Raw genomic sequence first — 72,089 nt, 5'->3', positions numbered from 1 at the left:
ACAAAGGAATGTGATCGAGACGAGAATGGAAATAAAAAGGCTCAAGTATTTTATTCTAGCGGCAATAGATATGATGAAGACTGGAGGAAACCGAAGAAGGAGTGGCTCCCATACGAAGAGTACAGAAAGGCTAAGGAAGAAAAATATAAGCAGAGGGAGAGGGGATTCTATCAAAAGGAAGAGCCGGTGGCGGAAAAGAAAGCAAATTTAGAAGACATACTCACAAGGTTCATAACCGCATCCGAGAAAAGGCATAATGATCATGATGTGGCAATGCAGGAAACCAGAAACATGTTGAAGAATCAGCAAGCTTCTATTCTCAACATAGAGAAACAACTGGGCCAACTTGCACATCAAGTAAACGAAAGAAGACCGGGTCAACTTCCGAGCAACACCGAGCCCAATCCAAGAAAGGAGAACGTGAGCGTAATAACCTCCAGCAGTGAAGAAGAATTTACAGAAACACTAAGAGTCTCCAAGAAAAAGGCAGGGAAGGAAGAAAAACCAGAACCAGAAAAACCCGACCAGACTCGCCGAGTCACTCTCATGGACTCGACGAGTCCAGTCGGGAATAAAGACACTGTCAGTTTCCCAAAGCCATACAACCCTCCTTTGCCATACCCAACCAGAGCCATGCCTGCAGAAAAAGTTCAAGCCTATAGAACCTTCATGGAGCATGTTAAAGCCTTACAAGTCAATATGCCATTCGTGGACACAATGCTCCAAACTCCCAAATACTTTAACTTGCTTAAGGGTTTGTTTGCTGCCAGGAAAGATCTTGCTGAAGTCGCGGAGATATTGATGAGTGAGCTACCTGAGAAGAAGGGTGATCCGGGTAATATAGTAATCCCGTGCCAATTTGGCAATGATGTTTCCACACGAGCTTTGGCTGATTCAGGGGCAAGCATTAATTTGATGCCCTATTCATTCTTTAAGAAGCTAAATTTACCAGCGCCAAAGCCGGTAAATATGAGAATCCATTTGGCAAATAAAACAATTATTCATCCACAAGGCATATGTGAAAACCTCCTTATCAAAGTAGACAAGTTTATCTTCCCAGTAGACTTTGTGGTGGTGGAGATGAAAGAAGACCCCGAAATACCAATTATTTTGGGAAGAACATTCTTAAACACCGCATGTGCCCTAATTGACATATCCGAGACTACTTTGACATTAAGAGTGGGTGATGAGTCGGTGATGTTTAAAGCTAATCCAGAGATCAAGCAAGAAGAAGAAAAGCGAGAAGAAATCTCATTTATCCAATTAGATGATGAGGTATTGCAAAAAGAGCTTGATATTTTATTAAAAGAAGACCCAAGTAAGTTTACGCTACACTCAGAAGAAGTTTCAGATGCTGACAAAGACTTGGAGGAGCTACAAAAGCTACTGGAAGGAGCCGACTCAGACAACGATCCAGAATTGATGAAACCCGACCCGACTCGCCGAGTCGACATAATGGACTCGACGAGTCCAGTTGATTTGGAGAAAAACTTAACTCAAGCTGATTCATTTGTTGACAGTTCTTCACATACCCTGGATTCAGTTACTGTGAGTGGTTCTTTGGAAGAACAATCTGCAGAAAAAGTAAAAGGAATGGAGGTCCAACACGCCAACGTGGCATGCCTTGATATGATGTCATTTGGAAAAGAGTCGAGCACAAAAGAGAATGAAGCCATAAATGGAAGTGGAGCGGAAGCTGATCCCCAATTCACCACTAAACCTAAAGCACGGACCATCATGAAATATGAAGTCGTTAAATTTAAAGAGAAGGATGTTCAAGAATTGGTGAAAAAGAAGAGGGTAAAGCAGAAAAAGAGAAAAAAGAAAGCCCAAGCAGCTGAAGATGAAGCAATGAAAAGGAGAAGAGACGAATTGAAGAGGGCTTACAAGACAAAGATTTACGCTTACAAGACCAAGTATAAACCGCAAAAAGTAAGGCGTACATTCCCGATGCTTGAAGATGACAAAACGTAAATGGGAAGGAGTCTAGCTAATGACTCCTCAAAAAGAAGCGCTTGGCGGGAGGCAACCCGTTCAATAGAGTTTGCTTTCTTTTACTTTTTAGTCTTCTTTTTATTTTTCGTTTTATTTTCCATTCGTTTTTATTCTTAAATCTTCTAAATCATCGGGCATGAATGCTTGAGAGTTGCATAGCCTAAGTGTGGGGTGAAATGATTCATAATAAACAGAAAAATTTTGAAAAATATGCAAATTTTTAAATGACTCGCCGAGTCTAACCACGACTCGACGAGTCCACATGGATTCCAGAAAAGCATTTAACTTCGCGACCAGACTCGGCGAGTCTAACCACAACTCGACGAGTCGGTCTTATTTACAAAAAAAAAATTAATTTCGAAATTACTTTTACATCTGGTAAATAGGGTTTTAACCCTAAAAATTCAATTTCAACATCACACTCGCCGGGTACCCCCATTCGCAAACACTCTCAAGCATTCAAAGAAATCTTCAAATCTTCTTCAATTTCTCAAGGTTTAAACTCAAAAGGTAATAACTTTCTTCTTGATTTCTAAAGAAAATGAGAGTATAAGGCCATCTATGCCTGCAATTGCATGTAAAAAACCCGTTTTTGAAAAAAATAATGAAATTCTAGGGTTTTGATTTTTCATGAATATTGTTGTTTTGAATGCTTAGTTTGACCTTATTACTTAGTAGGAAGTCCTTGAACAAAAACCCTTGACAGAAATTACAAGTTTTAAGGTCCAATTTCATGCGACCCGTCGACTGACTCGTGCAGGTTGCGCGACTCGTCGAGTCAGGCATGGACTCGACGAGTCCAGTCGATTTACAGAAACCTTCCAGTTTTTAATTATTTTCTGTGTTTCTGGGTTTTGTGTGTTTATTTTGCAGAAATCATGTTCAGAAGAGGACAATCTTCAACTGGTAGCCAAGGGGAGTTTCCATGGTTAAACTTCCCGCAAATAGAGTCCGCTTCAACAATGCGGAGGTGGAAGAAGAAGCTTGCCGACATTAAGAAGAAGGAGGTGTATGTACCGAACAGAATTGATTGGGAATGGCTGCAGAGCGTTAGCTATGAAGAAGAACTAGCTCCTTACCTTTTGAAGGAGTTCCAACATGAAGGCAACAGCATGGTGTGTGATGGGTGGAGCCGGGTCTTCCGCATTCAAGAACCGGTTTATTTGGAGCTATGTTTAGAATTCTTTTCCACGGTATCTTTTACCGGGGGAGTGGATGTGTATCACCCGACGAGCTTTACTTTTTGTCTTGGGGGCGAGTATCATCAATGCTCGGTGGTGGACCTTGCCTGCCGACTAGGGATCTATGATCAACCCTTAGTGACAACAAACATCTTTCGGGCTTTCTTGGCAAACACTCATATGGCGTTCCCCGATGGAGTCACGAGCACGGGTTGGTGGAATACTATTGGGAATAAAGTTTATATCCCGAAGTCCGCGCAGGAAGGGAGCATCCGATCCCCGACCCACCGCCTCATTCACCGCCTTATTTCCTCCACCATCAACCAAAGGAAAGACGATGACAAGGTTTCCAACCTTGATGTTTTCTACTTATGGAGCATAATAACACCCGGCGTTTTTTGCAACATTCCATGGTGTATTGCTTCATACCTTTCGGAGGGTGCGGTCAAAGATCGCAAAACATCGCGCATCAATGGAGGCATGTTTGTCACCCGTTTGGCTAATTCATTCGGGTTGATGAACCGTGGTGCCTGGAACCTCATGACTTTGATCCCGACACCCCCATTTAATCCTATTCTTTTCCGCAGGGCCCGAATTATTGAAGACTATGGTGGTGGCCATTATGCCATCCCAAATGATGACCCGGTTGTAGGTCCTGAAGCACCGGGAAGGAGGGTGCGATCGCGAAGGGAAAGGGACATGGAGGATGAGCCGCCGGTGATTCCGGTAGAGAATGAAGATGTACCAATGGATTGGTACAACATAGAGATGAGGCGGATGCAAGATCAAATGGCGCGGGGGCTAAATTTTAGCAATCAATCCCACATACGACTTTTTGACCACTTCCATATTCCACATATTGATGGTGGGAATTATCCATATATTCCATCGTGGGACGAGAGGATTAGTGCACGCCATAACGGAGCGGGAGGAAGTGGAGCCAATAACGATGATGAGGAGGATGAGGATTAATTTTTGTGTTTTTGTGTTTAAACAATTTACATTTTTATTTTGTTTTATTTTTGGTGTGTATGCTTTAAGGTATTATTTTGTTTAATAGTTGTTTGTTTTAAGTATTTTCAGGATTGCATTTTGATTGCTTAGGATGAGGTAAAACATGGTTGTTTTTCGTGTGAGAGCGAGTCAAGGAAGCTAGTTTTTAACGTCGAAGTGTCAAGTCCGGTCCTAGGGGGTATGAGCAATTGAGTCCAAATGTGAGGAAGGGTTAATGAAGTTTTTAGAAGCTAAAACAGTTGCAAAACACCAAGATTTTTCGTCCAGTGGCCTACTCGACGAGTGCACTAAGCAGACTCGCCGAGTCGCCTTGTATTTCTATATATTCTGAGAAGGCACGCTGGTACTCGACGAGTCCATCATAAGACTCGACGAGTCGATCATCTTTTACACCGATGGACTGCTGATTCGATGCTACTACTTATACCACTTGCATCTTTCCACTTCCATATCCATTCTTGAAGATCTTATGCCGATTTTCGCATGTTTAGAGCGACCCACACGATACATGGATGAGATTGTTCCCATGTATGAAGTTGATTGAAGTTGGAGCTTAACATGGAAGTGATCAGCCTATCGACTGCTATCCCAGGGGAGTTTGTTCCAATTCTCTTCTTATTTTTATTGTTCTTTATCATGCATAATATGCAATGAGGGCATTGCATCACATAAGTGTGGGGTAGGGGGTTGGTTTACATACTAGTCAATTTTAAAAAATTTTGCATACCAAAAGTATTATTTAGGATTTAATTAGAAAATTTTGGTAAAAACTAGGATTCCATGTTAGATTGTGTTAATAATTGCATGACAACCCAAATGTTTAGTTGAGCCTATATACGTTCTAGTGCATTTGTGGCTTCCTTATTTCAGTGAAATCATGAGACAAAAACACGACCTTGCTCAGCCTGAGGGATGCAATATGTTTAGCAGCCTAAACCTGAAATGTATCCAGGAAAATTTTTATCATTAGCCAATAAAGGTTGAGATTGAGCGCCCTTGCTTAAGCATGTAGGTTTTGAAAAAAAAAAAGTGAGTTACATGTTAAAAAGAAAAAAAAGAGAATTACAAGAAAAGTTTGAAGAATTTTTGGAGCATCAAAGTTAAAGTATTAAGTCAAAAGATCAAAATTCCAAAAATCCAAAAAGTTGAAGATACCAAAAGCTAGTACAAGTTGGTGAATTCAAAGATATCAAAGATGAAATGTTCAAAGAAGTGAAGAATTCAAAGAATTTCATAGTGGTATCGGATAAGTTGTAATTTTCTAGAATATGTATGCTTGGGTTGCTCGATTAAAAATACCTTGAGGTTAAGAGGTTTTCTGAGGATGGATTCGGAGGGTTGCATAAAATGAGCATAGTTCGGGGTGAGTGGGTGAATGTTTATGAGGATTGTGAGTATTTGGAATATGGGGGGTTCTTTAGGAAAAATTTTAGACACAAATGCATGCGTTGCGGTCTTGGCATAATGGCTGGGTTAAATTGGAGTTGTTATACATAATTCTAATATGATTAAAATTCAGTTTTGCTTGAGGGCAAGCAAAAGACAAGTGTGGGGTATTTTGATATGTGCATATTTAGTGTATATTTAGTATAGTTTTTTATTCATATATTAGCTAAATTGTTGCATATTATGGACAAAAGGTACTTAAAAGTGTTAAATTGTGTTTTTCAGTCCAAAGATGAAGCTCGGAAGTAAAAGGAACAAGAGAAGCGGTTAGAAGATCAAGAGTGGAAAGAAGAAAGAAAACAGCCAAAATAAGGCTTCTACTCGTCGAGTTATCTCTTGACTCGACGAGTCCGGTCGCGGATTCAGAGAGATAAGCATTCGGAAGTCAAGACAGTTATCAGGTTACGTAGAATGTGAGAGGGACTCGACGAGTCACCACTTGACTCGACGAGTCGAACCGCTTATTAAAAGATAATTCCACAGATCGAGAGGGGAGAATTCTGGGAAGTTTCAGAGGTGTTAAGCTGCGAATAAGAAGCCAGAAGAACCCTAGAAGTCGACCAAAGAAGCTAGAATCCAATTCCGGGAGTAATTAAGGCGTAATTTCATCATTCTACTTAATTCTCTTGTTTTGTCAATATGATTAAGCAACTTGAACTTATTTGTTTGCTGTTATTCACCTTAGTTATGAACTAATTTCTTTATACTTCTGTTTGGGGATACAAAGTTGACAATATGGTTTGATTGATTGGTAGGATTAATTCTAAGTTGGTGATTAATTGTTATATTAGCTTGCTAAAGAACCTTGTGTATGAATGATAATTTATTTTCTGTTAATAGGAAGATAGTTAATTAGCATGAACATCTATTAATTATCGACCTCATATGATAAGTGACCACTAAATCATATGTCTAGGATTAATGAATATGAAACTAGGATTAATAAGTAAATTGAGTAAATTCATGTGCAAGCTTGTAAGATGACTATTGAACAAGAGGTTAATTAAAAAATAACAATTTAATTAGCTATTGCAAGTCTAACTTAACCCGAATAATTAATCTAGTAAATATAATTAAGTTAAGCAATTGGCCACTGTTTGAATTAGTTTATTTGCTAAGGATTAGGGTAGTGAACACAACTTAATCACTTGAATCGGTAACCAACGAAAGAATTAATCCATTGCACTATTACCTTAAAAGCAACCATAAAGTTAACCGAGTTGAACTAAACAGAAGTTTCTTTCCCATTATTGAATCTAGTTAACTTGTTCTTTTCTAGCCTTGCATTAGTTTTGTTTAATAAGTTTCTAGTCTTGTAAAACTAGAGAAAAACCCTTATTTGCTAAAGAAATTTAGATAGAATTAGTTTTTAATTTAATTTGCCGTTCCCTGTGTTCGATACCCTACTTGCTTATTTAGCTATACCACAATTGATAGGTTCACTGCCTTTTGTGTGTTATTTGATAATTAAAAGTAGGTTTAAAACTAAGTGAGTTTTACACTTGATGTGTGTAAAACCAACTAGTTTTAATCCTACTAACTTAGACACAAAATAAACACACGAAAGGCAGTGTACCTATCGATTAGTAATATAGTTCAAGCAAGTAGGGTATCGAACACATGGAACGGTAAACAATTAAAATAAATGCTAATATTATCTAAATAAAACAAATAACAAAAAGAGGGTTTTCTCTAGTTTTACAAGACTAGAAACTTAATTAAAATAACCAACACACAAATTAACTAACTAGCAACTAAAACAATTAATTACCAACTAAATTCAATAGTAAAGAGGACTTCTGTTTAGGTACGACTCATTTGTTCCCATGGATGATTTTAATGTATCGGATTAATTCTTCATTGGCTACCGATTAAGATAATTAGGTTCACGTTCGCTATTCCTAATTCTTAGAAAACAAATTAACTCAAGCAATGGCCAGTTATCTAAATTAACGGGTTTCCTAGATTATTGATTCGGGTTAAGTAAGACTTGTAGTGGTTAACTAAATTGGCCCTTCAATTAACCTCTTGTCGATGTTCATCCAACAAGCTTACACATTAACTTACCTATCTTCTAGTTAATTCTAGTTTCACGTCCGTTATTCCTAGACATACAACTATGTGGTCACAATAAATCATATGAAATTAATAACTAAGACATGTTCATACAACTTAATTACTGATTTATTAACAGAAGAATAGTTATTGTCAACACATAAGGTTCTTTAACAAGCTTAACTAAACATAATTACCAATTAAAATTAATCATACTCAAATAATCAATCCATGTTCACAAAATTGTCTACCCTAACAGAAGAATAAGTTTTTAGCTCATGATTGCAGTAAACATAAACTCAAAAACAAAATCAAAGTATGTAAACATGATTCAAATCAAAAAGTTACTAAGAATAAACCAAAATTGTCTTGATTCTCTTCACAATTGAATGTAGGGTTGATTCTTCAGTTCCTCACGACCTAGCAGCACTTCCAATCGTTTCTCAGCCTCCTAGGGTTTCTCTCCATGCTAGGGTATCGATCTGAAAGTCCCTTTATATAGATTTTCACAAAACAGAGGCTACTCGGCGAGTCCAGTGACCTACTCGGCGAGTACATCACTTAAAACCCGTGTACGGCAAGTCAGCGCGTCCAGAATCGCGAAACTTCTGACCAACTCGGCGAGTAATCGACCCTACTCGCCGAGTACGTTTCGAATCAGCATTTTCTCAAAACACGAAAGTCGTGCGAAATTGTGTCTACTTTTCAGAACATTTTGAATCTCGTCAATCGGAGTTACGGTTCATGAGATACGGCCAAAACACTGACGAGGGGTCAAGCTGTCCAACAACATCCTTCTTTCTTCAAAATCCAAGATCCAAGCTTCCAATCGCTAGTTCCGCTTCATTTTCCACCCGAGCATGTAATTGTTGCTGAAAAATGAAATTATAAACTAATTAAGCACCTTTTGTTCATTAAATGAGACAAAAACAACATAAAGTATTAAGATAATGCATGAATTTTATAACTAAATATGTCCATATCAAAATACCCCACACTTGACTTTTGCTTGCCCCCAAGCAAAACTGAATTTTAGTACACTAATATTACATAAGACAATCCCAATCGAACCCATCCATTATGCCAAGACCGCAACGCATGCATTTGTGTCTAAAATTTTCCTAATAACCCCCATACTCCAAATACTCACAATCCTCATAAACATTCGCCCACTTTTTCCGAACAATGCTCATTTTATGCATCCCTCCGAATCCATCCTCAGAAAACCTCTTAACCTCAAGGTATTTTTGGTTGAGCAACCCAAGCATACATAATCTAGAATTACAACTTTTCGATACCACTATGGAGCTCTTTGGAATTCTTCACTTCTTTGACATTTCATCTTTGATCTCTTTGAATTCACCACCTTGTTGTTTGATTTTTGGTATCTTCAACGTTTTAAATCTTTGGAATTTTAATCTTTGAACTTCATACTTAACTTTGATGCTCCAAAAATTCTTCAAACCTTTCTTGTAATTCTCTCTCTCTCTCTCTTTTTTTTTAACATGTAACTCACTTTTTTCACTCAATAAACCTACATGCTTAAGCAGGGGCGCTCAACTTCAACCTTTATTGGTTAACGATAATAATTTTCCTGGATACATTTCTGGTACACGATGCTAAACATATTGCATCCTTCAAACTAAGCGAGGTCATGTTTTTGTCCCATGATTTCACTGGAATAAGGAAGCCACAAATGCACTAGAACGTATATAGGCTCAACTAAACATTTGGGTCTTCATGCAATCATCAAATATAATACTAGCATGATCCCTAATTGCTTTACCAAAATTTTCTAATTTAGCCCTAGCAATTTTAATGCAAATTTTAAAAATTAACTAGTGTAACCAACCAACCCCCTACCCCACACTTAATTTATGCAATGTCCCCATTGCATATCATGCATGATAAAGAACAATAAAAATAAGGAGAGAATTGGAACAAACTCCCCTGGAATAGTAGTAGCGAGGTTGATATCTATTCTCTTCAGCTCCATCTTCAATTGACTTTAGACATGGGAACAACTCATCCATGTCTTGGGTGTCAAGTATCGTGTGGTATAGCTCCAAATGTAGACGAAAAAAAACTCTCGGAAACGCTCAGAAATTGTTCTTCAAAGGTGTAGCCAATTTTCGTATCAAATCATCAGCTTGAGAGACAAAATAAGGATCAACTCGTCGAGTCTGTAGGGTGGCTCGCCGAGTTGTTGCGTAATAGTGGCAGAAGTCGAGTTTTTATACTGGGACTCGTCGAGTAGGTAAGTGCACTCGCCGAGTCCATCGTTGTATAAAGAAAATGTTTCTGCTCCAGGTCCGATTCTGATGTGTGTGGGGAATATTAAATTGATACTTTCCCCATTTTTTCTTTAGTAAATGAGCTCTTAATAACCTCTTTCATCACCGGACTCATAGCTTGACTCAAAACTTCGTTTCCTCTCTCGCCTAGACTCAATTTCTCGCTTCATTTAGCCTTGACTCTAGACCCTCACATGCATCCTTACACTCAAACTGAAAAGATCAAAAACAAAAACCAAGTAATAAAAAAACATTAAAATAAAAAAAATCCTAAATTATCCTTAAACACTAGAAGTTTAGAAAGAAAAAGAAAAGAAAACTCTAATGACGGGTTGCCTCCCGCAAGCGCTTCTTTTTGTGCGAGTCTTTAGCTGGACTCCCAACTTAATAAACTTCTAATAAAATCAATGTCAATCCATCCGTTGCATTAAATATTTTATTTGGACCAATTTGTAAAATTTGGCTCTTTGCTTCAAAAATTGGCCAAACGAGCTTCAATTCATATAACCCAAGAATATTAACAAAGGTTGGAACCGGTTGGATACTAATCAGAAATGGATCGTGCTTCAGAACATTCTCCAAAGTTGGAGTCGTCAGCCCATGCTTCGAAACACAAACCGGAAAAACAGGGGGCCACGTCGTGGTAATGGTCAAACCACAACTTGGTTCCTGCAATTCAGCTTGTTCTTGTTCTTCGTCCGACCTCTCTGCTAACAACCTTTCCAGCTCCTCCAAATCTCTTTCTGGATTAAATTCATCATCTTGTAAATCTAGCTCTTGTGACTCAGATTGTTCTTGATTGTTAGACAAGATGATATCTAACCATTTATCAAATTTCTTCAAATCTTCATCCGAGTCATAATCCTCATCTTCCTGCACTACTTCCTCAAGAAAAGCATCAAAAGCATCGAGATTTGGAAAATACATAATAAAAAATAAAGATAAAAATTAAACTAAATAAAAAAATAATCAATAAAATAAAACCGATAACAATTAGCAAATAAAATTAACTATTTGAACCGTTCCCCGGCAACGGCGCCAAAAACTTGATGTGTGTAAAACCCACTAGTTTTAAACCTACTTTTAATTATCAAATAACACACAAAAGGCAGTGAACCTATCAATTGTGGTATAGCTAAATAAGCAAGTAGGGTATCGAACACAGGGAACGGCAAATTAAATTAAAAACTAATTCTATCTAAATTTCTTTAGCAAATAAGGGTTTTTCTCTAGTTTTACAAGACTAGAAACTTATTAAACAAAACTAATGCAAGGCTAGAAAAGAACAAGTTAACTAGATTCAATAATGGGAAAGAAACTTCTGTTTAGTTCAACTCGGTTAACTTTATGGTTGCTTTTAAGGTAATAGTGCAATGGATTAATTCTTTCGTTGGTTACCGATTCAAGTGATTAAGTTGTGTTCACTACCCTAATCCTTAGCAAATAAACTAATTCAAACAGTGGCCAATTGCTTAACTTAATTATATTTACTAGATTAATTATTCGGGTTAAGTTAGACTTGCAATAGCTAATTAAATTGTTATTTTTTAATTAACCTCTTGTTCAATAGTCATCTTACAAGCTTGCACATGAATTTACTCAATTTACTTATTAATCCTAGTTTCATATTCATTAATCCTAGACATATGATTTAGTGGTCACTTATCATATGAGGTCGATAATTAATAGATGTTCATGCTAATTAACTATCTTCCTATTAACAGAAAATAAATTATCATTCATACACAAGGTTCTTTAGCAAGCTAATATAACAATTAATCACCAACTTAGAATTAATCCTACCAATCAATCAAACCATATTGTCAACTTTGTATCCCCAAACAGAAGTATAAAGAAATTAGTTCATAACTAAGGTGAATAACAGCAAACAAATAAGTTCAAGTTGCTTAATCATATTGACAAAACAAGAGAATTAAGTAGAATGATGAAATTACGCCTTAATTACTCCCGGAATTGGATTCTAGCTTCTTTGGTCGACTTCTAGGGTTCTTCTGGCTTCTTATTCGCAGCTTAACACCTCTGAAACTTCCCAGAATTCTCCCCTCTCGATCTGTGGAATTATCTTTTAATAAGCGGTTCGACTCGTCGAGTCAAGTGGTGACTCGTCGAGTCCCTCTCACATTCTACGTAACCTGATAACTGTCTTGACTTCCGAATGCTTATCTCTCTGAATCCGCGACCGGACTCGTCGAGTCAAGAGATAACTCGACGAGTAGAAGCCTTATTTTGGCTGTTTTCTTTCTTCTTTCCACTCTTGATCTTCTAACCGCTTCTCTTGTTCCTTTTACTTCCGAGCTTCATCTTTGGACTGAAAAACACAATTTAACACTTTTAAGTACCTTTTGTCCATAATATGCAACAATTTAGCTAATATATGAATAAAAAACTATACTAAATACACACTAAATATGCACATATCACGAGGGCTGCCATATTTTCTCACAAATTCACTCCAAGTTTCTCTCTCTACTTTCTCTCACTACCCCCTAACCCTCCCCTAAGCCTAGGTAATCCCCTAGCACCTGAAGGAAGCCCCGAGGCTCCCGGAGCCCCGAGAAAAAGGAGTCTTTTGGTTTCAAAACGCTGCTCCAATTAAGTTCCGGTTTTCGATAAAATTCACTGTAAGTGTGCTTCGCTTACGCAATTTTTTATATAGCTTTCAAATAATTATAGGAATGTTATTAGGTCCTTAAAATAATTATTTGGGCTATTATTATGAGTTATATTGAGTCTTATTAATGCTTAATAATAGTCAGACTAATTAATTTGTCGCGGTTATCGTTAGACTAAACCCTAGTGGTATTGGTACTAGGTTTTATCAAAGGAAAATCGTTTTGAGAGTATCGAAGCGCTGTCAGAGTGCTGAGTCACCACCTTTCAAGTGAGTGCATAGTTACTTTCAGCTTACACATAGATATAAAGTATTTTATATAAATTATGTGCTATGAGTTCATATTATCTGAATACTTGCTATCTATGCTGGATGAACGTTTTATACATGTTTTCAATGATTTAAACTGTATATGTATTTTATATCTACAAAATGTGTTGGGTAAAACATGGGTAGATGTAATAGTTGTTGTGTGACAAAATAAAATAATCAGAGGCCTCGTTGTAGATGTTATTGATGATCCAGTCATCTAGCGGAGTATAGATGACAACCACGGACTATTCTAGACAGTCCAGTGGAACACTAGCAGGCTCGCAACCAGTAGGTGTTTATTCGAACTGTGTGTTTATTCGAACTGTGTGAATTGTGTGCTCACCAGGTATACTCCATCCCCTACATGTTTGCCTTTAGGACTTTCATTGCCAAGGAATCCCCTTAGCAGTAGTGTCCATCCCAATGATAGTCCTTAGACAAGGCCCCTTATGTTAGATGTTTTAGGGATGTAATGTGAGGATAACGGAAATGGGTAATTGGGTTGATTGTTTGATGTTTAAAAATAATAATTATATTATTGTGGGTTGCAAACCCTATGTGCTCACTAGCTTTCCCAACCTGACCCACTCAGTTTATTTATATCACAGGTGACGATATGAAGTGACATTACACTGAGAGTTTTAAAGAGATGTAGCTCACTAGTGTAAATAATTGTAAGTTCTGTTTATGCTTATGTTTCTATATTAACGATGACATCCCAAGCGTTTTAAAATGAAATAAATACGTTTCTTCGAAAATGTTTTAATAATGTATTTATCATGTTTTTCTGGGAACAAATTCCGCAACATTTTTATTAAAAGAAGTACTCTGATTTTTATAAAGCATAAACAAAATCGGTCTTTTCTAGCCGTGAAAAATGGGGATGTTACACTTGTCAACAAAATTGCTTCAAAACAATTTCCAAACACTTTTACATGTTAAACTCTTTATAAAACTTAGTTCAGTTTCCAATTCATTGCTTTCAAAACTCTTTAAACTTATATACTGTCAAATCATGTCCAATACATATATGGTTATATAAGTAAGGTTTGAAGGACTTAGGACTGATAATATGCTCTATTTCCTGTTCCTTGTTTGGTTGTGGACTTAGAGTCCCCTATTGTTTGTCCGAGTGTCATTTGATCCTTAGTTATATATCATGTGTATATGTATAGACATAAAAGCTTCCTGTCTTATTTTAATACACTCAACTATACAAATGGTCTTACCAGTAAACTATAGTATGTATAGTTTGGTGATATACTACTTACTACTTCTAGTACAATGTAACATACAATGAATTAGTTCATACATGAGTCAATACATATTGTAAACAATACACTACACTATATAACTGAACACATTATAATGAGAGTCAGTGAGAACATACACACTATATTACTACACTAGAGAACTCACTATGATGAGGAATCAGGAAAGACATACATCACACTATTACATACACTATATACACACTATGAAATAAATGTGAGGCACTACTTCGGGGCACGACATCTCTGTCATGGCTCGTCTTATATCCAGAATCTCCTGGAGGGAGAACGTGAATTTGTGTATAGATCTATATTGGATTGATAATCCTACACCTTACTGCTAGCTACAATGGGATCTACAGATCTTTGGGTGACAAATGCCATTACTGTTCGACGTATTACAGCGTCGTCACTTCCCTTAGTCAATTAGTATAGTTACAACTATATCACATTATACCTTAATTAACAATTGGATTAAGTTAGTTACTACAATAATAATTAGAATATTATTACACTACAATATTTCATTATTTTCCCTTTACATCTACTTTGTGATCTCCTCACATAAAGAGTAATGTAAAAACTATATTTTCTAATAATAGTCACATTTGGGAAAGGTACGCACCTCTACAATGAACAAACATATATTACACTTGATGCCTTGGTAGAAGGCTGCTTTGAAATGGAAAACATGGGGTTTTCTAGGAAATACAAACAAACACTACAAACATTTTACGCACTATTACACTCGAATACTTACAAACATTTTTCATACAAAACATGACACTAAATACTTATGGACTCACCAGCTGTAATGCTGATAATCTCTTTCAAAATAACTTGTATTCTTAGGTCATCAGTAGACAGGTACTGATGCCAGCTTTTGAGAAGATGGAGCATTTACAAGACTCATCTTTTATTTTGATACATATTTTTGGTGTCTATAACTGTACAGAACACACATGTATTAAAATACATTATTAATGCAATGGGTGATGTTGTTTACTTGTTTACTATATTTCTGTGTTGTGATACTATACATGACGTCCTCCACCCCATAACGTTTCCGCCGTTCTTGGTTTTGGGGTGTGACACTCTCAATGTATCATGCTATCTCCTTCTTCATATATGGCTACTAATAAGTCAATCTCAAATCCCAATAAATCTTGGTGGCTCCTGGGTGTATAGAAAATCGAGACTTATGAGCCTCCTCCAACACTATCTGCCTGATCCCACCAGAAACTTGAACCCAAACTCGACCGCACCAGGTCAACAACCCCCGACTATCGGTGGAAAACCTATCAATCTCGCCTCAAATCCTCTCATATTTACAATTCTCCTTCTGAACCCCCTCAACCTGTGCCTCCCTGATTGTAACGCCCGTAGATCCGGGCTAGTCAATTTAGAGATAATAGGGGTCGAAAACGAATTTTTGACAAAAGATTATTTAGAATAAATAATCTTAACCAAGTTGTAGAATATGTCTCAAGGGTTCCGTACATATAAAGAGCGCCGAAATCTGAGTTATAATGAAGAAGTTATGGCCTGTCGAAGTTTTACGGCAAAACCGGCACGGCACCGGGAGACGTAAATAGTGAATTTACTATGGAGGACTTTTTCGCCTTAGTGATCTAAGCCAAATTTGTAGTATACATTAAACCAATAACATCCATAAAGATAACGCCCAAATATGACTTCGTATAAGGAAGTTATGATTTTTCTAAGATTCCGCTTAGCAGTGTACAGCCCGAAACTCGAATTTTAGTTCGAGCGGTTTTTGGCTTACGCAACCTTAATGAGAGTTGAAGATCTCAATAATAGGAACTCAACGGTAAAAACATAGATGAAAACGGAGTCCGTATGTAGAAGTTATGAATTTTACACGGACATTTAACAGTATAATCTCCTCTTACTGTTAAATTTAAGCTCGGTCGAGAATTAGCCAACAGAGTCTGTAGGAGAGTTGTAAATATTATTTTTACCTACGCGTGGATATAAAGAACGTCGAAAACGGAATTCGTATGCGAAAGTTATGAATTTTTGAAAATCGGCTGATTTCCACCCTGTGTGAGTCGCCACGTGCAGCACCAGGCGAAACCTTAGAGTCTATGCAACACCACGACGTGGTGAGAGGCACCACGACATGATGACGCCCCTGGAGGCCTATAAATTGAGGCTCGAGGCTGCCTCTTTTTCTCACACCTTTCCCCACTTCCTTCTCTCTCTAGAACATCTCTCTAATCCTTAAAACCCCCCAAAAAGCCTAGGGAACACCCTAGCACGAGGCGGAAGCCCCGGAGCGCCCGACGACTCTGAAAAGAAGAGCTTTTGGGTCAGGAACGCTGCTCCAGCGGAGCCTGGTTTTGAGAAAAACACGTTGTGAGTGAGCTACGCCTAACCTATCTTTAGCATAGCTTATGTTTCAATATACTAATGTTATTAGGACTTTATAAGGAGTATTTGGGCTATTATTATCGGTTATATAAGTATTATTTAACGCTTATACAATATTAATAATAGCTAGACTATTAATTAGTCGCGTCAAACATTATACTAAACTCTAGTTGTAATGATACTAGGTTTCGTCAAGGGATAATTGTTTTAAGAGAAACGAAGTGTTGTCTGAGTGCCGACTCACCACCTTACCAGGTGAGTGCATGGTCCCTTTCATCTTACACATAGATATGAAGTATTTTATATAAACTACGTGCTATGTGTGCATATTATCTGAATACTTGTTGTCTATGCTGGATGAACGTTTTATACATGTTTTAAATGATTTGAACTGGATACGTATTTTATATATACAAGTATGTTGGGTATGACATGGGTAGATGAATGATGAGAGATAAGAGATGATGTGAGTAAACATTGGCAGCTATAGACTTAGTGCCTAACAAACAACATTGGCAGCTATGGACTTAGTGCCTAATGGACAAACACTGGTAGCTATGGACTTAGTACCTGATAGAAATTGGTAGCTATGGACTTAGTACCCATTAGATAAACACTGGTAGCTATGGATTTAGTACCCAATGAATAAACTATAGCAGCTATGGAATTAGTGCTTTATGAACGAGCATTGGCAGCTATGGATTTAGTGCTTGTCCTATAACCCTGGAAGTAAGGGACTTCGGAATAACGAATGCAGGATAAATGACTCTTAGGATAGATCCTTAAGAGTAAAGAAGATAATGGGGATGGGTAATTGGGTTGATTGTTTGATTGTTTAAACATAATAATTATATTATTGTGGGTTGAAAACCCTATGTACTCACCAGGTTTCCCAACCTGACCCACTCAGTTTATTTATATCACAGGTGTTGATATGAAGTCACATTAGACTGAGAGATTAAAGAGATGTAGATCACTAGTGTAAATAAATGTAAGTTCCGTTTATGCTTATGTTTATGTATTGACGATGACATCCCAAACGTTTTAAAATGAATAAAATACGTTTCTTCGAAAATGTTTTGATAACGTATTTATCGTGTGTTTCTGGGAACAAATTCCGCAACATTTTTGATGAAAAGAAGTACTCTGATTTTTACAAAGCATAAACAAAATCGGTCTTTTCTGGCCGTGAAAAATGGGGATGTCACAGTTGGTATCAGAGCATTAGTTTAAGCGAACTAGGAATATGGATTTATTTCTAGACTTAAACTTAGAATGCTAAGCGATGATTGTGAGATGAGTGTCTGCTTTATTTTAGACACAAGCACTAGTTTATTTTAGGAAAGATGCGTAAAATGTTTTATGTTATAGCTATAAAGATGCCTTATATGCTATTAGTTGTTCAGATCTATGGTCTGTTGCCAACCGGATTTGGAAATTTTATGTGTTCAGATTTCTAAACGTTTGATTACGATATTAGAACTGGCATATAACTTTTCGGTGTGACAAGGAGATCTATACGTCTATCGTAAATAAAATCTTTCCTATATTAAAATTCTCGCCTCGGTACACCGAACTTCTGCTTGGGTGTACAAAACATAATGGTGAAGACAGACTAGGAAATATCCGAGGAAGATAACAACCTGAGCCTAAGAATGTGATGGGTCATGCATCGGTCGTTGCGCCTGTACCCGAACCTATCACAATGGCAGAAGTTCAGGAAGTGATGCGAACCATGATAGACTGAGAAAATAGAGGAAATGAGATGGATTATGATAGTTAATGATACCTATCGTAAGATATCATAAGAGAGGTATCTTGCCTTTAGAATACGTCTGATAAAATAGTAGTACGTCTAGAGAAGTACGGTACATCTGAATGTACACATTTGATTAGCGGGATGATAGAACGATTGGTGTAGTTCCTAAAGTTTTCCTATCATCTGGAATGTCCATCACCAACCGAGTTGAAGCAGAATTGACGATTGAAGATACGCATGAAAGAAGTCTTAGTAGAGTCTAGGGAAATTTTTATGATTATTTGGACACACTCGTATGTGTTAAATTGTTTTGTTATTTTAGGACTTGGGGATTGCAAGACAATACTTGGGATGAGTATGAGTAGGTGTGAAAGGTAGTAGATGCATATACTACTGGAAGAATAGGACTCATGCTTGGATCAGGGAAAGTCACAAGGTTACCAAGAAACTAGTAATTGATTCCATTTTATTCAAGTATGTCGTTACCATTGTTTCGGTAATGACTAAGAAGACAGTTGATATTCCGACCCTAGTGGTCATATCAAATTGAGTCCGACTTCGCTGAGTATGCTAAGTGGTTTAGAAAATCGAGTTCGATGTAGCATCTGACTTAAGCCATAGGATTGAAGTAAAAGATAATCGAAGTAATCGGTAGAGGTATCGTGACGGTTGCTTGTAGCTAGAAATGCTACCTTTTAAGATGTGATTAGAACACGAAGGAAGGTATAGTCTGTTCTGGAATTTGACTCTAAAAGACCAGAGTCCAAGCAATGCATCATAGGATGAAAGGTCATTACAACAAGACCCATCGGTCTATTATGATAATCGAAGGAAGAAACTTATCTCAAGTTTGTTAAAGAAGGATTCTCCAATAAAGATAGAGATCATGACATGAAGATCATGACTGAAAGTCTAACATGAGATAGAGAGCGGCTGCAAGATCGGGCACCGCCTGCAGTCAGGAAGTCTTAGAGTTAGATACTCGTTTGAAGAAACATCAAAATTACGGTTATTACTTAGGATGAAGAGATAACGTATGGATTCATCATTTGAGCCGTGTTTCGTTGATGATTATGGGACGTAATCAACCTAAGGGGGAGATAATTGTAACGCCCGTAGATCCGGGCTTGTCAATTTAGAGATAATAGGGGTCGAAAACGACTTCTCAACAAAAGATTATTTAGAATAAATAATCTTAACCAATTTGTAGAATATGTCTCAAGGGTTACGTACATATAAAGAGCGCCGAAATCCGAGTTATAACGAAGAAGTTATGGCCCGTCGAAGTTTTACGGCAAAACCGACACGGCACCGGGAGACGTAAATCGTGAATTTACGATGGATGAATTTTTAGCCTTAGTGATCTAAAACAAAGTTGTAGTATACATTAAACCAAGAACATCCATAAAAAGAACGCCCAAATCTGACTTCGTATGAGGAAGTTATAATTTTTCTAAGATTCCGCTTAGTAGTGTACAGCCCGAAACTCGAATTTTAGGTCGAGTGGTTTTTGGCTTACGCAACCTTAATGAGAGTTGAATATCTCATTAATAGGAACTCAACGGTAAAAACATAGACGAAAACGGAGTCCGTATGTAGAAGTTATGAATTTTACGCGGACATTTAACAGTATAATCTCCTCCTACTGTTAAATTTAAGATCGGTCGAGAGTTAGCCGACGGAGTTTAAAGGAGAGTTGTAGATCTTATATTTACCTACGCGTGGATATAAAAAACGTCGAAAACGGATTACGTATGCAAAAGTTATGAATTTTTGAAAATCGGCTGATTTCCCCCCTGTGTGCGTCGCCATGTGTTAGCACGAAGCGAAACCTTGGAGCCTATGCAACACCACGAAGTGGTGAGAGGCACCACGATGTGGTGACGCCCCTAGAGGCCTATAAATAGAGGCTCGAGGCTGCCTCTTTTTCTCACACCTTTCCCCACTTCTTTCTCTCTCTAGAACATCTTTCTAAGCCCTAAAACCCCCCAAAAAGCCTAGGAACCCCCTAGAACGAGGCGGAAGTCCCAGAGCGCCCGACGGCTCCGAAAATAAGAGCTTTCGGATCAGGAACACTGCTCCAGCGGAGCCTGGTTTTGAGAAAACCCCGCTGTAAGTGAGCTACGCCTAACCTATCTTTAGCATAACTTATGTTTCAATATAGTAATGTTATTAGGACCTTATAAGGAGTATTTGGGCTATTATTATGGGTTATATAAGTATTGTTTAACGCTTATACAATAGTAATAATAGCTAGACTATTAATTAGTCGCATCAAACGTTATACTAAAATCTAGTGGTAATGATACTAGGTTTCGTCAAGGGATAATTGTTTTAAGAGAAAGGAAGTGTTGTCCGAGTGCCGACTCACCACCTTACCAGGAGAGTGCATGGTCCCTTTCATCTTACACATAGATATGAAGTATTTTATATAAACTACGTGCTATGTGTGCATATTATCTGAATACTTGTTGTCTATGCTGGATGAACGTTTTATACATGTTTTAAATGATTTGAACTGGATACGTATTTTATATATACAAGTATGTTGGGTATGACATGGGTAGATGAATGCTGAGAGATAAGAGATGTTGTGAGTAAACATTGGCAGCTATAGACTTAGTGCCTAACAAATAACATCGGCAGCTATGGACTTAGTGCCTATTGGACAAACACTAGTAGCTATGGACTTAGTACCTGATAGGAATTGGTAGCTATGGACTTAGTACCAATTAGATAAACACTGGTAGCTATGGATTTAGTACCCGATGAATAAACTATAGCAGCTATGGAATTAGTGCTTTACGAACGAGCATTGGCAGCTATGGATTTAGTGCTAGTCCTATAACCCTGGAAGCAAGGGACTTCGGAATAAACGAATGCAGGATAAATGACTCTTAGGATAGATCCTTAAGAGTAAAGAAGATAATTGGGATGGGTAATTGGGTTGATTGTTTGATTGTTTAAACATAATAATTATATTATTATGGGTTGAAAACCCTATGTACTCACTAGGTTTCCCAACCTGACCCACTCAGTTTATTTATTTCACAGGTGTTGATATGAAGTCACATTACACTGAGAGATTAAAGAGATCTAGATCACTAGTGTAAATAAATGTAAGTTTCGTTTATGCTTATGTTTCTGTATTGATGATGACATCCCAAACATTTTAAAATGAATAAAATACGTTTCTTCGAAAATGTTCTGATAACATATGTATCGTGTTTTTCTGGGAACAAATTCCGCAACATTTTTATGAAAAGAAGTACTCTGATTTTTACAAAGCATAAACAAAATCGGTCTTTTCTAGCCGTGAAAAATGGGGATGTCACACTGATCAAACCCAAAACTAGAGAATCAACGGATATCCTCATACACATATCTCCAACTGAAGATCCAGCCGACTTGCGGCTCAATACATCTGCTACCACATTCGCTTTACCCGGATGGTAAAGGATCTCATAGTTATAATCTTTGACAACGTTCAGCCACCTGCATTGCTTCATGTTTAGGTTTGGATGGTCCATTATATATTTCAATCTCTTGTGATCCATGTAAACAGTAAAGCAAACCCCATAAAGATAATGTCTCCAAATCTTGAGGGCAAACACCACTCCCCCCAACTCCCAGTCATGAGTAGGATATCGCACCTCATGTGGTTTCAGCTGCTGCGAAGCATAAGCAGTCATTTATCCCCTCCACATAAGGACCTCCCCCAACCCACTGATGCACACATCAACAAATACCACAAAATACTCGACACCCTTCGGAAGGGTCAATATTGGGGCCTCACATAAGCTCCGTAGCAGCGTCTCAAAAGCATCCTCCTGCTGAGGGCCCAATTGGAAATCCACTCCCTTCATCGTCAGACGAGTGAGGGGTACTGAGATCTTGGAGAAGTCCTGAATAAATCTCCAATAGTATCCCGTGAAACCTAAGAGACTCCTGATATCTGAGGGAGATTTCGAAACAGCCCACTGCATCATGACCTCGATCTTGGCCGGATCGACCAAAATCTCATCTTGGTTAACGAGATGTCCCAGGAACTAGACCTCTCATAACCAAAACTCACACTTTGAGAACTTGGCATACAAATGTTCCTTCCTCAATACTCAGAAGCTCTCAAAAGTGCTCCTTTTGCTGCTCTATGATTTTGGAATACAACAAGATTGTTGGAAAAAGCTTTCCACATGACTGTTGGGCTTTAAGTACTATAACACTCCTATGGTGCACATACAACCCTAATGCTTTGGATCTAATTTTTCTATGGTTATACATGCAACAAAAATTATCCAAAGCATGAAACCTATTTAACGAAAATTTGGTACATGAATCATAAAACTAGTTAAAAGAATACCTCTTATTTGTAGCTTATAGTTGTTGGCCTTTCAAGAGGTTAGCACCTCAAGTGTGATGCCTTAAACAAGTCACAAACACCATGAACAAATGGAGGATAATGAGAGAGAGGCCAGAACCAGCAAAATCGGCTAGGGTTCTCTTAGAACCCTTGGGGTGGTGAATTTGGAGCTAAGGGGTTACTTTTATAGTGTGGAATTCCTAGGGTTTCAACTTGTAAACCCTAATTCATTCCTTGGGCCTTTAATCCAATAATCCATATGATAAACCGTATAGACTAACACTTCATGGACTTTCACATAAACTTAGTCCATCACTAATCAATCATGGATCATTGGCCCAAACTATATGTATTACTGATTTATATAATCAGTCCCCTTAATTTAGTTAATCTCTTTTGATCATTAAATTAATTCCAAATTAATTCTTGACCAATATTAATTAAATCATATGATTTATCAATTAATATATTATACTTATAATATCTTAATAAATCCCAAATAACCACTTTCTCAAATATCCATCTTGTCAAACTGTTCTGGTGAAGGAAACCCGAAATGAACCATGCTACTCTCGGGTCAAGTACATACCAATTATAGTTATGGGCTTAGACAACTAATCCAACCGTCTCCTACTTGGATAAGTCTAATAACTATAACTTCAAGTGCAACTTCAAAACCTGACTAGCAATCATTGCTCTCAAAAGTCGTTGTTAAACTTTGACCTAGTCAATGACGCATCCATTAGACAAGGGATTATATATTCCTCCTTCTAGATATTGTATAGACATGAGACATGGATTATAATCATTCTCTCTATCCATGTGTTGTTTCCCGATTTCCGATTTATGACGACCGACTAATTGAACAAATCAAATCAGTGTAGGCTTGGCCAAACGCTTAGGTTGTCATAACTAAATCATCGAGGGGCCCATAGATATCGCATTTATCCCTCTTAGGATAAAAGGAACGGATATACTTCGACTCATATGCTTGCTCTATTTACTCATCAAATCAAACATAACAATATGTTCTATAACACCAAGTTACTGGTGCGTTTACGTATTATCAAGTAATTGATTTTATCTTATTTTATATTTCCATGCTATGGCATTTGTGAAATTTCATGTTTGTATGTTTTATTTTTAGCTATTTTATTCTTTCGTTTGTGGTAGTGTCAGAAATTTGCCAAATAAGGAAAGATTCTCATCACCAAAATTTCAATTGGACAGAAATTTGGAATCATGAAACTGGTATTGTGTGATGAATGAGAATTTTCATCTTTGGGAAATTAAGACTAATGTAATAAAACGTATTGTTGGGTGTGATTTGATGAGTAAATAGTGCAAGCATATGAGTCGACGTTTATCCATTCCTTTTACATAAAGTGGGGTAAAAGCGATATATGTGGGCCCTCGATGATTTAGTGATGACACCTAAGCGCTTGGCCAAGCCTGGACTAAGTTGATGTGTTCAATTATAGTCTGTTGTCGGTCTTTATAAATCAGAAATCAGGAAACAACACATGAAAAAGAGAATGATTATAATCCATGTCTCAGTTCATACGATATCTAGAATGGAGGACTATATGATCCCGTATCTAAAGGGCGCGTTGCTGATAAGATCAGAGTTCGACAGCGACTTTTGAAAGCTACGATTGCGAATCAGGTTCTGAAGTCGTACTTGCAATAATGGTTATTAGACTTATCCAAGTGGGAGACTGTTGGATTAGGTGTCTAAGCCCATAACTATTTTGGTATGTACTTGACCCGATTATGAGCATGGTCCTTTTAGGTTGCCTTCACAATAGCAACTGATAGGATAAATTATGGAGAAAGAGGATTAATTATGATTTATTAAAGTATTATAAGAAAAATATATTAATTAAGAAATCATATTATTTAATTAGTATTGATCAGAAATTAATCTGGAATTAATTTGTTGATCAAAAGAGACTGATTAAATTAACGAGGAATGATTATGTAAATCAGTAAAGTTTGGGCTCATGGACCTTATTGGTATAGGGTGGAGGAAATCTCTATGATATTCCATAAAGATTTCATCCAAGGCTTGCCAAATAAGAGTCCATATGTTGCTTAGGGCCTAAGCAAGGGAATTAGGGTTTCCAGGTTGATAACCCTAGAAGCATCAACTATAAAAGGAACCCCAAGGCTCCCCAATATCAGGCCAATAAGTTCTAAAAGAACCCTAGACGTTTTTGAAGCCTCCTCCTCTCTCTCTTGTTCTTCCTTGTTGCTAGTGGTGTTTGTGACTCCATTAGAGGTGCAACACTTAGGGCACTAAGCTTTCAAGAGTCAAGGACTTAATGGATTGTTCTTGTTATTGCTACATAACAAGTAAGGTAAGATTCCAAACCCTTATTTACATATGCATTTCGTTCTTAGACATATTATAGTAGGGTTTATGCTTTGGAAGATTGTTTGCATGTATAACTTGAGGAAAACCTAGATCCAAAGCATTAGTGTTGCATGTACACCATAGGAATGATGTTATGCTCAAAACCCATCACTTGTATCTACTAGATAGAACTCATACATTTCATATAACACTTAGATACTTGTTACTTAAATGTTAATCTAATATTTGTAAATGGCTTGCAAATATTTACTGAAGAGTAACCAAGCTGAGCACAATCAAGTTGGAACTACACTCTCGGAGTTTAGTTTATTATTTATGCTTAGAACATAAATTACTTGTAATGTAAAACAATATTTGTTTTGGAACAATGAATGTTTTAATTTAGCATGCCTAAATTTATGTCTCAGTTATTTTATTCAAATGTTTGATCATTTACTTAATTGTTTTTCATAATAATAATATTCATATTCTGAAATGATTAACTTCTAATTATGAGACTAGATCTCTAAATAGAATTGTAAAGTAAATATCAACATTTTTATAAATAAAACTTAAGTTCTATATGCAAACACTTTTGATTTAAACTTGTTTTAAATCAAACTTCTCTTTGACATTGTTATCTTTATCATATAAATGGCGTTCACATATTCCAACTTCAAGAAAGAGATCTTTGAAGGCAAATAATGTAGTTTATTTGACATATGTGAACCATATTTATATGTAAAGGATTCCTAATGAAAAATTCACTAAGGTGTAGAGAAAATAATTAAGGAATTATGCACTTTGGTGTATGACTTCCTTTCTAATGAATGACTGAGATTAAGCATAAGATACCAAGTCAACTTTAACAACTATATTAGTTTTAATTATATTTTACGTGGCAAAATATAATTGTGAAATCTTGGTTGAAGGTTTCAAAAGTTGAGATACAAACTAGTAATAACCATCTAAGGCATTATTGATAATAAAGGATGAATTAAATCTTACTTGATATGGTTTACTTTCTAATCGGTAGAGATATTCTCCTTTAATCTTTTTTGGATAATACTTCAATCACTATTACTTGTATCTTGATACAAATACCAACTAATAAATAGATTAAAAAAATTTATAAGATTAAGTATGGAAAGGCTCCATCCTCATCTTACTTAATGTTTTATGGATTTGAAGCCGATGTTGGACTAAGGCTTCTAAACCCAAAATCTACTAAATACATATTTGTATAATACTCTAAATGTGGCTTAGATTGTAATATACAAACCCACCAAGAATAGGTATTCTTATTCTTATGAAAGCTAAGTTAGTAGAAAGCAAGCTTCTAATGACAAAGCAAGTGGGAGGTACATGGAACTTGAAGCAGCTCAAGAACCATAACCTTATGTAGTAATAGTTGGAGCTAGTTTTAACAAGGATTGTTAAAATTTAATAATAGCTATTCACAAACACAAATTTTTTGCATTAGTGGTTGAAATCATCTATGACTTGAGAAAGGTGAAATTTCTCATTGATGAGCTTTTATTGATGGTTTCTGGAAAATCCATCAAATACCAAGATGCTATGTCAGATCTTGAATCTGATAAATGACTTAGAGTTGTGAACATGAGATGAAATCCATGTATGAGAATCAAGTATGGGCTTGATTAAAATTTATCCCTATAGCAAGGCTAGAAGGAGTATATGGTTCTTCTAGAAATAATAAATTACATGGATAACCATACACATTTAAAGCAAGACTTGTAGTAAAAGGGTTCTCTTACACTCATGTCATTGACTGTGGTCCTCATCATACTCATGATATTGATTGTGATCAAACCTTTTTTTATAGGTTGCTATGGTTAGATCAATAAGGATATTATTTACTATAAATTCATATTCTTAATATGAGATATAGTAAATATATTTCAAGAAAGACTGCTTTTCTTAATAGACATCTACTCGAAGATATCTATAAAAATTAGCCTGGAGGGTTTCTTAATCCATGTTATCCTAACAAAACGTATAGAGCTTGAGATCCACTTGTGGATATAAAGAAAACATCTTAATGTTGCAATCATCATTTCAATATAAAACCACAATGTATGTTTTTATATCAAAATGAATAGAACATATGTGCTTACTAAGAACTAGTAGGAGCATAGTGAAATTCCTGATCTTGTATGAATGAGACATACTTAATCATTTGAAATCACATTCTAACTAAGCAAGGTTGTTTTCACCTTGACTCGGAAAGTGTTTCTAAAATGAAGGACTTAGGAAGGAGAAGATACATTCTTAGAATATAGAATCTATAAGGGATAGATAAAATGAATGTTATAAGTTTCATGTCCTTATACATATATTGGCAATATCTTGAAAGGGATCAAGACAAAAGATTCTTTTGGAGAATTCTTGGCATTGTCATATGGCACCATTTTGAGCTAGCTTCAAAAGTTCATAGCTCATAGGCTTGAACTAGATGAAATAATTTATATTCTATTTTCTTGGCAAATGAATTCATCATTTACGCCATATTATGCATAGGACATGGTATTTGATCATCCTGTAAGCATGTCATAGGATACTAATTGAATACATGGTTAAGTCACTGGATAACTAAGAGAGCATTCTAAGAGTACTTTAGAAGAAATAAGAGAATGTATATGATACAATCAGTTTAGAAAGGATCTTTGTGGAAAGATCAACACAAGATGTTAATTTGTAAACAGATATATATAATTATGAATTATGATTGGATTTTTTACTTCATTATGGAATGAACGGTAAGTTGGAATGAGGTCCAAGAAAAAGCTAATGACACAATCTACTACAAAATAAGAATACATTACTTTAGTATTTGAATTCAAATATGATTAGATGAATGGATCATTGAAAAACTATGTTGATTTCTGCCAGTGAAGGATCACATAGAAATCTTTGTGACTTCGAGGGTATACTTAATCAAGCTAAGAGACTCTATGTCATGAAAGAACACCAATCATATTATCCAAGATATTTAACTATACTTAGAGTAAAGTTAAGTGTGGAGATCATAGTATTCACATAATTCACACAAATTAAATTATGTTAGATCCATTGATAAAGTCATTCTTTTGAGCTAAGTATGAATGGTCACACTTTAGCTACAAGACTTTATTATTCTAGAAATGGATTTTTTTTTATTTGGATTTAGTATTTGTATATTGGAACATTATAACAACAACTATTAGATAATGTTATGATATATTGGGATATAGTCATCACAGTAATACTTATGTTCTATGTTAACATGTTTAATCCATGAATAATGTTATTATTCTAAAGGTTCATAGTCGGTTATAATTGTGGGAGCAATTATGAAGTAAGATTAATATGAATTGGATAGGTTGAATCTCACTAGATGAAAGTAGGAAAGTGGTTGTAACCAAGTTTCATAGGTACTTGTTAGAGAACTAGTATTGAACTGACCCGCATCAAGATAATCTCATGGATCGCTATCATGAATGATACTTGATTAAAAGGTACTATCTTTGTATCCTTAACACTTTAGATACATAGTGGGACTTAAGTGTAGGAAGTACTATGCTTTGATAATGGTCAAATGTTGTTCCTTAACCGGGCAATTATAAAAGCCATTTTCAGGTATGGTGTGAACTATACAAGAGGATTATGTAGTCACGATGGGATTTTTTCCTCTTATGTGTTGAGAGTTAGACATCTAAGGCGCCTTACCAAAAGTTGAACAACTAATGAGATTGATCGCGATCCGCATCTTATGTTCAAAATGATGTATGTAGCAAAGGGATAACTGATAAACTTACCTTATACACCAATTGTAACTTTGAGCTTTTTGGGAATTGGGAGTTGATAGAATGGCACAAACAGTTGTATGGTCTTAGGGGCAGTGAAATGTTGCTAGACGTTCACCATTGTCTATATCAGTCTAATATGAGTCTTGCGAAAGTGGAATATTGAAAGATCTAGTATGCTCAAGAGTCATATTAAAGTGATATTGCTAAATAACATATGATACTAATGGGTCACACTAACAACAACTTGATACAATTGATTATTTATTAGAAATTGATTTTAATAAATATTCAATAAAACTCTTATAATTAAATTGGAAATTATTTCATGGAAATAATAATTTTCATTAGAAAGTAACATTATATATATATATATATATATATATATATATATATATATATATCATATGGTATGATTTATAAGTCATGTACAAAATTTTGGACTAGTTGAATCCTTTTTTCTTTTTCCTAAAACACAAGGTTTATATTTTATAAAAGAGTTTATAAAAGTTTGACTTTCTTTCTTCTTCTTTATGCGATTTTCGAGATATGCATAAAAAGAAGAAGTGTATAACTTGTGTAATCATGCTTTAAAGGCATGGGAGGCATGCTTATGACAATGGGGACAAGTTTGCTTAAAGTGCTAAGGACTAATGGTTAATACCTTCACTTTTTGCATATAAATATGAGACTTGCATTTGGCTAGAAGGCCCATCCCCCCCTTTTTGAAAGTGGCTGAAATATTTCTTATCTCTCTCACTCTTCTCTTGCAAAAGTGTTAGAAGGTTAGAAGTTACTTGTATTAACTCTCTTGAAGTTCATAATTTGGTTATGAACTTCAAGCTTGAGGGTTTAAGAGTTTTGGACTAGCGTCTACATCAAGTTGAGTCATTTTTGGTGTCTCAAAGGTTCCACATTCTTCATCAACTTCCAACCCTCCCAAGAGGACCCAAAGAACTATAAAGGTTGTTATTTCTTCACCTCTTCTTTGGTTGGTGTTTAAATCTTTCTATAACTTGCAAGAAGATACTTGGTGGGTATAAAATAGTTTATGTTATTTCAAAAATTAAAGTCTTCCGTTTCCATATCTTTCAAGTTTATGAAACAAATTTTGATTTAAAACCTAACATTGCTTATGTTTGTTATATGTTATATGTTATATGTTGACATATTGTGTTGGCTTGAGGTTGTACTGCTTTGTACTGTAGCCAACAAACCCTGGAGAATTCCATATATGAGCTGGGGGCCGGTTACATGTCAGACTCATACTGAGGGCTCGGTAGCATTCCAGATACAAGTTGATGGCCGGTTGGCATGCCAAACTTATACTGAGGGCCTGAGGGTATACCAGTCCCATGACTAAGTGGACCCGTTTTATATTGGCATTCCAACCTGGGGTATTCCATCCCTAGGATGATTGGACTTGGAGGTTAACTGGGCCTAGGATATTCCAACTCGATGGTTGATTGGACCCGACATATTGTTGTATATGTTATTTGTTTGTATGTTGGTACTTTGGGGGAAATCACTAATCTTTGGCTTACGGTTTTTATTTCTTGTTTCAGGTACTTTTAATGATCGTGTAAAGGCAAGGTATGATCGTCCACATCCTCTGTTTATAGCTTTATGATTTTGGGATATTCTGATATGGATAAACAATTTGGAAACAATGATTTTGTAAACATTTTATGACTATGGGTTGTTTCAAAAAGTTTAAATTTGTTGTGATTTTTTAGTCATTACACGAGTCAACTCAGGCCTCACACACGGGGCGTACTCATGGTCCGAGGCGTCAGGGCTCAAACATACGTACGCGCGACATACCATTTGGTAAATTGAACTTACGCAACAGGTTCCTTCTTAATGCATTAAGTTCTTAATACTTGATCTTTTACGTCCAAAATGTCGTCTTTGACCATAAATTTTCCAACTTTATTGTCTTGCATGGCCAAAAAGTGCTCAACACTCAAAACCTTAACTACTTAACCCATTAAGACCTTGTAGATGCATGGAAGGGAAGAAATGATCAAGACCATATGTTTCTAAACACCTTAAAACATCTAAAAGGACAAATTAAATGGATTGGAGTAGCTCATACTCAAAGTACCCAACTAATGGGACCAAAAGGACACAAACTTCATGACTAAGTTAGATCTATGCATAGCTTCATCAAGATCAAAGCTTTTTACCTCAAAATGATGACAAATGGTGATGAGATGCTAGATCCAAAGAGTCCTACTCCTTCAATATGATCTTCTCTTCTTTCTCTCTCCTTCAAGGTTGCCAAAACACACACGCACACACACAAAGCTCAATAGTGCTCAAAAGTGGATTAGTGTTTGCAAAGGGAGAAAATGTGGGTTGGAGGCTGATGGGGGAAGGGGAAATGAAGAGTTAATGATGTTTATAAAGGGTCCAAACCCTAAAAATTAGGCCTTGTGGCTCACCCATGTACTCCCTGCATACGCTAAGGGTACACCCAACATATGTGAGTCCGCCCCAAAATTACAAAAATGTCACCATAGGCCATTTTGCAATCTTTCTCATGCACAAGGGCCAAAATGCAATATTTCTTCATAAATAGGCTTAAAATTGAAAATACCTCATCATCGGGATGTTACATGCAAAATCTGTGCCGATGGGTATATCATGTACCGTGATGCATTACACACACCTACCTACTCTTGCCCTTTATTCTTCTAATAAAAGAAGTTAATGATTCATTGTTTATAACCATATGCTGACGAGACTTTGCAATTCTGTGTAAATGTTCTACTATTGCAACAACACAAAAGTGTGATACACCTATCTTATCCTCTAACGTTATTTGATGTTTTCTTTTTATTTCAGGTTACTTGTTGTCTTCTTACAAAAACAAAAAAAAAAAATCAAAAAGAAGACAGTAGATATTGATGTTTTGTCAAAAAGGGGGAGAAAAGTCTAGTTTTGCTACATTGTTAGTTAATCATTCATTGTAAAGTAGACACTCTTGAAACAAGAAGATTATACATCCAAGGGAGAGCAAAACTCAGATGTTGTTTTTCTGAGGGGGACCAAAATCTAAGGGGGGCAGACATCATCATTCTACTTCAGATGTAGTTATTCATTCTTTATTAGTTAGTTTTAACTTTTAACATCGTCAAATAGGGGGATATTGTTGGGTCATTCAATTGTATAGATTTGATGATGCAAAATATATACACTATAGTTATAGTTAGTTAATTTGAAGATATGCTAATGAAAGTTCATATGTCGAAGACTGAAGAACATCCCCTGACGACTGAAAGACCTTGAAGACTTTATCAACACCAAAGGCATGAAGACACCATCTACTGAAGAATGATCAGTATGTCAGGCGTTGATGGTTATACATTGATGACACGCTGATCAGGTGATACGCTGATGAAACTCGTTGATGGTACTATTCGATGAAGCTGATCAGTGTGTTGCCCTAATGCTGATGACTGATGATGAAGCTGATCTCTCTGACGTTGACGTTGATGCCCTGATCAGCGAAACTCCCCGAAGCTGATGCTCTGATCAACTTCTGATGTGTTGGTGTTGATATCTGAATCTGAAGAATATCTGATCTAATCCATTCCTTATATACCATATTAGTTTATCTGTAGATTAGCTACATTCCCTTTAATCAAGGGGTATACTTGTATATGTCAGTATATATTCAACATTAAGGTGAAACCTTAATGTTAACGTCTTGGTGGCCGTCTTTGTGACAACCCATTTTCTTGGTGAAAACCACCTTTTTTTTAGTGAAAGACAACTTTGTGATACTTATGTGTTCTTCATTATTCTTTCTTGTTTATATTTGATCTACGAATCTGAAAAGGATTTGGGAATTTCCATATCATTAATCGAAAACATAACTACCTAACTTTCTTTTTGAAGTTCATTCGAAACCAAAACTTCAATATAAGTATATTTTTGTATTAGTTATTTATTTGAATATTTTTTAATTAAAAGACAAATTAAATTAACATTAATTTTTGGTATCGTATTAATTATTGTCGTATATTTTCATATCAAAGAATAAATTGAAAGATTTAAAATTAATACTAATGAAAATGAAAATATATTTGTCACAGATCTGTCACAAACCAATTTCGATTATTTTCATATAAAAATGTTCTCAAATATGCTTCATTAAATCATATCAAAATGTGCGATGTATTTAAGTATGCCATAGTGATAATTCCTTCAAGCTTGATATTGAAGTTCATTGATAGATCATCTATAAACATGATGTATCAATATATGACTAATTACTAATTATATTTCCTTTGTCCTTAATAAACAATTTTTTATTGATAAATTTTTAATTTTTAATTCTTAACTAATCTGTTTTAAATTATGACAGTGATGTCAATCCAATAACTTTTATATATATATATCAAAGAGTAAATTATATAAAAAATAAAATATCCATTAATTTTGTAGAACTTGAGGTAAATAATTTATGAAATTTGAAATTATGTATACATCATTAGCATATTTATTGATACTATAACTCATCAAGCGCATCTAGTGTAGTGGTATCATAGTACCCTCCCACGGTACTGACCTGGGTTCGATTCCCCGGATGCGCAATTTTTTATTTTATTTTATCCGTTTATACCTCTCTACTGTTTTGTTCATATTTTTCATCAACAGACGGCCGATCCCATGTCCCGCACATATTTAGGCTACTTCTTGGAGCGTATTTTTCAGTTCTTTTCTGCTCTTTTGCTTGAAATACATTTTCTGACATCTTAATACTGCATGTCAATGAAATGGAGGAATTTAACCTCTCAAAATTCAATTTTGATGGCACTTTTACACCCACTACGTTATCAATCCACTCCGTCGCCATCTTCTTACGCAGCCATTTTCAAGTTCTTGACCGGCTTAAATCTTCTGAAATTAGGCCAACAAATTCACTCCCATTTGATTATCCGCAGACTTAATCCCAACTCATTCCTCGGCGCAAAGATGGTTGCAATGTACGCTAGCTCAGGTGACATCGACTCCGCCATTGTTTTATTTGATTCCATTCGGCAAAACGCGTCGATCCTTTTGTATAATTCGATTATTAGAGCGTGCTCGCTTTACGGTCTTTCGGAGAAAAGTGTTGGTATATATTTTGAGATGAATTCGGCTGGGGTTCCTGGTGATTATTTCACATTTCCCTTTGTGTTAAAAAGTTGTGCGAGTTTATGCAACCTTGGGTTTGGTAAATCTGTTCATGGGAAAGTTTTAAGAAGTGGGTTGGAGTTTGATTTTTATGTGGCAACGTCTTTAATCGATTTCTATGTGAAATGCGGTGAACTCCATGATGCTCATAAACTATTCGATCAAATGCCTGTGAGAGATGTAGCCTCCTGGAACGCATTGATTTCCGGGCACATGAAAAACGGTATGGTTCATCTTGCTGAGGATTTGTTTTCAAGAATGCCTAATAACAACAAAAACATCGTATCATGGACAACAATGATCTCTGGGTACACACAAAACTCCTTACCAGATCAAGCACTCCAACTGTTCAACGAAATGACAACCGATCTCTCAAACATAAAACCAAACTGGGTAACAATAATGAGCATTCTTCCCGCTTGTTCCCAATCATCATCACTAGACCAAGGCAAAAAGATTCACAATTATGCCACCAGCATCGGTCTCGACTCAAACCCATCTGTCCAAACAGCACTAGCCGCTATGTACGCCAAATGTGGGTCCCTTTTAGACGCCCAAATTTGCTTCCAAAAAATCCCCCAAAATCGAAAAAACTTAGTTTCATGGAACACAATGATTGGTGCATACGCGACTCACGGATACGGGATCGAATCCGTGTCTACATTCAATGACATGGTTCGAGCCGGTGTCCAACCAGATGCAATCACATTCACCGGGTTACTATCTGCATGTAGCCATTCGGGTTTAGTTGACATCGGGTTAAACTATTTCAACTCCATGAAAACTGCATACAACATCGAGCCAAGACACGAGCATTACGCGTGTATTGTGGATCTTTTGGGGCGAGCCGGGCGATTAAAAGAAGCATATGAACTCACTTTAAAAATGCCGATGACACCGGGAGCAAGTATTTGGGGTGCGTTGTTATCGGGTAGTAAAAGTTATAGAAATCTTGAGATTGCGGAGATATCGGCGAAACATTTGTTTGTTTTGGAACCCGAAAATAGTGGGAATTATGTGATTCTTTCGAATATGTATGCGGAAGCCGGAATGTGGGTAGAAGTGAATAATTTAAGAGACTTGGTAAAGGCTCGAGGCGTAGAGAAAAATCCGGGTTGTAGTTGGTAGGGTGTGCAGTAAAACCGAAACCAAACCAAAAACCGGGAAAATGAGATTTTTTAAGAAACCGACGGTTGGAAATTTTATGAGATTATTATGGCTGGTTGGTTTTTTTTGTGTTAAGAGTAAAAATTACAATTTTGTTTTATAACATATATCAATTATTATTGGAGGTCTTTTTTTTTTATTGCATTTGGTTAGTTGTGATGGTTGATATAAGACAAAAATGCAAACTTTGTCTATTGAGTTTGCAAAATTTTGTGGATAGGAAACAAAAAAGTTAACTTGAATGAAGATTTAAAATCAGAAATTTATGGTGGATTTAGTCCAAGAAATTTGAAATGATTGTTATGACTTTTTAATTTCTTTTTTACATTAGAACTCCAACTCATAAATAGACTCCACAAAACAAAGCAACAAGAAACAAAACGTTTTCATTTTCCTCCTACATGTGTGAACTTAGGTTTTCAGGTAGTTCCCCTCCCCATTTGGTTGCATCTCCTTGAGGGTATGTCACATCAAGGAATTAATCGAGCAAAACCTCCACCCTTGATTAAGATTCTAAGGCGCTATAAAGACCCACATGTTGTCAGATGAAATCTGGCATGATGTTAGGGCTTGATTGTCCGTGTTATGGTATTCCAATTGGTGCACAAACCCTACATGTGTGTTTTTTTAGGGTTTTTCCGAGTTCATAAGAATTGAAGGAACGTTTCTATATTTTACGAAATTCCACAAAGATACATTTTTTGCACTTTTATTGATTAGTCTTCAACATGTCTAAATATTTAGTTGGTATTTTTTATTGTTTTACGCAACCATAAAAACCAAAATTGATCCAATTAGCATAGGGTGTGTTCGGCACCCGACATTTATCGGGCCCCGCCCGGTATAGATCTGTCAGTAACATGCGATGGGCCCTGCCCAACACATTCATCAGACCCCGCCTTGCATCGGGCCTTGCCTGGTATACATACAAACACATACAATACATGTAAGAGTCACACAAACAGCTAGCATCCTATAACCATAAACCAATGGGCCGACATTGGTGCCTTCGACTCGAAAACAATGTGAGGAGACTCACCTCGATCTGTAAATGGATAGATCTCACACACGAACTGCCAGTGCTGAAGTCTGTCCCACTAACATATCCACGAAGCAAACCTTAATTAGCAACTATGGTAAATACTCCAACTTAGCAGTTCCAAATACTATGATAAATCCTCATTTGGGAAAAAGACCATTTTGCCCTTCTAAGTCCTTAACCCCTCATAGTTAACCAAAAGTCAAACCAGTCAAAAAGTCAACGTTCAACCCTTTGTTGACCTACGTGTTGCGTACTCTAGCTTTATGTTGGGCGTAGAGCTTCAATCCAGAAAAACGGGACTCAATTAGGCTACGCGGAGTGTAGCCTGAATTACGGATGACGTACTGCCTCAGGCTCTAATACACACATTAAACACTTATTACATTAAGACCTTTCACTCAAAGCTCATATATGGTTCCTAATAGCTTCATAATGGATAGAGTTTCCAACTTTATCCATTAGGATGGTCCAAACAACCAAGATCTAGTCTTTAAGTCTCCAAGGAACCAAAAATGAATCTTTCTCAACTTAATCCATTAAGTCCAAGTCTCCAACCTTCAAATCTGAATCAATTTGATGCTAAGATGGATAATGTTTCCAACTTTAATCATAACAATGTCACAAATTTTCAAGATCTAAACTTTATGAACTAAAATGACCAAAAAGTAGCAAATTTGACAAAATAACTAGATCTATGAAACCAATGAGCAAGTTAGAAGCTTTTTAATCACAATGGTCCATGAATGATGCAATCTTGTTGGATTTATACTTGAACTCTTCTTCTATACTCCTTGCCACCACCTTTCTCTTCAAGATTCAACATTATAATGGAGAAATTATCTCGTAAATGATGCCAAGGATCAAAAACAAGATAGAGGAAGCTAGGATTTCTCTAGGAATGATCTTAGGTGATGGAGGCTGGTAATAAGAGGGTTTCCCATAAGTTTAGAGCCCTTAAATGGGGCACAAAACTGAAGATTTAGGGTTTTGATCTGCCTAGATTACGCCCTGTATAACTTAAATTACGCCCAACGTAATTCATTAAAACCCATTACACCCAGTGTAACTTTTAGTTATGCCCAACGTAAACCAAAAGTTCCTAATTTTCCCCATCAACTTCAAACATTCATAACTTCTTCGTTTCAACTCCATTTTCGGCGTTCTTTATATGCACGAAAAGGTATTGAAGATCCCCACAATCCTATCTAACTACTTTTAACTCAATACATCCCAAACTAAATTTATTAATTCATGAAAGAAGTCTGAAACATCACTTTTCCCATTTTATTCGTTTGACTCCAAAACACAAACAAAGGGCTTAGATCACATAGTCAATATTATCAACATCCAATAGGTTTTAAACCCTATTCCATTGAAGCCCAAGGCCTTTACTTGATCCATTTATTGTCCAAAATCCCGAAATAAGAACTTCTCGAAACATGATGTTACAATATAACTGCCAAGGTCCAAACTTTGGTCTTGCATATAATTTGTCGGGAGCCATATCCAGGTCTTTCATACAATTTACAGGGGTCACGACCTGGTCTTCCTACATAACATAACATAACATAATATAGTGGATCGGTATTGGTGCCTTCGACCCACAAGTATAGTGAGGAGACTCACCTCGATTGATAACGGATAGATCTCACACACGAGCCGTTGGTGCTAAGGTCACTCCCACAAAACATATTACAAAACCAAACCCTAATTAGCAATTAAGGTAATACCTACTTAGTGAGTCCAAAAGCCAATGCTAATCCATATTTGGACAAAAGACCATTTTGCCCTTCTAAGTACTCAACCCCTAACATTTTACCAAATGTCAAACTTATCAAAAAGTTAACGGTCAACGCCCAGTTGCCTTACACCATGCATAATCAAACTACGCCATGTGTAATGGTACACCATGCATACTTTGAATGTGCCCTGCGTACCATGTTGTTAAGCCAATCATTTTTAGCTCTTAATCCATAAAGACCAACCATCTATTGCTTAGATCTGGTCCTAATAAACGTCTAGAGTGAAAAAGTTCCTAACTTTATGCCTTTTCATGGCTTAAAAGAGAACAATACCAAATCCCAAGTCCAAAACACACTCCAATGCCCAAATCTCATGCATGAAAGGATGTGAGTGACCAAGCTCCCATTTTTATCATTCTAAAAGCTCAGAAATGCTAGAAAATGCCACTCATGAGGTCTAGAGTAGCTCTTACTCACTAGATCCCAGATCAAGGGACAAAAATGCTCATAAAATCCATAACAAGCTATATATATATATATATATATATATATATATATATATATATATATATAATGAATCATCAAGGTTCAAGTTGTATATATATATATATATATATATATATATATATATATATATATATATATCTAATGAATCATCAAGGTTCAAGTTGTATACCTCCTAGAGGATGTTGAAGAATAGTAGAGTCTGCATGTACAAGCTTTGGACTCCCCAAGCACACATTTAATGGCCTCCTTCTTCTCAAAACACTCAAGGAGCACTCAAATGCTTCATAATCCTCACAAGATGGATAGGGTTTTGAGTTGTATGCTCAAGAGGGTGGAGGCTAATGATAAGCAGGACCTCAAGGGGTTAGAGTCCTTAAATAGGGCTCAAAACCCCAAAATTAGGGTTTTTACTCTACATAGTTATGTCATGCGTAACATAAGCTACACCCTACGTAGCTTACTAAAAGCACGCCCCTCAAAAGCCACTATGCCCTGCATACTTAGTGTATGCCTTGTGCAGTGCCAAACTCCATTTTTTAGCTCAACTTCAAATAGCCATAACTTCTTCGTTTCGACTCTATTTTCGGCGATCTTTATATGCACGAAAAGGTATTGAAGAGCCCCACAATCCTATGTAGTTACTTTTGTCTTATCATACATCAAACTAAAACCATAATTCACACATAAGCTCGATCTATAACTTTTCCCTTTCTTCCCTTTGGTTCCAACTTACATACCAAGGGCTTAGACCTCACAACCGATGCTATCAACCTTTAATAATGTCCAAAATTACTTTCTCAAAGCCCAAAGCCTTTTCATGATCGAATTTTGGTCCACAACCCCGGATTAAGAAACGTCCCAAAACAAAGTGTTACAACTCTCCCCCACTTAAATTAGATTTCATCCTCGAAATCATTCTTTAATGCCTCAACTGCCACACTAGTCGACCCTCTTTCAATACTGCTATGAAATCTCAATCTTAGTAGAAATCACTCATCCTAACAAAGAAATGAACCTTTATCATTTTTTCCTCAGCCAACGTAAGAAAACCCAACTGCTTTACCCAAAAACTGAAAACCTTAAACAATGTATGACTTCCTAATAGACAAAATCATCTCATCCCCTCCAATTCGCAACCCGAACCGAACAAAACCTTCCGATCCTGAATTATCTTATTGATCACTATAAAATAGAATCCCTGACCATTCACTGTTGTTGAATCCTTCACTCAAAAACAAATATGACTCCCAACATGAGTCTTAATCATTGGTGACATACTGATGTACAATCACATCCCTCTACCAAACATTTGCGTTTTCGATCTAGTCGAGATCTCCCGGGTTCCAAGTTGGACTACTAATTAGCTGAAGTACCGAATTTCTAACCGGTTGTTGAAGCTAATAGCATCATACACAACAACACCATGAGACTCCAACCAAAAGTCTATCTGATAGAAGCTATTCCATGCTTTTGCCAATACAGCTCCAATAACCTTTGTGACAACCCGATATTTCGAGACAATATGATGGATCACAAGTCAAATTTTCATCAAAATTTAACTTTCCTAAAATCTTATTTAGGTTAAATAAAGTAGTAAGAATCGTATCAAGGTTTTCGTACATATAAAGAACCCTAGAATCCGAGTTATAACGAAGAAGTTATGACCAACCGAAGATTCTCGGCAAAACCGGCAACACTGATAGACGTAAAACGCGAAGTTTCAATACAATAATTTTTAGCTTTAGGTATCTAAATGAAAGTTTTAAATATCATTAAACCGTAAACGTACATGAAAAGGATGCCCAAATCTGACCTCATATGAGGAAGTTATGATTTTTCGAAGTTTCAGACATAACAGTAGACAGCTAAAAACTCGAAATCCAGATTCGAACGGCTTTTTGCCAACATGACCTAAACGAGAATCGAAGATCTCATCAATGGTATTACAGCGGTAAAAAGTCTGGCGAAAACAGACATCGGATAAAGGAGTTATGGAATTTTAACGGACTTTTCCTGTCCCGACCTATTAAAAATATAATATTAAAAATAAAGTCAAAATTTTCCGACGGAGTCTAAATGAAAGTTGTAGATCGTAGTCTCACCTTCGTGTGGATATAAAGAACGTCGAAAACGGAGTTCGTATGAGGAAGATATGAATTTTTGAAGTATACTAAATAATTAAAATATAAATTAAATTCAAAATCCGGTATTATCCGAAGGAGGAGTCATCGGACCAATCCAGGTTACACCCAACGTACTTGGATGCTCGGCCTCAATCCGTCCATGTCGCTTCGATGCTTCGTCCGATGATGTGGTAAGCCATGACGTTGCGTACGCCCAGCGTACCCTCGCTAGTACGCCCCGCGTACGCGAGGCTTTCAGCCCCTATAAATAGAATGTGAGGGTGCCGGCAATTTTTGCTCAATTCTTCTATTTCTCGCGCCAAAGCTCTGCGTTTAAACCCTTGGAGCCATCCCAAAGTCCCTGTTTTCATATCCAAGTTGGGAATGAAGTTTTACGCTCCCGAGATTCCCGAGAATCCCGAGAAATCCGCTTGCTTGAGTAGAAGTTCTGCTCGGTTTTCGTTTCGCTTTCTTCAATCTATCAAGTGAGTTCATACCCCTATAATCCACACTTTTAAATGTTTTACAAATGCTTTTATATGCTTTTAAGGGGGGGGGGGATACAAGTAAAACACACGATTATTATTGTGTGTTATATAAAGTTTCATTATACGCTTTTTATCAACGGAATCATATGTGATTTATAACTATTATAGGGAAACTTCCGTATGCAAAATATATCACGATAACATCATATCTTTTGAAATGAGAAATGTTGTTATATATGTATAAATCAAACACTCTGCTTATACTGTATGTATATGTGTCCATCTTAGGCACTACAAAAATTATACTTTTCATAACAAGTGAGCATTTCACTAGGGATTACTATACAAACGAGACACACTTTTAGAAAACTATAATAGGTATAGTTTTACGAGAACATCACGAACTTTTACATACTAGAAATACTATTTCAAGGAGATACATTCATATACAAGAACAAACGAACATTTTCATATGTACTTCAAATAGTTTTCACAAACGTTTTTACATGTTAAAACACTTTTAGAAACTGTCTTACAAACTGTAGGTTTCCTTTTTGAATCTGTTATAGTTGTGCTTCAAACAAAGGTTTTCTCACACTTAAACTCTCTTGTCAAACGGTTTTCGAATCGATTTATAAACTGACATCAAGTCATAAATTCTTATTTATTAAACTTTTCAAAGGTTTTACAAAACTTCTTTTATGCTTTTATATTATAAATTGCATGCCTCTATATGTATATTTATATAAGAAATGTTTAAAAGACTTAGGAAGGCTATCCACACTGTTTCCTTTTCCTCGATTTGGATGTGGTCTGGTGGGCTATCGGGTACCCGTCCGAAGGTCGTTTAAATATTAGTTATATATCATGTGTACATATATAGTCATAATTTTCCTCAGTCAGTTCAGTACCTTTGGGTAACAAAGGCATACTTCAGGTTATACACTTACATGGTTAGTAACTATTATAGGTATAGTTAGGAGATACCACTTACCATTCCAAGTACAGGGAATCACACAAGAGTCAGTTCATTCATGAGTCTATACTAGTACATTACATGTTACATGAATACGTTTACATAGATACGCTTAAATGAATACATTTACATAGATACGCTTACATGAATACGTTTACATAGATACGTTTACATAAATACGCTTACATAGATACGCTTAGATGAGTACGTTTACGTAGATAATATATGATCAGTTACTATTACATATTATATGTGTAGATACTGCTATATAGTTCTCCTTCTTATCTTTACCTTGTGATACAATCACATCATCGGCGAAATAGATTGGACTTTATATCCTAGTACCAAAGGATACTTTGTGGGACTAACCATACCTATCACCATTGTTAGCTACAGAGGTAAATGAGCATCTACGGATGTCTTCGGTTGATACCATTACAAGTATACTTAAGGGGTTAACTATTCCTACACCCGGCGGTTAGCAACAAAGGTAAATGCACATCTACGGATGTCTACGGTTGATCCATTTACGGCGAGTATCCACGCCGTGTGTATCTTAGTACCAAAGGATACAACATAAGTTATTATATTATTACTTTTATAGTTTTATAATAATAGTTAAACAGGAAAAAACCGTCACATTTTCAAGTGATGCGTACTTTCAAAACAGTCAGGTCTTGGTAAAAGACTACTTTCAAAACATTCGGGTCTTGGTAGAAGACTACTTTTATTACTAGTAGGAAATATGGGATTTTCTAGGGTTTTCATACTTATACTAAATGTTTCATCAAACATTCACCAGTCTTTCATAACAACTTTTCAAAGCAATAACATTAAAATACTTATGAATTCACCAGCTTTATTGCTGATACTCGCTATCAAAATAACTTGTATTCTCAGGTTACAAATAGATAGGTACCGATGCAAGGTTTAGAGAAGACGGAGCAGTCAAGACTCGTCTTTTAATTTGAGTATTCGTTATGTTGTTTTATACTATGAAAGAACACATTTGTAAGCTGAATTATTCTATTAATGCACTTGATGATGTTGTTGCTTGTTTACTACTTTACATTGTTGTGATACATACATGACGTCCTCCGCCCCAGAACGTTTCCGCCGTTCTCGGTTTTGGGGTGTGACAACCTTCCTGTTTGAACAAGGGACGACATAACCAACCATCACACGAACATTAGATAGTTCACTTCGTTCTAGATGAATGCTATCGACCTAACAATAGTCTTACATCATGACTAACCCCAAATCATCCTACAAGCTTCCTTGATCCCAGGAATGTTGTGGCCCACCCACAGTCTCCTAACCTTTCCTGTCATGGTCTAACTCTACCTAGTGAAGGATACAAGCCAAATTGTAGATTCAAAACACTCTCACAATTTGTGCATCGACCTGGGGGAATGCTATGAGCCACACTGCAGTCTTACAACACCTCCATACTACCTACCATCCTAGTGAATGCTACGGGTCACCCCACATTCTTACAACACTTCTATAACTATCTGCCAACCTAGTGAAAGCTATGAGTAATTGGTATTCAAACAAAAATGATGTCCTAAAAACACTTTATCTATAAGTACAATACATATTTACATGAAAATATATGTATTTTTCAAATAATATTTTTGAATAAATTATGTAATATTAATGGTAAAATTTGTATAAAAATTTTAACGGTAAATTACATATAAAAAAAGTTTAATGGTAAAATATCTACACCATAAACACTAAAATATATGTCAGCTACTACATGGGATGACATGACTCATGTCATGTGGTTGGTAACATGTTATGCCGGTAACATCAATGGTATTTTTGAATAAAATATAAACTTTAATGGTCATACATCTACAAATGCTATTGTTTAATGGTAATACATATGTAACACCCGTTTTTCAGAATGGATTAGTTGGTGCCTAAAAGAGACAAATGTATGGTTTTTGAGGAAAACCATATGCCACGACGTGATGTATGGAATTTCACGACATGACATGGCTTGTTTTATGTGCGTGTTCTGATGGACAGCTCAATGTGGCATGTACTGTGCCACGATGTGGTGGCGGTAGTAGCCTAAGCCCATGATTTTTTATGGTTTCTCTCGTATTTAAGCTTCTTGACTTATGATAAGTCTTCTCCATCAGCCTCCATCTCTTCATTTTGAAACCATAGCCTCCATGCATGATTGAGAGCTTATTTTCTTGATTGAAAAGCTTGTTCTTGGATTTTAGTGAAGCATGAGGAAGGAGGAAGTTCATTTTGGTGCAAGGGAGCAAGGAGCTAGCTTGGATCCATCACCTTATTCTAATTTCTAATTTATTGAAGATATAAAGTTCATACCTTGACCTTTAATCTTCTTGTTTCAAGTTTAAGTTCATTTCGCATGATTTTGGCCCCTTCCATGGATCCTCTTGGAGTTTTAGGAACTTCATAGCTTGTTGTAACTCTCAATTGGTCATTAGGTTTCTGAAAATGAGAAAAGAGTCATGATTGGGTTTATCTTGTATTCTTGAGCAAGCTTTGGACATATTAATGACTTAATGGACCTAGGGTTGTAGATCTTGTCTTGTAGTGAGGTCCTAATGGATAAAGTGGGAAACCTTATCAATTAAGTCAATTAGAAGGATAAGATCTGAAGTTTTGAGCCTTGATCTGTAAGGATTGAGCTCTTAATGAAGAATTATAGAATATGCCAGTAACCACGACATGACCAAGGGATAACCACAACATGGTGAAGTCTAGCTTCGTGATTTTTTTTGTTTGAACATGCCCACGACATGGACAAGGAGGGTCCACAACGTGGCGATGTCCTACATGTCATCTATTTTGTCCTGTCGTGCCTATGATGTAACACCGTAATTTCCAAAACAATTTTTCGCATTTTATAAAAACATAATTCATTCATTATTAATAAAACATCATTGTTTAAAACTCAATTCATAACATATATCAATCCCAAGATCTCATAACATAAAAATCCCGTGTGTGTACTGATCAAACTGACGCCTTTCCGATCCTCACCAGTACCTGGAACACATAACACAAAACACTATAAGCACAAAGCTTAGTGAGTTCCCCAAAATACCACATATAACACATATTAGCCACTCGAGACTATAACTCTGTGGGTCCGTGCACCAAAACTCTGTGAACCCTCAGGTTCTAACTCTGTAAACATGCATAGCATAAATCACATAGAATAATGCAGTGCAACACATAACACATATATAGCATAGAAATACTGTACCACATAACTCTGGTTACCTACTCAAGGTAAAGTATAGTGAGAAGACTCACCTCGGATATCTCAGTAAATCTCTGACTCGGTAAACTCTGGTCTAGCCCCTAACTAATCACATGAAATAAATACTCTAATTAATACAACCCTCCGGGCTAGGATAAACTCTATATATATATATATATATATATATATATATATATATATATATATATATATATATATATATATATATATATATATATATATATATATACATCCTCTAGGAAGGGTAAAAGACTATCCTACCCTTCCGATGACTCTAAGGTCCAAACATTGACTAACCCTAAAAGTCAACGAAGTCAACGGTCAACCTTGACCAAACTCGCCGAGTGCACAACTGTGACTCGGCGAGTCCACGCGTGTTCTTCACCCTCCTAGTCCTCATTCGACTCACTGAGTCAAACTCAACTCTGCAAATCATCATTGAACACATTCTGTGAAATGTCCCGACCCAACTCGCCGAGTCCGGCTCTTGACTCGGCGAGTACCATTGTGCACTCTGTCCTCTAGATTCCCTCTGACTCACCGAGTCGCTTCCCCAACTCAGTGAGTCACCAACTGTGTGATTATCGGGAAAACCCTCATCCTACTCGCCGAGTCGGCTAATGAACTCGGCGAGTTCATGCCATGCTCAAGCTGAACTAACCTCTTGAGGTCAGATCTGCTCCTCTAAACCATAGATCCAGCTTCCCAAAGAATTATAATCACGTAAAGCTAACATCTTGGTGCTCATGCAAAGGCTCAAAGGCCTTATTTGAAGATATGGCCTCTAAAATGACATCCTAAGCTCATAACCTCCATTAACACCCATAAAGCTCAAGGGGAAAGGGTCTCTAGACCACTTTGGGTCCAGATCTACAGCACCAACACGATAACGGACCAATTACTCCATATAACCATCCTCTAAAGGGCTAAAAAGCCCTAACTCTAAGAATTACACCATAAACTGAAGAAGGGTCGAATGAATACCTCAAAATGAAGTCTCTGAGCTCTGGAATCACTGGATTAGCACCCTCTTCAGCCTCCTCTTGCCTTGGGTCCTCTTCTATTTGCAAAACACTAACAAATGATCAAGAAATGACTCCTTTCCTCTCACAAACGCTCTAGCTCACTTAGGGTTTCTCTCTGGGGTCTGGTAGCCGCAAATGACGGCCATAAGGCCCTTTAAATAGGCCCCAAACCTGAGGAATTAGGGTTTCATTAAACAGCGCGGACTCACCGAGTCCAGCCATCCACCCAGATAATGATTCGCGTCTCTACTCGGCGAGTCTACGCATCAACTCGCTGAGTTCTTCCATAAAACTTGAAATTCATTGAATAAATAAAATACCTAAAATTCCGGATGTTACAATTCTCCCCCACTTGAATCAGACTTCGCCCTCGAAGTCTCGTCCATGAAATAGCTCCGGATGCTGCTCACGCATCTCCCGCTATGGCTCCCAAGTCAACTCGGATCCTCTCTGATGTTGCCACTGAACCTGCACCAGAGGCACCTCCTTGTTCCTCAGAACCTTGATCTTCCGATCCACAATCGCAACTGGTCTCTCCACGTAGTTCAGGCTCGCATCCACCTGAATGTCCTCTAACGGCACTACCACCGACTCGTTGGCTATACACTTCCTCAACTGAGACACGTGGAAGGTATTATGAATCTGCTCCAACTCCACAGGTAGCTCCAAGCGATATGCTACCCTGCCCACCCTCGCGATCACTCTGAATGGCCCAATATACCGGGGCCCTAGCTTGCCCCTCTTCCTGAATCGAATCACTCCTTTCCAAGGAGATACCTTCAGGAGAACATAATCACCGACCTGGAACTCAAGCTCGGATCATCGTCTATCCGCATAACTCTTCTGGCGACTCTAAGCGATCAACAACCTCTGCCTGACCTGCTGTATCTGCTCTGTCGTCTGAAGCACAATCTCCGTGATACCCATCACTCGTTGCCCTACCTCTCCCCAACAAATGGGAGTCTGACACCTCCTCCCATACAACAGCTCAAAGGGCGGCATACCAATGCTCGAATGATGGTTGTTGTTGTAGGAAAACTCCGCTAAGGGTAAATACGTGTCCCAACTTCCGCCAAAATCCAACACACATGCTCGGAGCATATCCTCAAGCGTCTGAATCGTCCGCTCACTCTGACCGTCAGTCTGTGGGTGGTATGCGGTACTAAAATGCAGCCTCGTACCCAACTCCTCATGGAATTTCTTCCAAAATCTGGAAGTGAAACGCACATCTCGATCTGACACAATCGAGATCGACACCCCATGCCGCGATACCACCTCTCTCACATATATCTCTGCTAACTTCTCCGCAGAAGAACTCTCACTAATGGCAAGAAAGTGAGCGCTCTTCGTCAATCGGTCTACTATCACCCAAATTGCATCGACACCCCTCGCCGTTCTCGGTAATTTGGTGATAAAATCCATGGATATCTGCTCCCATTTCCACTATGGGACTTCCAGTGGCTGCAACTTACCATGTGGTCTCTGATGTTCAGCCTTAACCATACGACATGTTAGGCACCTCTCAACAAACCACGCTACATCTCTCTTCCTACAGGGCCACCAATACTCCCTTTTTAGATCCAGAAAGATCTTAGTGGCCCCGGGATGGATCGAGAATCTCGATCTATGCGCCTCCTCCATCAAGATGGTACGCGTTCCTCCAACAAACGGTACCCAAATCTGACCCTGGAAGGTCATAAGCCCTCTGCTATTGGTCACGAACTCCGACACCTGTCCAATAACTCGCTCTCTCTTACGGTTCTCCGGTCTCACTGCCTCAGCCTGAGCCCCTCTGATGGTGTCCAACACCGGAGTCATCACCGTCAATCTCATACAAATATCCCGAACTGGGGCGCTCTCCGCCCTACGACTCAGGGCGTCGACTACCATATTAGCCTTGCCCGGGTGGTACAGGATCTCGCAATCATAATCCTTTACCATATCCAACCATCTCCTCTGATGCATGTTCAGGTTTGGCTGATCCATCAAATACTTCAAACTCTTGTGGTTCGTGTATATCGTACACCGAACCCCATACAGATAATGGCGCTAAATCTTGAGGGCAAACACCACAGCCCCCAACTCTAGATCGTGGGTGGGATACCTTGTCTCATGGGGCTTCAGCTGCCTCGATGCGTACGCGATAACATGCCCCCTCTGCATCAACACTGCGCCCAACCCAGATATCGATGCGTCACAATACACCACGAAGTCCTCCATTCCCTCTAGAAGAGCCAACACCGGGGCTTCGCACAATCTTTGGCGAAGAGTCTCGAATGAGGCCTGCTGCTCTGGGCCCCAACTGAACACCACACCCTTCCGGGTCAACCTGGTGAGAGGAACATCAATCTTGGAGAAATCCCTGATGAATCTCCGATAATAGCCGGCCAACCCTAGAAAACTCCTGATCTCAGAAGGAGATTTCGGCACCTCCCAACTCATCACCGCCTCGATCTTAGTCGGATCAACCAAAATCCCCTTTTGGTTAACGAGGTGACCAAGGAACTGCACCTCTCGTAACCAAAAATCACACTTGGAGAATTTGGCGTAAAGCCTCTTCGATCTCAGCATACTGAGGATTTCTCGCAAATGCTCCTCATGTTGCTCCCTGGATCTCGAATATACCAAAATTTTGTCAATGAACACAATCACTGATCGATCCAGCATCGGTCTGCATACCCTGTTCATGAGATCCATGAATGCTGCAGACACATTGGTGAGCCCGAATGGCATCACCACGAACTCGTAATGCCCATAACGAGTCCTGAATGCGGTCTTTTGGATATCCTCCTCCCGCACCCTCATCTGATGATATCCAGATCTCAGATCAATCTTGGAAAACCAAGATGCTCCCTGCAACTGATCGAACAAATTATCTATCCTCGGCAAAGGATAACGGTTCTTGACCGTTAACTTGTTCAGCTCTTGATAATCTATGCACATTCGGTGCGAACCATCCTTTTTCTTCACAAAAAGGATCGGTGCTCCCCACGGCGAGCTGATCGGCCGAATAAACCCCTTCCCCAGCAAATCCTGAAGCTGCGAGGATAACTCATGCATCTCTGGAGGTGCAAGGCGATAGAACGCCTTGGCAATAGGTGCTGCCCCTGGAATCAAATCAATGCGAAACTCAACCTGCCTCTCGGGAGGCACACCCGGTAGCTCCTTGGGAAAGACATCCTGGAATTCACGCACTACCGGAACCTCCTCAACCGAACTCGGTCTCTCTGCATCAACTCTTGTATCCATCACCAACGCTACAAAACCACTACAGCCCTGCTGTAGACTCTGCCTCGCTCTAGCAGCCGAACAAAACGCTGAATCGGGACAGGTACCCTCGCCGTACACCGTAAGAACTCCCCCACTTGGGTCTCTTATAGTCACCAGCTGCCGCTCGCAATCGATAACTACTCCAAATCTGCTCAAGTAATACATGCCCACGATGACACAGACGTCCCCCATCGCGATCGGGACCAAATCAATAGGAAACTCTACACCGAAAATCTCGAGTACACATCCTCGAATCACCTCCGTGGCATACACTGCTCTCTCTTTGGCGATTGAGACTCTCAGAGGTCAACTCAACGCCTCTCGACTAATACTGATGTGTTGACTGAAAGCCAACGATATAAAAGATCAACTCGCACCCGAGTCAAATAACACCAAAGCAGGTATAGAATTCACAAGAAAAGTACCTACGCAAATCATAATATAAGCACAAAATCTCAAACATTAAAATAAATACATGAAAGAATACATACCAGCCATGACATCGGGCGCTGCGCGGACCTCTTCCGCAGTCAACTGGAAGGCTCTCCCCCGAGCCTTCGGCGTCTCGATCTTCACCGGTCGACTATCAGAAACTCTAACAGCAACAGGGGCAGACCCCTGAGAAGCTCCCTGTGCTGACCCTCGTAGTTGCGGACACTCGGCCTTCCGGTGTCCGGTCTGGTTGCAGTGAAAACACACTGCAAACCCCTTGGGGCAGTCCTTGGCCATATGCCCCTCCTTGCCACACTTGTAGCAAGATCAAGCTCTACAAACTCCATCATGACCCTTGTCGCACTTTCCACAAGTGCGGCCCTTCTAGCTCCCTGCTCTGGAATCAGCGGGCTTGGCCTGCTTGGTTGCCGGTTGGGACTGCGCCAGTCGTCGATCCCTCCCCTAAGACTCCACCTCCTCCCTAACCTGAGTCTCTAGCACGATCTCCCTCTTCCGGGCATTTGCCTGAAGCTCGGGAAATGTCCGGTACGAGGAGTTCACCACGAACTCCCGAATATCTCTCCTCAAAATACTCAGATAACGACTCATACGTGCCTGCTCAGTAGACACGTGCTCAGGGCAGAACATCGCCCTCTCATGAAACATCCTGGTAATAACCGTAACCGACTCCGTACCCTGCTTGAGGGTCAAAAACTCCTGTGCCAACCGATCCTGTTCCACCGAGGGGACGTACTCATCATGAAACATGGTGGTGAACCTCTCCCAGGTCACCGTAGCAAGCTCTGCTAGAGAATAGTGTGCTGTCGCAAACTTCCACCAGTCCTTCGCCCCCAGGCGAAGCTGGTTTAGGGCAAACCGAACCCTCAAGTGCTCCGGGCACGAGCATGTATAGAAACACCCCTTAATGTCAGATACCCATCTCATCGCTGCAATCGGATCATGTGTCCCATCAAACTCGGGTGGATTCGTGTTGCTGAACTCCCTGAACAACAACGAGTCACCCCCCTTCGGCCTAGCAGCAGCGACGGCTGCGGTGGCCGCTGCAACAGCAGCCTCAGAAAGAGCGGCATAACGCTCGTCAAAAGTCCCAATCAGCATGGTCTTAATAGACCCGAACATCTCTGGTATCTCTGCCCTGATGGCCGCAGCCACCTCCTCATGGATGATCCGGCGGATCTCCTCATCACTAGTCCCGCTGCTCTCTGGTGTATGACGTGTCCTCACCATGGTCTACCTCTGAAATACAACATACGATATATTAGAAACTCACTCGAGCATACTCGCACTCGATAACTCATCCTTCCTTGATCCCTGGCATCCCGAAGATTTTTACTTGAACTGTACACCGCCCCGGTGTTTTTAGTAGTACGGGCCCAATACTATCGTCCACATCGTATCAGTATACACCTCAAGTCCTCCTCTTAGGATCCCAAGTCCCAAGTAATCTATTATGCATAACCCATTCTCTAACAGATCTCTCAGAAGCTCCTCACTGCTACCTACTCACTCTCAAGCATCTCGTAGCAGCTCACCCCCCTAGGCTAAGGCATCACAAATCAGGCCACTCTAGTCCTAATAGGAATACCTAGCCCACTCTAGCACGAGAATACATCATATCAATCTCATAAACATAAAACATAAGGGTATTTTGGGAAATCACCGTCGGGCGCTGACTGATCGTACACACGACTCTGCTCTGCGTTTTCCAAAAATCTTTCACTCTTTTTAGAAAGCTTGGTTCTCTTTTGAAAATATTTCTCAAATCCTCAGTTTGAGTTCAAATATGCCCGAAGGTGTACTCGAATCCTTCAAACCAAGGCTCTGATACCAACTTGTAACACCGTAATTTCCAAAACAATTTTTCGCATTTTATAAAAACATAATTCATTCATTATTCATAAAACATCATTGTTTAAAACTCAATTCATAACATATACCAATCCCAAGATCTCATAACATAAAAATCCCATGTGTGTACTGATCAAGCCGACGCCTTTCCGCGATCCTCACTAGTACCTGAAACACATAACACAAAACACTGTAAGCACAAAGCTTAGTGAGTTCCCCAAAATACCACATATAACACATATTAGCCACTCGAGGCTATAACTTTGTGGGTCCGTGCACCCAAACTCTGTGAACCCTTAGGTTCTAACTCTGTAAACATGCATAGCATAAATCACATAGAATAATGCAGTGCAACACATAACACATATATAGCATACAAATAATGTACCACATAAATCTGGTTACCTACTCAAGGTAAAGTATAGTGAGAAGACTCACATCGGATATCTCAGTAAATCTCTGACTCAGTAAACTCTAGTCTAGCCCCTACCTAATCACATGAAATAAATACTCTAATTAATACAACCCTCCGGGCTAGGCTAAACTCTCTCTCTCTCTCTCTCTATACATCCTCTAGGAAGGGTAAAAGACTATCCTACCTTTCCGATGACTCTAAGGTCCAAACATTGACTAACCCTAAAAGTCAACGAATTCAACGGTCAACCTTGACCAAACTCAACGAGTGCACAACTGTGACTTGGCAAGTCCACGCGTGTTCTTCACCCTCGTAGTCCTCATTCGACTCACTGAGTCAACCTCAACTCTGCAAATCATCACTGATCACATTATGCGAAATATCCTGACCCAACTGGCCTAGTCCGGCTCCTGACTCGGCGAGTACCATCGTGCACTTTGTCCTCTAGATTCCCTCTGACTCACAGAGTCGCTTCCCCAACTCAGTGAGTCACCAACTGTGTGATTATCGGGAAAACCCTCGTCCTACTCGCCGAGTCGGCTAATGAACTCGGCGAGTTCATGCCATGCTCAAGCTAAACTGACCTCCTAAGGTCAGATCCGCTCCTCTAAACCATAGATCCAGCTTCCCAAAGAATTATAATCACGTAAAGCTAGCATCTTGGTGCTCATGCAAAGGCTCAAAGGCCTTATTTGAAGATATGGCCTCTAAAATGACATCCTAAGCTCATAACCTCCATTAACACCCATAAAGCTCAAGGGGAAAGGGTCTCTGGACCTCTTTGGGTCCAGATCTATAGCACCAACACGAGAACGGACCAATTACTCCATATAACCATCCTCTAAAGGGCTAAAAAGCCCTAACTCTAAGAATTACACCATAAACTGAAGAAGGGTCAAATGAATACCTCAAAATAAAGTCTTTGAGCTCTGGAATCACTGGATTAGCGCCCTCTTCAGCCTCCTCTTGCCTTGGGTCCTCTTCTATTTGCAAAACACTAACAAATGATCAAGAAATGACTCCTTTCCTCTCACAAACGCTCTAGCTCACTTAGGGTTTCTCTCTGGGTTCTGGTAGCCGCAAATGACGGTCATAAGGCTCTTTAAATAGGCCCCAAACCTGAGGAATTAGGGTTTCATTAAACAGCGTGGACTCGCCGAGTCCTTGGGGTGACTCGCCGAGTCCAGCCATCCACCCGAATAATGATTCGCGTCTCTACTTGGCGAGTCTACGCATCAACTCGCTGAGTTCTTCCATAAAACTTGAAATTCATCGAATAAATAAAATACATGAAATTCCAGATGTTACATACGACATTGCCAAGAGATCTCCACATTGTGGTGCCTGTTGACTATGTCGACCATTGACTTTGGTCCAGTTTGACTTAGGGTCAAACTTTGAGAATTTGGGTTGTTGATTGTGGACTTATCTTTTTTGGAGTTAGTCGGTTTGCAGGTTTGAGTAGTGCAAGGCGTGAGAGTGTTGTTGTGCTTCTCCCGTTCTTCAGTTCGGGTATTTTCTCACCATGCCAAGTATCCCATTATATGTCCTTTGCATGATAGGATAGGGGTATTGTTAGATTACAAGTACGTTGGTTGACTATGTTAACTCCTTGTTATGCTTGTGTAGTATATGACACTTGGTGTCATGGTATGCTAGACTGGTAGAGTCTTGTCTAAGGTTTATATGATATGTCTAAGTGTCATGATTGGTTAGGGTAATGATAGTATTGACTATTTGTATAATGTTTGCCCTAAGGGATTGTATGCAATCAAGTTGGATTTCCTGAGAGCTCTTGTTCTAATGCCCAATTGCATGGTTCTTGTTTGATTTATTATTTTCGGTGGATCATCTGTTCGAATGTCTATCTGATTCTGACTATGTATGGCTTTGGCATTGTATGGAAGACCAGGATTTTTCCCCTGACAATAATACGGAAAACTAGGATGTTGCTCCTGGCAATGGAGTTTGGCATTGTATGGAAGACCATGATTTGGCCCCTTATTCATTTCTCAACCACCATACACATATTTGATGCTTATTTCCTTCTATACTATTACCAGTGACCCTAGAAAAAATATATACAAACTTTGAGGGATCAACACACACTTTTTTGGATCATGATAATCAGTGGATCAATTGGTAGAATCTATCAGTTGTTCTAGATAAAAGGCATAAAGTCTCACATAAATAAGGATATCACCTTTTTTTCGAATTATTTTTACCAACCCTGGTAATCAATTCCTTATAGATGGTGTATTTCTTGCCTTTTTCATTTCTTTGTTTTCAAATTTTAATTATAGATGGTGTATTTCTTGCCTTTTTCATTTCTTTGTTTTCAAATTTTAATTATTGATTTGTGTTCTTCGATACTGGGGCTAATCAATCAGATTAGGTAATATATTGCAAGTGTTAGTATTTTGGATTTGTATTGTATAATGTCTTATGGTTATGGATTCAGAGTTGGGGTGGTGATGGTGGGGTGATAGTAGCGATGGTAATGATAAGGGAGGAGACTAGAAGAAGAAGAAGAAACATAGAAGAATGTGGTTTTGGTATGGTGAGACCTTCAGACTAACATTTACTTAAATTATAAATAAGCAAAAGAAAACCATTAAAAAAACTAAAAAATAATTATAAAATAATTTTACATGGCAATGAACAACCGTACTAAAAATTTAAACTATAAGAATAATTCGTCAAAAAAAAGTTAAAGGAAAAGTAATGATATTTTATAAAGCACATAGACCATTAATGTAATTTTTTCTTATATAATTTTACATTTTGTTAAATTTTTTATTTAATTTTCCATTTTTTGGTTACAATTCAGTATAAAAAATAGTTTTTTTATAAATTAATCTTAAGACTTTTTTATATTTTTCAGCAACATTTTAAACTTTTTATAAAATTTACAACATTTTTTAAAACTTATTTTATAAAGTTTTATACAATATTCTTTTTTATAATTTTTTAAAACTTTTTTTGGTATGTTTTTAAAATTGTTTAATATGTAAGTAGATCAAAACTTGTATAATCAACCAACACAACAAATAGATTTTTTTTAACAACAAATTTAATTTACTCTTATTTCCACCTAATGTCGCTAACGGGACTTGAACCCTTGGTCCGAAGAAAGAAGACACTATCTGATACTGTTGGACTTGAAACTCTTTAGTAACACAACAAATAGATTGAAAGTCATAGAATGAACCAACCACCACAATAAATAGTTCAAAACTCATATTTATGTAACTTTTCTTTTAATGTTCTTTGTGGGAATAGCTCAAAACGAAGTTGGGTTTATGAGTTTGATTTATTTTTCTTGTTAATTGGTTCTATAAGTTCCGATCTATTTCTTATATAGATTGTAAAAAAGATTCTAAAAATGTTTTAAAAAGATTCTGAAAAACGTTATAAGAAAGTTAAAATATTGTAAAAAAAAAGTTGTGAAGATTGTACACAAGTTATAAATTTTACATAAAAAATTGTAAATGAGTCTTAGAAAAAAGTTAATTTGTAAATAAAAAAAAAACTGATTTCTAAAAGAAAAAAAATCACAATTTGTCCTATGGTTTATAAAATATCTTACTTTGAGGACTTCCTAACAAAAAGTCATGCCACTGGTCCTTATGGTTTAAGTTCATTGCACGATTGGTCTTAACCCCGTCATTTTTGTACCGTTAGTGCAGGGGTATTTTTGTCTTTTCATCTCGTTGTGCATCAAACTATATAATGTAAGCACCATCTTTTATCCTTCTACTTCTCATTCCTTTCTTTTGTTCTTCCCTCCCCACTCAAGTTCTCTTCCAAAAAAGAGATGATGGTGATATGCCACTGTGGAAGGCCAACGGTTTTGGTGACATCGTGGACTGATCTGAACCCTGGTCGTCAATTCTAATCCTGCTCAAGGTTAAGAGGGACATGCAGAGTTTTTTAGATGGTTCAACCCTCCCATGTGCCCTAGGTCAACTGTTGTGATTCTGAGGTTGTTGCGTGGAAGAAACAATCTCGAAGCAAGATTGATGACGGTGAAATGGTTACTTTGTCTGAGTGGGTTGTTTTTTGTGGTGTGTTACTTTTCAAGTAAAAAAGCAAGAATTTTTTTTTTTTTTTTTTTTTGGGGGGGGGGGGGGGGGGGGGGGGGGGGGGGAATCTGTGTTTTGGTACCTTTTTTGTTATAACTTTTGAAGGATTTTCCATGTGATTGTATGTATTGTTGGGACAAGAATATGTAATGGTTATTATATATAATGTAAGTTTGATGTTTACTTTTAATGCGTACTGGTATTAGCAAGGAAGCAAATTTTCAGTTTGATTGCATGTAAGTGTAAAGTTGATTGTTAATGTGCAATAACATAACCAAAAAACTAGTTACCGTCCTTTATTACAAAAGAACCCATGGACAAGTTGTTTCTTTGGAAAGTACTAAATTGCCCCTGCCTTTATTACAGTCACCAGTCAATTCGGGGATAAGACCCCTACTCTTTATCCTAACTCTTATCTTGTCATTCTTTACATAATATCGATCCCTCCTTTCGTTGACAGAGTAGTTAGCAATAACTTCTCTGATCTTTTTCTTTTCCTTGAAAGTCTGACCAATCTTAAAAGCTTTTGTGTGAACCTCACCAGATGAACAAGAAACTGGTTTTAGAATGGATTTTAACAATTTCTTTCGAGGCTCTTATTCACTAGCAAATGACTCAAACACATCATTATCTAAGACTTCTAAAGGTTCATCTTCAATGTCTTCATGTTCCTCTGTATTACTGTTTGTCTGATCAGGCTTCCTTAAGTCAATGTCTTCATTAAGTACACCATAGAAGTTGATCATGTTCACCTCCACATCATTAACCAACTCCTCAATAATAACCTTTGTTAGGGATAAAAAAAAATAACTTTTAACCCTTGTATGTGCATGCTCTTTATACCCTATTTCTTGAACCATTGTATCCAATTCATGCACAGAGAAACATCAATATCTACGAAGTCGAAATTGTCTATTGTTCCATCTACGTACCTTTTCCCAGGGATTTTTGTGAATATCCCATCGTGATGGATTTTCAATGTGAATTAGTTGCTTATTCCATCTGAAACAAAGAATAACAAAAAAATCAACTATTTGGGCATAATTTCAAATCGACAAAATGTGTGATCACGTTAGTAAGTCACTTATGCTATAACCTTTCCAAATCATAGTTTGATGCTTTTGTGTGTTTGGAACGGACCGACCATAACATTAACACCATTATCGTTTTCAATCGAACTGGAAGATGATCCTTGCGTTGCGTTGGAGAAGATGATGATGAATGTGTAAGGTTTATGGGTAGCTGGAAGATGATCTTTGCAATTAATTGCAAAATATCATCCGTATATTATGCATAATGAAGGATTACAGAGACTGCTAAATAAAAAGACAAAAATACTCGTGCATTAACAGTACAAAAGTGATGGGGTTAGGGTCAATGACCAATCGCACAATTAACTGAAACCATAAGGACCAGTAGCGTGACTTTTTGCTAGAAAGTCCTCAAAATGAGATATTATGTAAACCACAGGGACCAATTGTGAAAATTTGTCTTTATAAAAGAAAAGGTTTGCAATATTTGACTAAACTCGTAAAAAAAAATTAATATGTGATTTAAAAATATAAAATTATAAAATAGAAGCAATATGTGTTATGACGTAAAAACCAAAATACATAAATTTACTTTCATGTTCCATAAAATCTATTTGTTGGCAACTTTAAAATATTCTATAAAAACATTGTGTTAGCAACTTTAAAAGATAAAAACGATTCGTTTTCTAAAAATCATCCCTTTAATTTAGCTACTTTAAAAAAATAATACTATTCGTTTTTCAAAAAGTAATGTTAATCCTAAGAACTAATATCGTCAAATAAAATAGTAATCGATTGAAGAACAACCCTCTTAATACTTGATTTTGTCTTTGCAAACAAGTGCTGAAAAGCAAAAACACTTGGGGTGAGAGAGGCTCGAACTCTCGACCTCAGGATTACTCAGAAAGCTATGAGACCTACGCGCTAGCCAACTGCGCCACCACCCCTTTATGTTACAAGCTTAAATAAACGTATGAAGTCATAGATTTATTAAAACTTATTTCATTTAGTTTATAGTCGATGGTAATTGATAAAAAGAGATGTAGTTTATATCGATGAAAATTTGAGTAAAGCACAAATCTGATCAATGGGTTCGTTTGATTCATCCTAAAAATTATTGCAAATCCGTCTAGCTTTAATATCCAAGCTCTAAAAAGTTATTAAATAAGGGCTATTATGCTCCTAGTCTCCACTTGCCTAAAAACACAAGAAATACCACCGACTTTTTTAGTTAACAAGGCTACCAAAAGAAAAATTACAAATAATATTCCATTTATAGTACACCACAACATTCCCACGATATATCGTCTATGCCATCCTTTGAGGTTGGATATACGCTCATGTTGCAACTTTATAATATGGCTTCGCATTCCCACAATATATTGTCTATGCCATCCTTTGAGGCTGGATATACGTTCATGTTGCAACTTTATAATATGGCATGCAAAGCGTAATTTATTATTTTGACATGATACATCATCTACCAACGTTTTAATAATCTTTTCATATATCATAGGTGGTGTTGCATGCTATGGTGGTGTTGGCTTTGGTGATACTAAGGAATTATGTCATATCCAGTAGGAAATGAAGTGGTAACTGATATGGACAGTTCATTGATTTTGAAAACTCACCACGAAAAGTAAAAATGGGTCTCTAAAATTTTAGATGAGCAACAAATTAACAATAGATAGCTACAGATTAGCAACGAGTTAGCACGGAGTATAACGAAAGATTACATACATATTAGCGACAAATTAACAACTATCCAACGAATTAGCAACATATTTGCGACAAATTAGATGTTGATTAAAATTTTAGGCCCTTTCACGACACGAGTTATGTGCAATTGCACATCCAACATGGCCATTGTAACTAATGTGGTGACCATGTGGGAATGATGGAAAAAGATGGTGTTTGTATATATAGAGAAATAAAAATCAACATACTCTTAATCTAGGACGATATATACGTCCAACAGCCAACAACTTACTCATCTACACTACCTCTGATGTGGGGATGGTGTTAGTAACTTATACATTGTTGTTGTGAGGATGTTTATACTCATGTACTACCTATATATACACATCATTATGTACAAATGTGTAGAAAATGAACTCACGCTTATGCACTACCTCTGACATGGGGATAGTGTTACTTAACTCTTTATGTAATCTATACTTATATCTATATATCTATATCGTACTATATTATAAAGAAATTGTTTTTCTTTTCACCATATTCATTTTAAAACTCTCATGTATTTTTCATTTCACCACATTTAGTTGAAACTCTCATGGCTTTTCAATTTCTTTTTAATAAAAATTATAAGTTGGTTAATAAGGTTAAATAAATATCAAACCTAAAATGTAATTATATATAAACTAAATTTCAATATAAAAATGATATCTTTACTTCTACTTATAAAGTTATGTTTTTTTTTAACTTTTAATATATTATACTTAATTTATTAGTTTTAATATAGTATTAGATGTAAACCATTATCATTTTAAAGATACAATTTTAGAACAATTTGTATAAAACACTTAAATTGTTAATTTAAATATAACATTATAGGGTCAACTTAAATATAAATTTAAGTTTAAATTAAACAACCCAAAAAATATTTTATAAATAGTTAAGTGATAAATTGTAATGTATTTCTAATAATGATTATAAGTTGGTTAATAAAGTTAAATAAATATCAAACCTAAAGTGTAATCATAAATAAACTAAATTTTAATTTTAAAATAATATATTTACTTCTACTTATAAAGCTATGTCTTTAACTTTTAATATATTATACTTAATTTATTAGATTTAAAATGTTTTTGTATGTAAACCATTATCATTTTAAAGCTACAACTTTTGAATAGTTTGGACAAAATACTTAAATTATTAATTTAAATATAGCATTACAGTATCAACTTAAATATAAATTTCAGTTCCACTTAAAAAACCAAAGAATATTTTGTAAATAGATAAAGTGATAAATATAAAAACTAAATTGTAATCTCAATTTAACTAAAATATTTTCTAAAGATATTTTTATAATCGTTAAAAGTTTTCAAATTAGTAACTTAAAACAACTTACAATAACAATATTAAAAATAACTCTATATAAATGACTATATTGTTACATTTAAAAAAACAATGTTTGATGTTTTAAAAAATTATAATGATAGAAATTAAAACATTAATCAAATAAATTTTAAAAATTTAATTAACAATAACAATAACTATAAATAACATTAAACCATATATTATATTTAATTTTATTCATGTGTAACTCGCGGATATATAAATCATTCAAACGATTGACTAAACTACAATATTAAAATCTCATATTATATTTCTATTTATAAATTATTACTTTAACTTTTTAACATATTATAGTTAACTTATTAGCTTAAATATGTTGTCGTATGTGAGCAATTATCATTTTAAAGTCACAACTTTTGTATAATTTATGAGTTGATGCAAAATAGTTAAATTATTAATTTCAATATAATATTAAACAATTAACTTAAATCAAAATTTCAGTTAAACTTGATAAAAATGGAACCTACACCATTTTTTACACTCTACCATTGTGGGACAAATTTGTTTTCTAATATTTTTCAACAAATCTCAACAACATAGTTCTTTTTGCAGGAGAAATCATACTATGCATTGGCATCATTTTGTGAGAACATGGGAGAAGAAATCATCCCGTTTATTGATCCTCTAATGGGGAAACTACTTGTTGCTCTCCAAAATAGTCCAAGAAACTTACACAAAACATGTTTGGTATTGATGCATCTTTCATGCTTTACTTATATTATATCCGTCAATGAACTTATCAAGCTTCTTTTTAATTTTTCTAATCTGCGATTAGTTTAGTTGCATCTGCTACACATAAAGCATTTCTACCCTATGTTGAAAGGGTTCTGGAATGGATGAAAAATTTCATGGTGCTTACAAATGAAAAGGACATGTGTTCACGAGCAAGGACTACTGAATTGGTGGTGATAGTTGCAATGATTGCAGAAAAGGACAAAATGGAATCGGTTTTACCATTTTTCATTGAAGTTACAATTTTTGTAATAACTCTATCATTATCTCCATAAATAAGTTATATTCACTAGTCTGAATTGCTTTGACTTATTAACATATTAAGGGTATGGGCTGGAGTGAGTACACTTCGTATATATACTCATGGATTTTTTAGCAACATGGCAGAAATTTTAGAAGATGAAATGGTTAAGGTATGCAATCATTGTGGATTATTTTCTAAAAGTTTGAAAAATGTTTTGATTTGTGACTTGATGTATTATTGTACATAGTATCTTCCATATGTTGTACCTTTGGCATTCTCTTCTTGCAATCTTGATGATGGATTTGCTGATAAAATTGATGATTCTGATGAGGATGAAGATCCTAATGGATTTTCTGCAGTTTCATCTGATGATGAATCCCAAGATGAACCTAGAGTACAACGTATCAATATAAGAACTGGTGTTTTGGATGAAAAGGCTGCTACAACTCAAGCCCTTGGTGTACTTGCCTTTCATACAAAGAGTGCCTATGAGTCGTATCCTTTTCACTTATTTATATCTTACTGTGTCAATATAATTAACCAACATCAGTCTAGAAGGCTAGAACTGTAATTTCCTATTTACCTTAAGATATTTGGAAGAGACCCTGAAGATTATGGTGAAGCATTCCATCTATTTCCATGAAAATGTTCGACTTTAGGCCATGACTGGTTGAAATGTAAGTCACAAATAATTCTCTTCCAGAATGGTTGTTCCTTCCATCTCTGAAAATCAGTTTCTTTCTAAATGTAGATACTCTAACAGCTGCTCATGTCTGCCTACAATGTCATGATGTAAGTGTGTACTTCATAACCCATCATTCTTTTTAAAATTGGTTTTGGTTATTTTAGTTATATTCTTTTGCATATGAAAGAAGAAACTACTTTAGTTGTCTACATATGGTCATCTAATATTCCAATGCTTACATTCACCTTTGTAGGATGGAGAATCCCAAACAAAACAAATTCTCGATAAGTTCATATATCATTATTGTGAATCCCTTGTGGGATTTTTATGTTTAAAAGAGAAAACAAATTCTTAGTTACCTAATCTTTTAAAATGTATCAAATTTTTAGATTCTGTGATGAAAATTTACATCAAGAGTGTGAATGAAGATGATGACAAAGATGTGGTTGCTTAAGCTTGCATGAGTGTAGCACAGATCACCAAGGATATTGGATATGTTGCAGTTTAATCTCATAAAAACTTTTATTATTTAATTTCTTTTTAATTGTTTTTAGATTTACTAACTTCTCAAATGTCGTCATTCTCATTTGTTTTAAATTTTAAAACTCAGACATGTATAAGCTTGTGGAGTTAACTATGGCATTGCTATGGCAAAACTCAGTATGTCAGAAAGTGAAATCTAACATTGATATTGAAGATGATGATCATATTCATGAACACAGTGAAATGCTCATGGATGCTATTACAGATCTTCTTCCTGCTTTTTCCAAGGCCATGGGTTCTGACTTTGCACCTTTCTTTGAACCTCTGTTTGACCCATTAATGGATTTCATGTAGAAAGAATCAGACTCAACACAAGATCGGACAATGGTGGTTGCGTGTCTAGCTGAAGTTGCTCAACATATGGGTACAACATTTTCTACCTATGTAAACGTAATCTTTTCTAGCTAATCTTGATTTTTTTTTCATGACCATAAAATTAATTAAATTGAAGATCGGATCCTTTTTTAGACTTTAATGTCTTTGGTACTTAGAGAATTAGATTCACCATCAGCAACCAATAGGAGGAATGATGCATTTTGTGTTGGATAAATGTGCAAGAATGGTGGCGAATATGGTCTTAAGTATCCTTTATAAATATTTTTTGATTCTACTACTTTTAAAGTTTTTTTTTATGTTAAATCTCTCAGTTGATGCTTTCACTTATTCATCATATACTTGGATGATGTGTTGCCATGTCTTTTTCTATTGTTTGAAGAATCTGAGAAAGACCATGAAGTAAGGGATAATGCAGCTGGTGCAGTTGCAAAGATTATTATGGACCACCAAAACTCTGTCCCACTATATCGGGTCCTCCCTATACTCCTCAAAGCTACTCCTTTAAAAAAAGATTATGAGGAATCCATCCCTGTTTATAATTGTATTTACAACCTTGTTTTATCATCCAACCAACTGGTACTTGTTTAAAATGTGTTCTTCTTCCACTCATAATGATCATACTGTTAAGTGCTAACACATTTGTATGGTTTCTAATACCAACTGTTGAAACAGATCCTTAAGCTAGTTCCGAATTTGGTTATGGTTTTTGCAGAAGCAGCCATGTCACCACTAGAAACATGTGAAGTTAAAATTCAAATAAGAGGGGCTCTCTCTCGCTTATTATCACTTTTTGGTAGAGAAATGCATCCAATTTTAAGAAACCTCCTACCAACATATGTACGTGCATTAGCTGCTATTTTACCAAAAAAGTTTTTGGTCATCACTCTCCTAGGATAACCATCATGTTTTGGTTGACAACTAAATGAAAGAAAGTTGTGCAAATGATAAATCATCTTGCAATAATGACCTCTTGACTAGAAGTAAATTGATTACTAGATGCTTTTGAAACATCACCATTTTCCAACAGAGATATATTTCATCTCTTCCCTCATTCATCATCCGAAGGTTTATTTTTTGGCTTGGCTATAGCCCACTTTTTTTGGACACCACACTATGTAAAAATTCAGTAGAATAATAAAATGAATAAAATTTTGTTGAATTATATGGCATTTAGCCTGTTTCATAGTATTTCCTTCCTACTAATCCAACCCAATTTTCTCCAACAACAACCTTAAAAAAAACCAAAGTTTCTTCCTGAAAAAGAATAAAAAAATCAAAGTTGATGCGGATGAAGAGAATGAAGCCGATGGAAATAATATGAGAAACATACTTTCTGTTGGGAATTCAAATAACAGTCGTCTCCGACTTTAAAACTAAGAGGAGTTAACTACAACATGTGGAAATCAACAACGCAAAAGGATAAAAACACCAAACCACATAAAATGTGCAGAATATTCACGTTCAAAACATATTGTTATCGAACTAAACACAATTGGAATGATAACATATACAAACTTTGGTTAGGTTTCTAGTTTGAGTTACAAACTTTAAAACAAAAATAAAAAATAACCACTATATGAAGTTTGTAACTAAAATTCTAAGGTGGTGTTTGTTTTTTATTAAAAACCTCTTCAAACATCTATGTGTTGTGCGGCGCAGCACACGCGCATCACTTTCTTTCCTGCAGCTGTTTGTTTTTCCGCAGACTTCGAAATTAAAAACCTCTTCACGTACTCTGCTTGGGACAACACTTGAAAATTGCTTCTACCCTCTTTTAACGTAAACCTAAAAAAATGGCCGACCTCCCCCATTATCGTTCCAGGAAATCGATCGCAAGAGAGGCTCTCGTCTCCCACCTCCCATCGACGACGCTACTGCTCTCAGCTCAGCCCCCACCGGCGCCTCTACCTCCGGCAGTCCATCATCGCAGGTATTTTCTTCTTCTTCTTTTTTTTTTGCTGTTGAAGGCAGCGATTCTGCTTAGGTATTTTCAATATTTTGATTTTTTTGTTGGGTTTACTTCATAGTTCATGCTTCATATTAATTGTTTGATTTTTGTTGTTGAATCTTTGTTCTTGCTTAATCTTGATGCTAATCTTATCTAATAGTTGATGATGTTGTTTCTATATTTGATTAATGATAAGTTTTTGTTGCAATGATTATGATTTTTTGCTTAAAATGTCACATATTGCTACTTAATTACCATGAAATATTGCTGAAATATCATAAAATTGTTGCTGAATTGTCACTAATTATTGTTGAAATGTCACAAATTGTTGCTGAATTGTCACAAATTGTTTCTGAAATGTCACAAATTGTTGCTGAAATGTCATGAAATATTGTTCAAATGTCATAAATGTTGCTGAAGTGTGATAATTGTTGCTGAAATATGAATAATCTTTGTTGAAATTGGTTATTTTCATCAATACAAGTTGTAATTATGTTGAAAGTTGTTGGTATAAGGTTATGTTTGCTAAAGTATGTATTCCATATGTTTTTTTTATTAGCAATGGCAGATAAACATACATGGACCAATGAGCAAACAAAATTCTTATTGAACACTTGTATTGAAGAAGTACAAACTATGGGTAGAAAAGGTTTGAGTTTGCACAAACACTCATGGAACAAATTAGGAACATGCATTAAGGAAAAGTTTGGTGTGGATTTGAGTCAAAGACAATTGAAAAATGCTTATGACAACCTTAAATCCAAATACACAAGATGGTTATATTTGAAAAACAAAATTGGCAACCTTTACAATCCTCAAACAAACACTTTTAACTTAACAAATGGTTATATATATATATATATATATATATATATATATATATATATATATACACACACACACACATATTAATATGTATTTTGTTTATGTAGTTGTCATTTATTCTTATACTACTTTTGTTACATTGATTGGGTTTAGGGACATTCAAAAGCTGCTTCTTCAAAAACTGTCCCATTGTTGTTTCTAGAGCTTTGTGCAGAACTCTTTGATGGAAATGGTGCCTCGGGTAATCTCAGCTATGCCACATCCCAAACACCATCGGGACATGGATCATCTTCTTTCCATGTCGCACCACTACATCTTATGGACACCAATTCTATTAACATAGATAAGGATGATTTCTTTTCCAATCATACTACTCAGCCACCACCTTCTGCTGCTTCACCTTCTGGTAACCCCAACAAAAGAGTTAAACCCTCAACTCCTAGACCTCGAGCTGCTAGTGCCTCACCTAAGCCACTTTTTAGTGCCTCCCCTAAAGCTTCTATTACTGCTGATGATTTTGCATTGGAGATGCAGAAAGCTCTACGACATTTGACTCAAGGGCCAACAATTCCCCAATGTTTAGAGAAGCTAGAGTTACTCGAGTTAGGCCCAGTAGACCCTCTACGATTTGCTGCTTATCATATTTTTGGAGGGACCATGAATATGAGAGAGAGATGTGGGTAAATTTGCTTAATGATTCACAGATATTAAGAGGATGGATAGAGATGACACCTACAAGTTTAGGAGTATTGAAGGATGGAAAAATTGTATGCCTTGAAAGGCAAAAAACATGCCATAATGAGTTTTTTATATCAACTTCGTATAAATGTAATTACTTCAAAATTAATAAGAGTGATATGATTATTTTAATAACATGTCTCTCTCTCTCTCTCTATGTGTGTGTGTGTGTGTTTGGAGGGGGGTTATATATATATATATATATATATATATATATATATATATATATATATATATATATATATATATATATATATATATATATATAACTCTATTTTGCGCAACGCAAGAAATTTACTTAAATCAAATTCATTTGAAATTTTCACAACAAAAGAGTTTTCTAATTTGTTTTATACTTATGATATCAAATATAAAGTTGTTAATCACTACAAATCAAAAGTTTTTGTGACTTGTGGTTAGTAATTGGTAGTGACTTTTTATTTTCCTCTCATTTATATACATTGTATCCATATTAGCAATATATAAATAAGTTTACTCACAAACAATCACATGTTTTAAAATATTTTTAATTAAAATATGAAGAGTTGAAAAAAAAGAATGTTTTGCCGCATCATGGTTATTACTATGCAGATTTTTCTTGGAACAATAAATATTCTTTCATATCTAGTTTAATGTTATTAAAAAAAAATTGTTGTGTGCCTTAAAGGCATCAAACATGCTATAATGAGTTTTTATATCTATCTATATCATACATACTTATAAAGCTAACATTTTTTTCTTGAATCTCATGCATTTGAAACCCCCATAAAAATTTGTCAACACCTCATGCATTTGAAACCCCCACAACCTTTCACCTTCAAAATAATTAATCACACATAATCTCATTCCAAGAAAATCACACACTCTATAGGTTCAACACATCATCATATCATATCTTCATATCATCATATCATATCATATCATAATCATAATCATATCATATCATATCATATCATATCATATCATATCATATCATATCATATCATAATATATTATAAACACTACTAGAAAAAAGGCCTTTTACGACGCTCATTGCGCGTCGTAAAACGCTCAGACGACGCGCAAATGCGTGTCAAGGAAGGCCCTGTCATAAAGAGAGACGACGCGCATTTACGACGCGCATTTATGACGCGCATTTACGACGCTCGGTTACGACACGCAATGCGTATCAAGGAAGGCCCTGTCATAAAGGAAGACGATACGCATTCGCGTGTCGTAACCTTACGACGCGCGGGTTAATGACACGCAATGCGTATCAAGAAAGCCTCTGTCAAGAAAGGACATGTCATAAATGAAGATGACACGCATGTTTGCGTATCATAATTTTAAATGTTAAAAAAAATTATTTTTTATAGATTTACTAATTTTCAAATTAAATTTGCATTTAATGCCTCACAATATAAAATAAAATATCATATACAAAAAATATAATCCATTCCATAAAATTTAATGTCTTACAATTCTATTTCTTACAATATATAAATTTACATGTAAAAACATCTCTACAGTCTACATGTTTCATGCTTGATTTCCATCTTTTATCGTTTTTAAAAACAAAAGTTCTAACAAGAAACCTTCTTTTAGTAATGCAAGTGATGCTCTTGATAAGCTGATATTCTTAAGTGTAACGGATCCCTCATTACTTGGAGATGCTGGTGAGCTTGAAATCCAAATTAAACCTGATCCAGAAAAAGGGACAAACAACTATCAGTAAGCAATCAAGTTCCAAATTAAAACATTAAGTCACAAAGATATTATAATGGAATGAGACATTTTGAAAAGCTCATTATTTCATGTAGTTATTATTATTTATTTTTTCTTTTAACCAAACCCATAATTCCATTTTCAATAAAATGGTAAGTCAAAGATACATCCCTGTTTAACCTAAAATTCATCAAAACATTGAACTAACATACTAAATCAAGGATAATGCAAAGCAGTTTCTTTTGGGTAACCCACCAGCAACAGGGGTAATTTGTCCATCTACATGCAGTAGATTGTACTAGGGACTTAAAGCACTTATAAAACTATCTTATGGAGGGTATTTTGGTAAACCCACCAGCAACAGGGGCAAGTCTGTCCAAAAAAATATCTGAACGGCCTAATCATATTTAAATAGCATCAAATCAGCACCAATCTCTCTATATCTTCTTCATTTTGTCCAGAAAAACAACTAAAAGACCTTGAAAGCACAAATTCAAAAAAAAATATTAAAAATATGTATTTGAAGGATTATTTAATGAAGAGAAAAAAATAAAGTAACTTTATTTACAATTTTACCCCTGTAACTGCAGTTTCTGTCCATGCCCAAGCTAATGGAAGAAAATACCATGGGGATTTAGCAATCATGAAAAGCCCCAATGCATATGAAGTGGCAAATATCAAAACAGATTTCCATGCTTTCATGTTATCAATTTCAAATACCTTTTGAGAAAAAAAATAAAAAGTATTAAATATGAATATGTTCAAATAAAAAAAGGATAAAAATTAATAAGTAAGAGTGTAATACGGTCTTGGGAAGAGTATCGATGATGTCTTCAAAGTGATATTATCTGAAAGTGGTTCTCCAATTTTTCTAAAACCAGCTAAAGTGCAATGGAACTACACTTTAGGGACCAACCATGCAAAAAAATGTAACACCGGGACTGAACACGTAACTTTTGAAAGAGCACAGGGACGAAAGTTTTAACTTAGTCTAGACTCTAGAATATATTGCATTTTTAGTCCCTGAGTTTAGCAGTTTTTTTCGTTTTTGGTTCCTAAAGGAATCAGTTTGCAGTTTTGGTTAATGTTTCATAATGATTTTGGTCCCTTAATCCTTAAAAGACCATTTTGCCCTCGATCCAAAACCAAAAAGAATAGTGTACCACATGGACCAAAATGGTCATTTTAAAGATATTAACAGCTGGGTAGGTAGGATTAACGATTCAGGGGCCAAAACTGTTATGAAACATCAAATTAAGGACAATATTTGAAAACAGATTCCTTTAGGGACCAAAAGCGAAAAAATTAGCTAAATTCAGGGACCAAAAATGTAACTTTTCTATACTCTAAAAAAGAAAGTAGCACAGACCTTGGAGCACCCTCTGCTACAAAAACACGAAATGATCTCTTCTTCTCCTTTGCAGCACAAAGAAATTCAATGACAGTTCTTGAACTTCCTAAGGTCAATATAACTTCACTGCAAATAATTGTTTTTTCATTTAATATATTGACTATTAATATTATATTAACAACTTTTGGGAAGAAGGGTTTAGAGAGAAATGAGAATACTTATGGTGATTATGCTCGACTGCTTGCTCAGCAATCTCTTCATGACAGGTGGCAATATCTTGAATCAGATGAATCTGTTTTCCTTTATTTTTGTTTATTATAGCATGAATCTGTTTTCATTTCTTCCTATACTTTGAAAAAAGTAGACTGTTATAATAAGGTAGAATTTTCAAACTTCAAAGTACAATGGCTTATCAAGAAAAAGTTTAAAAGTACAATGTTGTAATAAAATGATTTGAAAGTAAGAATGTAAGATGCTATCATAAGCAAAAAAAAAGTACCTTTCCTTCTACTTGAGGGAAACTGCAAAAGTGAATGCTTTCCTCTGATCCATTCGATACTTTTCGCAAGTTACGATAAAGAATCTCAGTGAAGAAGGGTGTAAATGGAGCCATTGCTTTACAACAAGTTAAAAGCACCTAAAAAGAATGTAATATAAACCAATTAAGAAACCCAATTAAAAATTTAAAAAAAAAATGTTAAAATGAAAGCATACATGGTATAGAGCTGAAAGTGCAGTTCTGCAGTCATCTTCTCTAGTGCGACCTTTAAGTCTCTTACGATTAAATCTTACGTATATATTGGTCAAATTGTCAATGAACTTCAACAGATAAGGAACAACCTGTGAAAGCACTCACAAATAAGTATCCATATATGTGTATGTATATGAATATGTATATGTATTATGTTTAAAGAGATAGCATATGTAATATGCTTACATCATTTAGACTTTAGATGATTTGCATATGTTAAGCTGAGAATCGTATGCCCATGTCAGCATTTTCCAATATGCTCATCATATTATCTGAAAACAAAAGAAAACAATATCAACAAAATCAATTTCACAAAAAACATGCAAACTCATTAAAGTAAAAGAAATAACATACCTTCAACTCTGTTTGTATGACCAGGTAGTTCATTTAGAGTATTAGCGTGTATAGACTTAGCAAACTGTTGAATACACCTTAATCTTAAAAGAACATCAAGAGAATTTTGGGCATGAATGTTGTGGACAATTTTCAGCAACAATGACAAAATGAAGCCACTAGAAGATCTTAATTCCTCATACAATGAACTAATGCTATAATTTGTGGCATGTGAAGTTTTTTCAGATCTTGCAGCAATTTTTGTAGACACAAGGGAATACTTGAGTGTGTCCCACATGATCTTTGAGTCGCTTAATTGACTTGATCCTAAGATTTTATCATTTCCTGGAAAATACATTTCGTGTAGTAAATGAACCACAGATTTAAGATTCGCGCCTGTTCCTCCTTTGTGTTTTACCGGAAAAGATTTGAGGAATTCGTTCCTTCTAGAAACATCCGCAGAAGCTTGTAAAAGAGAAAGGGATTGTTTAAGAAGAATGAGCTCAGATGATTCGTAGTTAGCAGCATCCATGGGGGACAGATTTGGAATTTTGGAAGATGCTACACTCTCCTTATTTCTCCATCACAGAACAATCACCAAACATCATATCCTCGATTTGAATTTTTGCTGTTGATTCTTGTGCTATGGACAAGTAAGATATACCTTAAAGGGGAGAGTAAAAGAAAAGCGGGCTCAGATAGAAGCATGTTGATCAGATTTCAGACTATTTTGAGGAAGAAGAAGAGATGGGGGTTACCATCATATATGCAGAGATTGAAGTCAAAATCATCTTGAGCCATTAAAGCTAAATACGATGGTTGACATGAAAAACTGTAACAGGGCATCCCTGTTTTCAGTTTATCCCTCAGGAACAAATGGAAGTTGAGGATGGCGAACGTCGGCGGGTTCGAGGAGTCACAGTCGCTGACGAGGTGAGGTGAGATGAAGTCGCCAAACTATTGTAGAGAGCACTCCTTTACATTTTGAATGGTTCTTGAAAAAAAAGCGCTAGAATCGTCCCTTCAATTTTGTGTGTGTGTGTGTGTTTGAGAGAGAAAGAGAGAGAGAGATAGAGATAAAGATAGTGATAAGTCTATGCGTGTGTGAGAGTCGGCATATGTTGAATAGGGTTCTTGAAAAAAGAAGTAGAATCGTCCCTTGCCTCTATTTCACATATTTGGATTCTTTATGCAGATCGTTATCACCTTTCAGTCTCGATGCATTTGATCATAAAATCAAGAGGAATTATGCTATGAAGACGAAGGCCTAGGGCTTTTTCTTGCTAATTGGA

The 72,089-nt window shown here is 36.5% G+C and overlaps 1 protein-coding gene, 2 non-coding genes and 1 pseudogene across 3 annotated transcripts; 3 read left to right on the top strand and 1 right to left on the bottom strand.

Moving 5' to 3' along the window:
- Positions 1–33,408: 33,408 nt before the first annotated feature.
- TRNAG-CCC (transfer RNA glycine (anticodon CCC)) lies at positions 33,409–33,479 on the top strand. The gene has a single exon. It is a non-coding gene; the product is annotated as a tRNA-Gly (tRNA).
- On the top strand, positions 33,475–35,370 carry LOC111904891 (pentatricopeptide repeat-containing protein At2g20540). Its single transcript, XM_023900594.3, has one exon. The coding sequence runs from the start codon at positions 33,652–33,654 to the stop codon at positions 35,188–35,190; it is 1,539 nt and encodes a 512-aa protein (XP_023756362.1). The 5' UTR covers positions 33,475–33,651; the 3' UTR covers positions 35,191–35,370.
- Positions 35,371–58,369: 22,999 nt separating this feature from the next.
- Positions 58,370–58,455, bottom strand: TRNAM-CAU (transfer RNA methionine (anticodon CAU)). Its single transcript is given in 2 exon segments — positions 58,370–58,405; positions 58,418–58,455. It is a non-coding gene; the product is annotated as a tRNA-Met (tRNA).
- A 912-nt stretch (positions 58,456–59,367) lies between these two features.
- On the top strand, positions 59,368–66,604 carry LOC111904902 (uncharacterized; annotated as a pseudogene).
- Positions 66,605–72,089: the final 5,485 nt, after the last annotated feature.

Source organism: Lactuca sativa, chromosome 7 (assembly GCF_002870075.4).
Source record: "Lactuca sativa cultivar Salinas chromosome 7, Lsat_Salinas_v11, whole genome shotgun sequence".
NCBI classification, from domain to species: Eukaryota; Viridiplantae; Streptophyta; class Magnoliopsida; order Asterales; family Asteraceae; genus Lactuca; species Lactuca sativa.
This window is presented reverse-complemented; position numbering and strand designations above follow the sequence as displayed.

What these genes read in the sequence shown, in the direction of transcription:
- LOC111904891 (XM_023900594.3), top strand. Translation starts at nt 33,652, where the DNA reads ATGTCAATGAAATGGAGGAATTTAACCTCTCAAAATTCAATTTTGATG.